Source organism: Eleutherodactylus coqui, chromosome 11 (genome assembly GCF_035609145.1).
Source record: "Eleutherodactylus coqui strain aEleCoq1 chromosome 11, aEleCoq1.hap1, whole genome shotgun sequence".
NCBI classification, from domain to species: domain Eukaryota; kingdom Metazoa; phylum Chordata; class Amphibia; order Anura; family Eleutherodactylidae; genus Eleutherodactylus; species Eleutherodactylus coqui.
Genome location: NC_089847.1, coordinates 21,421,214 through 21,482,161, shown reverse-complemented (window position 1 = coordinate 21,482,161; position 60,948 = coordinate 21,421,214). Strand labels below are relative to the sequence as shown.

General features: G+C 43.6%; 1 protein-coding gene and 1 non-coding gene across 3 annotated transcripts; both read right to left on the bottom strand.

Moving 5' to 3' along the window:
- Positions 1-6,768: 6,768 nt before the first annotated feature.
- LOC136582931 (small nucleolar RNA MBII-202) lies at positions 6,769-6,847 on the bottom strand. Its single transcript, XR_010787258.1, has one exon. It is a non-coding gene; the product is annotated as a small nucleolar RNA MBII-202 (small nucleolar RNA).
- A 7,032-nt stretch (positions 6,848-13,879) lies between these two features.
- Positions 13,880-32,176, bottom strand: LOC136582828 (vacuolar protein sorting-associated protein 4A-like). 2 transcript variants are annotated; one of them, XM_066584091.1, is made up of 9 exons: positions 31,726-32,176; positions 30,892-31,572; positions 23,863-23,982; positions 23,147-23,303; positions 22,465-22,607; positions 19,946-20,027; positions 17,185-17,404; positions 16,949-17,089; positions 13,880-15,442 (listed from the first exon to the last, which is right to left on the bottom strand). In XM_066584091.1, exons 3-9 carry the CDS (start codon positions 23,969-23,971, stop codon positions 15,341-15,343), a joined length of 954 nt encoding a protein of 317 aa, XP_066440188.1. In that variant the 5' UTR covers positions 23,972-23,982; positions 30,892-31,572; positions 31,726-32,176; the 3' UTR covers positions 13,880-15,340. The 2 variants fall into 2 exon arrangements, with proteins under 2 accessions (XP_066440188.1, XP_066440186.1); XM_066584089.1 differs by having other exon boundaries at positions 30,892-32,176.
- Between the last annotated feature and the right edge of the window lie 28,772 nt (positions 32,177-60,948).

Sequence of the window (60,948 nt, the reverse complement as noted above, 5' to 3'; positions counted from 1 at the left end):
AAGTTTACGTACGGAATCTAATTTTCTCCCTTTCCAATGTCATAGAAACTTGAAATTTCGAACGAGCATTGATTATGTCATAATTAGGAAAAGATAATGGGTCCCAACTCGATTATTCAATTCTAAGCGCAAAAGAATTAGCGTCCAAATTTTACGTACGGAATCTAATTTTCTCACTTCCCAATGTCATAGAAACTTGAAATTTGGCACGAGCATGGATTATGTCATAAATAGTAAAAGCTAATGGGTCCCAACTCGATTATTCAATTCTAAGCGCAAAAGATTTAGCGTCCAAATTTTACGTACGGAATCTAATTTTCTCACTTCCCGATGTCATAGAAACTTGAAATTTGGCATGAGTATTGACTATGTCATAAATAGGAAAAGTTAATGGGGCCCAACTCAATTATTTAATTCTAAGCACCAAAGAATAAGTGTCCAAATTTTACGTACAGAATCTAATTTTCTCGCTTCCCAATGTCATAGAAACTTGAAATTTGGCACAAGCATTGATTATGTCATAAATAGGAAAAGTTAATAGGTCCCAACTCAATTATTCAATTCTAAGCGCAAAATAATTAGCGTCCAAATTTTACGTACGGAATCTAATTCTCTCACTTCCTGATGTCATCTATTTATATAAAAAGGAATGTATGTCTGTCTGTCCTTTTTGCGCTACTACACCATTCATCTAATCGCCATGAAACTTTGGGAAGTTGTTGAGTACACTCCTGGGAAGATTACTGGCATAGTACAACTATCCTGCGAGCATTGTCAACAGTTATGCCCCCCAGACAAAGATCGTTTGATTTCCAACTCAAGCACAAAAGCAAAAGGCATTACGAGCAATGGGATGCGTGTTCAACTACAAAATGATGCATCCGCCGAACGTTTCGCAAGACAATTGCTGGATATTGAGAATGCTGAGGTAAAATGAAAGCTGTGGTGTGATTGGTTGCAATTTCTTATACTGCTGAGGTAAAATGAAAGCTGTGCTCTGATTGGTTGCTATTTCTTATACTGCTGGGGTAACATGAAAGCTGTGCTGTGATTGGTTGCTATATATTATACTGCTGAGGTAACATGAAAGCTGCTGTGCTGTGATTGGTTGTTATATATTATACCGCTGAGGTAACTTGAAAGCTGCGCTGTGATTGGTTGTTATCTAGATATATAAAAACGAATGTATGTATGTCTGTCTTCGCGGCAATGCGCGACGGGTACGCTAGTCTACCATAAAATAATTACAATATATATATATGCACATACATGTACATAATGGGCATGTTGGGGCATGTTGCTCAAGACACATGATGACATCACAATTGCACCTGACATCACAATGGTAGTCCACTAGATGACATTACAATAGAAGTTGATGACATCACAATGGAAGTTGATGACATCACAATGGAAGTTGATGACATCACAATGGCACGAGGCTTCTTATACAGGTGCACAGGTTAGGATCCTTGCATTCACTTGCTGCAGCTAGCAGAGAATAAGTGAGAGCGACTATCCTTGTGGATTTCTATATTTTCTATATTTTTGCCTTTGTGATAAAATGAAGGCAAAAAAGAAGACAAACCATTTACTGGAAGAAGCTGATAAGATCGAGCATATTCCAGAAGAGAAGAACAATGGCCATGAAGGCCAGAATGAGCCAATTAAAGCTAAGAAGCCAAGAAAGAACTGGTTCTTAGCGCGCCTGCGAAAAACCTGGGCAAGGATTACTGGGTGTATGAGGAGCTGCTGCACTTCCATCGATGTAGAGAGAAGTGCCGAAGAACTCCCACGACCCAGTGGAATAGCAATGGAGGAACTCCCATGTCCCAGCGGGATCAATATGGAGGAGGAACTTCCAGGATCCAGCGACATAAACATGGAACAAGTCCCAAATCCCAGTGGGATCAAAATGGAGGAGGAACTCCCAGGACCCAGAGACATAAACAAGGAAGAACTCTTAGATCCCAGTGAGATCTATATGGAGGAGGTACTCCCAGGGCCCAGTGGGATCAACATGGAGGACAGCAAAGGTAGGATATCATGTACCTTCTCATATAATACAAGGTTATGGGTTTAGTTACAGCCCCCCAGTATTACTGCCACAGATTAAGTAATATATTTGGTGAGTTGTATATATTCAAAAAACAATTAGCTGCCAATGGTAGTTTTGTACATTTAGGGCCCCACGATGGTAACATTCCTTTTGGTAACATTTAGTTTTTATGAATGATAAATTAAAATTTTTATGTTAACATTTACATAATTAGCTGCCAGGAGTAGTTTTGTCCAGCTAGGGCCCTGAGATGGTAACACTCCTTGTTGTGGCATTAAGTTTTTATATGTTTTTTTAAAGGAGAAATTAAAATTTTTTTGTTAACATATACAGTTGTGGTTTTGGGCTTGCCTGGAGATCTGTCATACTTTTAACATCTTAGTAACATGAACTTATACCAATGCGGGTGATGTAAGGTGGGCACAATACAGCTTATTTATGTAGTATTGTATGGCAACCATTCAGACACATGGCTGCCCAGGAATATTTGGGTCCATCAGGGCATGAGCTGCTCTTACATGGGAATCACACTTGATGCCCTAATAAGAGATATAAATAGGAATTGTTTTCCAAAAGCATCCCTTTAAAGTACAAGTACTTAGGTGAGGTGGTCTCCTCTCAAGTTCGCAAAACATGTATTTCATCATTCATTAGTTATATCTCCTTTATCATTCATAATATATACAGTAGGTTTCAGGTTTTAACATGTGACTTCATATGTTTTTTTATAGCTAAAGTGTTAACTGAAATAAAGGAAGAACATGTGGAGGAAGATCAAAACATCAAGACTTCTGACAACAAGGAGGCAGAAGTGGTGGAGACAGACAGTTTACTGGAAAAGGAAATAGAAGCAGAAAACCAACATCTTCTTGACCTGATCTACAGACAGGAAGATCTGTACATCCAGTACTATACTAGTCAGCAGGAAATACTGGCAGAGTATGATCATATTCATGACCAGATCCAGATCATAGAAGATCTGCACATCCAGGACTATGCAGCAAAGGATGAAGAACAACAGGATGGGGAAGAACTGGAGTATAAAGTAGAAGATGATGCAGAAGTAAAGATCAAGGAAGATGGAAAGGATGGACTGGAGAAGGCAGACAGCGCCAAAGAAAGCCAAAGAGCTTCTGGTGAAAAGCCAGGGCCCAGTCACATCAGCCGTAGAGGTAGGAGATCAAGAAGCAACTGGGGGAATGTTCATGGGGACTTTGTATAAGCTTTTCAGATCATATGGTGTACAACCATAGAAACACATAGGTCTGCGCAAGAGCTGCAGACATAAGACAGTATTTAGGTCTTTATTTAGAGTTTTAAACATTAGTGAATATAATGTTGTATGTTCCATGACCTGAAAATGTATGAATATGTGTTGCTGTGCAATAGTAATGAAGACACTAATAATCATTACACATATTAACACATGCTCCTTTGTTTCCTACAAACAGACAATGAATCATCTAAAGGCAAAAAAATCGAGAACAATAAGGGGGAAGATAACAGCATTAACATTAATGAAGAGAGGGAAGAGTGTAGATCTCAGCAGATGTCAAGCAGTGAGAGCAGTTCTCTAGAAGTGGAGACACCAATAGAACTCTGCAAATCCATCAAAACCTCTGAGAGCGGCAGTAGTGATAACAGATCTGATTCCTCCTCGCTAGACGATGAGGCACTAGAGGAGATCTCTAAATCAATCAAAGCCTCTCAGAGCGGCAGTAGCCATGATGAGGAACTGTCCGCAAGCGACATCTGCTTAGAGAAACCCGAGCAACCTGCCGAGAAAACACCTTCCACAGTACCCCTAACATTACAGTCTTTTACATTCCATCAGAAACTGGGAAAAGGAGGTTTTGGAGAAGTATTCTTGGCAATTGATATTATCCGCAAAGAATCTGTTGCCGTTAAAGTGTCAAACAAATGTTTGTTCACGGAGCGTGGGCACAGTTTTGTAGAGCGAAATATCTTAGAACTATCCCACGAGAGCCCATTCCTGATTCACGGTCTGGCCACCTTCCACACAGAAAAATGTGTCTACTATGTATTGGAATTGGCCATCAGAGGGGACCTGTTTGATTTTCTACACAAGAACTTTCCTCTTGATACCCCCACAATACAATTTATTATGGCAGAAGTGATCTGTGGCACTCAGTTCCTACACAAGAAAAACATTATACACCGGGACCTGAAGCCAGCAAATATCCTTCTGATTGCAGACGGCCATATCAAAATAACGGACTTTGGCTTTGCTGTAATGGGTGTGTATGAGAGGGTCAAAGAAAAGCGTGTAGGTACACACAGATATATGGCCCCAGAACTGATGACGAAACAGGAATATGGAAGAGGGGTAGATTATTTTGCCATGGGTGTGATTTTGTATAACCTGTTCACAAATAGGAATGCTTTTCTAGGAAAAGATCTCAAAGATGTTAAGCATGCTATCATCTACAAGACTCCAATCTACCCAAAGTTCCTGACTCCTGACACAGTAGAAATCTTAGAAGGGCTGCTGTGTAAAGATCAGGACCATCGGCTAGGTGTTATAGGAGACATCAAGAAGCATCAATTTTTTTCTGACATGAATTGGGAAGATGTGGAAACCAGAAGAGTGGAACCACCGGCAATCATGACAGCAGATTTTGTTGACGTGAACATGGATCAAACTCTTGACTACATGGAAATGCCAAACAGTAAAATACCCGAAGACCAGATAATATTCAAAGAATTCAGCTTTGTATGTCCAGATTGGTCACGACAATATCATCCCGTCAACAATGAAGCCATTCATTAATGAAGAAAGCTAAGTAGTCAACAAGCAAAGCTGGTGGATGACCTACTCAACTTCCATCCTATCTTCATGACCTTTTTATAACATTAAACCGGACTTTCCTATATACCGGACCAGACAACCTCATCAAACATCCACCACTTAACATCCATGTAGATTCGAGCTCCAACAACCCAGGGAATCATTCCGATCGCCATATTTGGGGTCAGGGAGGAATTTTTTTCCCCTAATAGGAGGGCAAACCAACAATCCTCAGGGGTTTTTCGCCTCCCTCTGGGTTAACATAGCAAGTATTACAGGTTGAAATCAAAATACTTATTTCAACCTTACTTGCTTGCTATGTAACCATTTGGAAATCTCATCTACAAAGTGGTGACGATGGCAGAAGGAAGCTGCTAAGGAAGAAAGCAGCTCCTTCACCCACTGGAATTGACAAACAGAAGGCCCAAAGGCTGAATGTGGTGTGCTGTAGGAATCCAGGAAAGAGTCACCTATGTGTGATCTGCACCTGGATTTCGAAAAACACCACAAGAGTAAGCCAAGGCCTGAAGAGCAGAATCAATATCATCTGCTCCTTTCTGCTCACTGTATGATAAAAACATCTTTCATGCATTAATAAATATATAATAACATCTATACAAAATATCTATATATCTTCATTATTCCCATATAGAGTACATTATGTTTAGTTGGAATTGGTACCAGGGAGAGTCGAAATAACAGTTAGATAGGCAGCGGGTAGAAAAAAAAACAATGGCAGAATTAATGTGTTTTCTCTCTCTGCTCTCAAAGGAAAAGAAAATAATAAAAGTTTTACAATACATTATATGCACCCAAAAATGGTACAATAAAACTACAGTTTGCCACACAAAAAACATGCACTTATATGGCCATGATGACAGAAAAATAAAAGAGCTATGGCTTTTGAAAAGTGAAGTTGGAAATCCCCGAAAAAAGTGTTGTGTCCTCGTGGCCAAAATAGGCCGGGTCCTTAAGGGGCTGTCCAGAATTAGAAAAACATGGTTGCATGGCTGGATTCACTGTAATCGAGCTTTAACTGCCATACCAGACACTATCCATGGTCAGCTGTGGCGCTGTTTCTGGAACAGAGCAGCCGTGTTCTTCTAATCCTGGACAACTTTTTTAAACAATTACTAATGTTTGAGAAGAAGTCTGTATGGGCTTAAACACACAGCGCAGCCAAATTTTGTGAATGGTTTTGACAAGCATTCACATGTAGCTGATTTGATGAAGATTTCACCCCTTCAACATGGATTCATTTGAAAGGCTGAAATCTGCTGCAGATCTGCACGAAAATTCGCACCAAACCAGCTACATGTGAATGCATCCTAACTCAAGACAATCCACCTGATCAAGGCCTCAAACCCCACTACATGGCAAACATTACAGAACCCACGTCCCTGTGCTACTCAGACACTTTCTTCTTTCTTTTGTCCCCCCCCCCCCCCCCCCCCGCCCGAGGATTCTGCAAAGCAATGACTCCCTTCGAACAACTCTGCAGTGGGTCTGGTCCGTCTTGTCACACCTGCTCACACATATATAACATACTAACTACGCATGTAGAGACTCTACCCCCTCCATATATCCTCACATGGGAAAGAGATCTGCCGCTATCGTTTACACCAGAACATTAGCTAAAATCTACTCCTTTACACATAAATCCTCCATCTCTAGTAAGATTCAGGAAACTGGATTCAAAATTCTCTGACAGTGGTACAGGGTGCCCTCTCATCTATATAAAATGATACCATCTGCTTTTCTGCTTTGTTGGAGATGCAGTACAGACCAGGTAACCATACCTCATATAGTCTGGGAGTGCCCGATGTTGTCGGGTTTTGGTCAGAGGTATGGCACATTACCTCAAAACTTACGGATTTTGCCCTTCCAGAAGAGTGTAGAGAACACATATTGGGGGCCATCAGCTTCAAAGGGTTCAAACAAATCATCACAGCTATGCAGAGATTCCAGAGAAGTTGTCAGCTTGGATGAGATTGGAATGAACTGGGGCAATCAACTGGGACAGCAGCCTGGGATCAATACTCCTCCACCTCATCATATCAGCGCATCAGTCTCAGAAAAAGTCATCTTGTTGTTTATAGCAACCAAATATCCAGGATATATGAGCATGGTCCGTCTAAAAAAAGTGACCACGCATTGTAGCTGGGTCTAAATCAGCAGCAAGTGGGGTGAGCACAAGTAGGCTGAGGTCAGCATCCACCAGCTGCAGCTCTGTTGACTGTAGGAGGGGAGAAGTCTATGCGGCGTGGATAGATCCCTGCAGCAGATCTACAAAGCAGAGAACATGTTAGAACTGGAGGTATATATTAAGGTGCCGTTTAGTTCTACCCGTTAAGCCTCCATGACATCAATGAACATCATAGGCTGGCTTGTCTTAAGTCCCCATGATAGACATTAATGCTATGGGTATTGTACCCACATAATCACAATGAGGGCTCTGCGCTGACTGGCAGCTGGGCGCCTACTGTAATGGCAGGATCAGAGAAAACTCAGAGGCTCACAGTGAATAATTCTTTGCTATACTGCCTATACCAAAGCATTATAAAAGGGATCAAACAATCACACTGCGATGTCCCTACTGGAACTAAATAAATAACAATAAATATTAATAAAGTTTATTAAAAATGTACAGAGTTTAAAAAAATGAAACTATCTTTAGTTTTACTGCAGTCCTCATGCCCCGTATAATTATCTCCATACTGTCACTGTACAGAACGCACTATACCAAGAGCAACAATACCAGTAATAACACAAATTATACCACCATATCACGCTCACATATTACCCCACATGGTGACTAAACAATAGCACTGTACTACTACTGAATAAAACGATTACAAAGATTGTATGAGAGCCAAATAATAACCGCAGAATGTGACCACATAGTGTTATTGAAAAAAAGTATACAAAGACCGATGTCACCCCCATACAGTGACCATAGAGGGGTGGATAGCAATTCACAGCACAGTACAGAGGAGCTCTGCAGGCCGTATAAGTAATTACAGTACAGTTACCTTCAATAATCACTAGTGATGTCCTCTCTCACTGGGGTCGTTCACTTTCCCTTTTCTTTTCCATCCAACTCATACCACCATCATGATTTCTCCTGGACACAATTCGTCTCTGCAGAATTTGACAGACAGACAACTTCTGATGATTGATCTTTGCATTAATTTAATCTTTGCAGAAAAATTCCAGACTTTAGGCCTTCTGACATAACTTGCACGCTTCACTAAGATCCAAGAAGCTCATCTAGCTGACCTTGAGCACACGGAAGGACCAGGTTTCGCATCAGGAGCCCGCAGCGGAATCAGAACCTGGAAGCAGCGGCGTCCAGGTGTACCTGTAGTTTCTCTTCTTTTCTGTACTGCGGATGGTCTGCACGGCTCTCCATTGGACATGCACAGTACTGATTTTTTTTTTAAACTTCTGCTTTTCCCGCATTATCGCCTAGCAATGACGCGGAATCATCAACTTTTCCGAAATCTCAATTGCGGAAGGGGTGCGGGTCGGACGGCTTTTATCGACTTTAATGGAAGCCGTCTGCACGGAATCCAGGCAAAAATGGAGCATGTTACAATTTTCTTTTCGCGACCGGCATGCGGATGCTTCCGCTCCGCCCTCTGTTATTGCAGTGCTGAAAGCTTGTGCCGACACAGCTGATCGGTTGGGGTCCCGAGCGGCGGATCCCAGCCGATCAACTATTGATGACCTATTATGAAGATAGGTCATCAATAGTATTTTTGATTGGAAAACTCCTTTAATCAATGTCAGAACACGGGGAGAGACAAACGTTATAAATCTAAGGCCAGATTCAGACGTGCGTATGCGTATTTATTCGCACATGAGAGTAGCGTTGTTAGTGGAGCGAACAATGCTTTTTTGTGCGTGCGTCGGCGTATTTTACTGTATGTTTTCTGCGCACACGGCATGTGTATTTGCACATGGCAAAAATATGCACTGATTGAAATGGCTAATTAGACTAATGAGTTCCATAAGTGTTTTTTTTCCTGCACCTTTACGCAGTGTTGCATGTATCTCCTACATATGTTGTGCACATTTGCGGTTCCCCATTAACTTCTCTAGGGACCTTTTTATGCGCAAATGTGCAGAAAAAGAGAGCAAACTACATTTTAGGGTTTTTTGTGCATCCGAAATGCACAGGAAAAATATACGCACCTAAACGAACTCATTAAAATCAATATGTTCTATTCACTGTATATTACACGCACAAATCTGCACGCTTCTGTATGCTAGGGTGCATCTGGCCAAAGGAATAGAATAGGCCGCATGAGGCACCGCAAGCCGTGATAAATTTCGCACCAAAATCCATCGGCTACCTGCAGATTTAAATGCAAAATTAAAAATGGCAAAAACCTGCACTGCACCTTCGCGCCAAAACCGCAGTCAGACCTTGCGGACTTTGGTGTGGAATTCCACAGCTGCGAATTTGGCTTTGATGTAATTCTCTCTCGCGTGCAAGGTCTCTAAGGGTGTGCTCACACAGGGTGGAAATGCTGCAGGATGTCTGCAGCGGATCGCATCGCTGCCGCCCGCGATGAAACCGCGTGATTTTTTTATCGCAAAAGTCAATGGAACTTTCTAATGTTAAAAATGCGATAAAAAGGAGGCTCCATAGGGAAACAAGGGAGATGGGAAAAAAAACAAACCGCACATCGCTAAAGAATAGAGAATGCAGCGATTGTTTGTTCTCTCAACATCACAGGAGTGAAAACATGGCAGACGGGAAGGAAACCGTTGTAAATCATTGGTTTCATAATCTCCTTTTTTACTGTCTATCTCAGCAGGCGAAAATTGCACTATTATCGCTTGATTGTTTATCGCCGAAGTCAAGAGGAGTTTCTAATGTTAACGAAGCATCGCACAAAAATCGCAATTTTATGCGTTGTGATGCGATACAAAGGAGGTTCCTTAGGGAAAAATGGACGGCAAAAATATAAATAAAAAAAAAAAAACGCACATTAAAGAAAGACAGAGCATGCGGCCATTTTTTTCTCACAACATCACAGAAGTGAAAGCATTGCTAATGTTAAGGAATCCACTGAAAATTATTGGTAATTTTTTACGCACTTTCGCATCGCACGATTTTATCACCCATGTGACGGCAGCCTTAGGCAGATGTCACATTAATGTATGGGCTCCTTTACACATTTGCGCACGCAATACACAGAGGAGAATAGAACCCATTGATCTAAATAGGTTTGTTCACATTCCCGTATTTTGCGCGTGCATTTCGGTCCCGGAAAAAATCCCCCTACAGTGACCCACACAGTAGTAATGGTGTTCCCCCACAACAGCCCCTACAGTAAGGCTATTACTACTGGGGCCAATATAGGGGACTCTATTACTAATAGTATCCCCTATATCAGCTCCAGTAGTTATAGTGCCCCCCGATACCAATATACTTACCTCTTCCTCTTCCATGCTTCGCACACATGTGTGTGTGTCCGGATGCCACGTCACGGTGTGTGTCTGGGATCAGCGCCACTGAATTAAGACCAGCCGAGGAGCTGTGGCACCCTGGCTGGCAGTCACTGCCGTGGTGAGCAGCCACCGACACGTGTGCCGCAGGTTCGCCACCACTGCTCTAGATGCTGGAAACTCATAGGCTGCCGAAGTTGGCATTTCAGATACATACAGGTTCTATTGATGATAAATCTGCTGACCGGGCAGCCACAAAAGTGTGGCACTGTTGTGGGGGGCTTCCTGTGACCCCCTTGTGCGTGCGGCTGAGCATTATCCTGCTGCCTCCTGGAAGCTGCCATGAGAGGAACACATGAGGCTGCAGGACGTCCTGAACATATCACTGAGCTGTCATTGTCTCTTGTACCCCTGCTGGGGGGGACCGACTGTTGTATATGATGCCCCCTAGACCATCACACCAGTAAGGGGGAGTGTGCAGCTCCACAGCAAAGGCAGGATTGAGGTGCCCACTCCGCTGCTTCGTAGAGGCATCTAGTGGTCACTTGTGTATCGTATAGTGGGCGCAGCTTCCCCCCTCCCCATTCCTGTAGAAAGATGGTCTGAAGAACGTTATTTTGAGACTCTTCCTTTTGCTGTAGTCGGGGATGTGATGCGCAGGTAACTGATCAGAATATTGTTGATGGATCCCATCAGTAATCTCGTGGCAGCGAGATCTGTCATTGGATAGGCTGGATTTCTTTCCTATCTGCTGTTTTCTGACAGATAAGTGGCGTCGCTGGTACCTGGCTGCCAATTATCTCCCTATCGCATTAGAAATGAGCATGTTTTAGGAATATAGGTTATCCTCGGTGTAATAAGATGTTCTGCAGCAGCTTAATATACTTTCTGTATTCATTCCTAACAGTTTTCAAGATCTCTGCTTGCTGATGGTGAATAGGAAAGTTCTTATTTTCAGCCAGCGGCTGAGCTGATAGAGATGCAACTTGTTAATGGTTTTGATATTAAAGAGGTTATCCCAAAATCTAATGTTATAACCTAGGATAGGGGATACATTTATCATCATTTGAGGTCTCACTGTTAGGACTCCTGTTTTTAGGTACTGGGTACATAAGATGCTTCCCGTCACGGTGCCAGCAACCTTCTACACCTCACATCTCAAACACAAGGCCTTCTGGGTGAATCTGCCACCTCATTTTAAGTGGCCCGCCGCCAGTGGGCTGAACATTAACCCTTTCCAATCCACTGTCTGACAGCTCCGATGTCAGAAGACGTCCGGCCGGGTATTCTTACTGTATATTACTGGCCGCTCTGTTGTCGGGGGCCACTCCAGCATGTCCCATACCGCAGTACGCCATTGTATAATGGCAGAAAGAGAAAGCCCCCTAGAAAACCCTGAATCCAAAATTGGATTGCAAAGGGTTAAAGGGGTTACTCAGGCAATTACAAGAGCAGCTCCTGTTGATTACAGCGAGAGCTGTGTTTGCAATTAAGATTGCCAGCTGCTACACAAGGGTTGGAGAAGCTGGTCCGCTCTGACCTCGTGTCTCCCAGCCGGCACGGTCTGGATAACTTCTTTAAATGAATTCTACTCACCCCACCTGCAGCTCTGTTCCGATGCAGTGCAGAATCTGTGACTGCTGACGTCTGTGCCGAGGGTCGAGGTCAGCGGTCATAGACTTGGCAGTGGCTGTTGCCGGACCGGAGCTGCAGGCGGGGTATTTTGTAAAGCCTGGAGGGATGTTGCCCGGCCAGAGGCCAATCCAGGGGGGCTGCTATTGACCTTTGGCTGGACAGCATCCCTCAGACCACTATGGGGGTCACTTTTACTACTGGGACTGATACGGGGGTCATTATTAGGGCGTGTTCACACTGCCATAAGGACATCTTGGTTGTAAAAATACTTTGGATATTTGCATGACCAAAAAGAATGCTTACGCCCGCAGTTTTCAGCCGCTCCGGTGTGTTTTTATGCACACAAAAGCACTGCATATTTACGCATACAACCCCCCTCCCCTGCAGACGAGCTCATTGAAATGGTGCGCAAATATGCAGGTTTGTTGCGAATTCACTACATATTTTCACCTACCCATTCCCTTTAATAACCTATTGTGGTGCGTAATATGAACCAATATGTTATGCTGCGTGGATTTTTTTTTTTCGCGATTGGACATGCGCTCATGAAATCAATAGGTTGCGTTCACGGCATGGTACGCTGAGCAAATACGGCCATGTGGACAAGCGCTTACTATACAATTACAATCGGCTCTTTGAAGACAGTCATAAGGCTGATGCGGCCCTCGGTAAAAATGAGTGTGACACCCCTAATCTACCCTGTTACTGGCACACATCGGGTACATGTTGGAGCTTTGTTTTACCCCTTTAACCCCTTAACGCCACAGGGTGTAACTGTACGTTCTGACTATGGGGTACTTAACGCAACAGGACGTACATTTACACCCTGGGAATTTCGCGAGATCAGAAGAGATCCCACCTCATCCGACAGCGGGAGACGGCTGTCAGCGATCTATGTAGATTGCGGCATGTAATTGGTTCACAGAGGGGTCGCTGTGAAAGGTTGTCCTTTTTTGTGCTTTTTCCCCCCATTAGTATGTAAAAAAAAAAATTAAAACCCACATATTTGGTTTTGTCATATCCATAACAAACTAAACACACTTTTTATCCTGCGTGTCAAAAAGCGTAAAAAAAAACCTGGGGCAAAATACTCATTTTTTTCATTTTGCCTCCCGAAAAACGCAATAAAAGTGATCAAAAAAGCCATATGTACCCTAAAATGGTACCCATAAAAACTACAGCTCGTGCTGCAAAAAACAAACCCTCACAGAGCTCCATCTATTGAAAAATAAAAAAAGTTATTGGACTTTATATGTAGCGATCTAGAAAAATAAATAATTTCCCCCCCAAAAAGGGATTTCATTACAGAAAAGTGGAAAGACCTAGGCTGCCGCAATGTGCACAGAGCTACTGCATCTACTTCCCACGCACACTGACAGCTGCCAGATCAGTCGGGGTCCCAAGCAGCAGAAAACTGCTGATCATCAGTACTGTAGAGGCGGACAACCCCTTTAAATATCTGAGATGAAAATATCCCTTTAATTTTTATGGCTTATTAACAGTATACATCATAAATATCTCCACTACCCAGATAGACCCTCCAGAGAGGAAGGGGCCATGTGAGTTTGGCAAGCTCTGGGAGTACCTGTCATGGAGGGAACACTAGGGGTGGTCTTCTAACAAATAGCTGCACTATCGGGTCCAGAACTGTATTTAGTTTTTTACTCCTTGGACCCCAGAGTTGCTTTTTTTTTCTACATGTTTAAGTAGCTGCTACTTTATTACTGAGCTTGTGTTTATGGTCTCAAGCCGTATTTCCGTCTTTACTCTCTGCAGGTCTGAACGAGAAGGGAGATCCCACCAGCTGGAAGGCACATGGCTGGGCCGCCCAGCATGAAATGGACCACTTGGATGGAGTCCTTTATATTGATAAAATGTTTCCTCGGACCCTTGGCAAGAAGAAAATGACTGAAGTAAATGGTTCTCTGGCACTAATATGGTCGTGCAGCTCCTCACTGACAGATATAAGCTGCCCTCTAGTGGTCAGAGGGATCAGAATAGTTTCTGCACAATAAGGAAGTAATACAGAAAGATTGCATTCAGGATGGGGTACATTTTTCTATCCTCCTTTATTTGTTCTCCACATTCTCTTTAACAGCTCCATAAGCCCTGTGATGGGTGGAGGGAGACTGTAGTAAAGAGATCGCACCTTGTCCTGATTGCAGCCGCTGAAGTGCCGTTTTAATAAAGTGTAAGATCACTTAAAGAGCTGAAGTTGGCTCTGTGTATCGTGTCACACTGACTTTTGTAACCGTACAACATCTGTATTTGGTTCATGTAATAAGAACAGGCAGTCATCCTGCTGAACACTGCAGCCGGTCGCTGGCAGCACTGGCCCTGTGCCATACATGTTGGCATCCCCTCTGCGGCTGGTGATCCGCTGCAGTGCTCACATGGATTTGCATCACATCATTGTTTCAGGAAAATAACTGGTGGGGACCACCAGAGCGTCAGACGTAACATATAAGTAATGGTTGGACTCCTATTTTACATTTTCCAATGTTAATTAAAAACCTCTTCCAGCCTTACAGCATTCTGAAGACTCAGATTCCCCCCCACACTGTCAAAGAATTAAAGCCCCCTTTACACGGCACAACTATCGTGCAAATCCCTTGCTAGATTAAGTGTGTGTAGTGAAACGCCAATCAGTGACCTCTGCTGACCGACCATGTGCTGTACTATCCTTGCGTTACTGATGAGGTCAGTGATTGGCTGCCGTCATGGGGTTCTATGCCATCTTATGCCGACAAAGAAAAACCACCAGGACCAGTAAGTTGTCGGTGCTGCAGCAGCCAGCGAGGTTTTTAAAAAAAATTCTAAGTTTAAACTCCTGGACAACCCCCCCCCCCCCCCACCTAATTTAGTGTGCACCACTACAAACACAGTAAGGCCTTACTTACATGAGCGTTATTTTGACGCTAAGTAGGCACACCAAAAAATCATAACAATTGGAATGAATGATCTCCTATGGATTCCTTGAGACGAACGAAATATAGGACATAAGCGCGTTATTTCAACGCCTGAAATTTCTTGCTGCGCTAAACTACAGACTGAAAGGAAAGGGACATTATAGTCAATTAGAAGTCAGTTATTGATGGGAAAGTTGGAGCCCCCCGCAGTTTGTTAGAGGGGGAGGGTACATGGAAGGCCATGACATTGAAGGTTTGGTGATGGATGAATGTAAACCTCAGATACAGAAGCTCGTTGAAGGTAAGTGATGCCTCCCAGGCAGTTCGGGGCCCCACAGGAGGATAGGAGTCCTGGAAGTGGGAGAGGGTGACCAGAGCCTGCAGTTTTCAGTGATGTTGTTGGTAGGGGCACTTAAGAGATAAGCAAGCAAACCTGATGCCCCCCTCCCCTCGGAGCGCACAGGCACCTCATCCCTCCTGCCCAAAGTCTTCTGTAAATTTCTTCACTTTCAGCAGGTCCTCCGAGTTCACGGTAGGCCGGATGGTAGCCAGAGATCTCAGCATATCAGACTGTGGAAACGGAGCAAGTCAGATAAGACATTATACAATAAAGTATTAGCAGATATACACTGAACGATCTCTGCATTAGTAACTCCGTAACGGGGTGGTCCAGCTTTTCATGGCTTTCAGACATCCAGGAACCGCCTCCACGGTCAATTTGACACATGCCCACCGTAGTTAAGGTACATGTTGGGGATAAGTGGGAGCAGATCTCTCAGCCCTTTGCAGCATATCCCAAACATGCTCAATGGGGTTATAGTCCAATGAGCTTGGAGGCCAAAGCAATGTGGGGAATTCATTGTTGTATTCCTCTAACTACTCCCTAGTGATCTGAGCTCAAAGACACACAGAGCGTTGTCCTGTTGAAAGATGGCACTGTGGTTGGGGAAGACTTCCTAAAGATATGGGTACTCAATGGTCAGCTAACAGGTTCACTATATGACTAACAGTCCTTGTCCATACCAGCAAAACACTTCCCGGACCATGACACCACCACCATCAGCCTGCTGAATTCCAACAGTGCACCCATGGGATATGTCTTTATGCTGTTTACAGCAGATGCGGACCTGGCCATCTGTATGGTTCAGCCGAAAATGGGAGTCATCACTTCAGATGACCTTATGTCATGTGCTAAGGTCCATTGGCATCTTTCCTGTGCCCATCTAAGGCATTGTGGATCATGATGTGGGGTCATCAGGGGCACCCTTGTCAGTCTTTGGCTATTGAACCCAAGTTGATACAAGGTACGCTGCATGGTCATTCTAGAAATTTGTCTTAACTTATCCACTATTGAGACTCACCTCCACGATAAACCACATGTTGCCTGCCATTGTGTGATCTTCTGTTGGATGTCTGTCCATGGTTCAACCAGCCTTTGTACACTCGTGATACCGTAGTTTGGGAATAGCCAACAACTGTGACTGTTTCAGAAATATTGGCAAGCACCTCCGAGCACCAACAATCTGCCCACAGTCAAAGTCACTCAGGTCACCACATTTACCCACGACTGCCAAATTCTGCTCAAAACAGGATTCAGCACTAGAGATGAGCGAACGTACTCGTTAAGGGCGATTTCACAATCGAGCATCGCTATTTTCGAGTACCTGGCTACTCGGGTGAAAAGATTCGGGGGCGCCGGGGGTGAGCGGCGGGTTGCAGAGGGGAGTGGGGGGGAGAGAGAGAGCTCCCCCCTGTTCCCCACTGCTACCCCCTGCTCCACCACGCTGCCCCCACCCCCCGGCGCCCCCCAAATCTTTTCACCCGAGTAGCCAGGTACTCGAAAATAGCGATGCTCAATTGCAAAATCGCCCTTCACAAGTACGTTCGCTCATCTCTATTCAGCACGTTATCTGAGAGCAGACGGGATGTGGCCATCATCACTATCATGTTATTTATCACAAGTGATCACATGTCAGCTGTTCCTAATGCAGGGACATACATATAATGTCCCTCTGGACACAGAAAGCTGAACTACTGTGAGAACTGTATTGCTTTGCATGTGGTATATTTCCTTACCATGCATACTACAGGCTCCAGCAGTTTATCACTGGCCACGTCTATCCAAATCATCTCAATAGCCCCAGGGTCCCCCGCAGAACAGGGTGTTAGGAGGTCATCAACTGTGACTCCAGCATTGGTGCGAGACGGACCTCGTACCTAGGAACAAATACCACTCCATCAGTACTCTCCCCACCAGCGCTGCTGCACACTAACCAGCGCTGCTGCACACAGACCACTTGCACTGGACTTACCTTCTTGAAGTGTGTGGCTGATAACACCTTGCGTACGGGCTGCATTACAGCATCTCTGACAATAATACTAATATCAGCTCCTGAGTATCCGTCGGTTTTGTTGGCCAGCTTGCAGATGTTTGCGTCACTTAGACTGTGAGCCGTATTACCTAAGTGCAGCCGGAACATCTGAGCTCGAGCCGCCTCCTCGGGGAGAGGGATGTAGATCCGCTTCTCAAACCTGCAATTCAGGACACGTGCATCATCAGCAGGTCAGTGAGGTAAGTGGCTCTATAGCTTTCTTGCATAACTACCATATTTGCCAGAAAATAAGACCCTGTCTTATATTAATTTTGCCCCAAAAGAGGCACTAGGTCCTATTTTCGGGGGAATGTCTTATTTATACTTACCTAGCAAGCTTGGCTGAGGTCCCTGCCGCTGCCCCCCCAGAGCTGCAACGCGCCTCTTGCAGTCCTCAGCCGCTCACAGAAGATCACTTCCTGGTTATGGGATTCATAAATCCCACCTCCAGGAAGCAATGACTCTAATTGGTTCTCGAGAGCTGCTTAGCCAATCAATGCAGTGCTTATTGAATCAATGCAATGGCTGGGATTGGCTGAGCAGCTGTCGAAGACCCAATCATAAGGCTTCAAAAAAATAAAAAATGCTCCTGCGCTGCCTCAAACAAACAACTGGTCTTGACAATAATATTATTGTCTAAAAAGTTTATTAAGTACCTTAATAAACTTTTTAGACAATAATATTATTGTCAAGACCAGTCGTTTGTTTGAGGCAGCGCAGGAGCATTTTTCATTTTTTTGAAGCCTTATTACTACTCCGTGGGTCCAATCAAGCATTGGACACAGAAGCCCTGCAGCGGACTCCAGCGACCAGGAAAACCTGTTGGACACCATAAGAAAGATCCTATAAGGGATCTGATAAGCTAACCCGGACTTGGAGGTGTTGGTGAGACTCCTCTCCACAGGAGTATTCACCATACACTGGGTGAGTCATTTTATTTTATTTTATGATTATTTTATTCCACTTTCATCACGTATTTTATATGGACACCCTAATATACTCTCCCTACTAGCCACCTGAAGCGCCTCCCTGACCATTTCTGAAGACCCAATCATAGCCATCGTGTTGTGGAGGCAGGAATAATGAATTGGCTGAGCTGCGGCATTGACTGGCCAATTAATGCAGCACTGAAACCAATCACAATTCTGGTATTTTGTTTTTCTGACAATGTTTACTGTTTAGGGTAAATGATGTGTTACTTTGATAGATCAGCCTTTTATGGACGCAGCAATATCAAAAATGCCTTTGCCTTTTTTATTTAGATTTTTTTAATATAAGTAGGGAAAACTTAAAAACTTATTACTGCTTTTTTAAAAAAAATAAATTTTATTTCAATAATTATATTTTAAAATTTCTTTCAAGTCCTCCTAAAGGACATGAGGTTGTCCATTAGGGGGACTGACACATGAACTTTGCAATAGTTTGATCACTCCTGCAGTGTGATGTAATGCCATAGCATTACATTATACAGCGATCTGACAGGCAATCTATCAAGGCACACCACAAACATAGTTTGATAGGCAGTCTGCAACGGCAGCCCTGAGAACTCCCAAGGCAATCGCGGGGGCCATTTCGGAACCCTGATCATTGATCGGGACATTTGAATCCGCTGTCAGAATTGAAGGCAAGTGTTGGCTGTAAGAAACAGCCATCACCCGCATTGTATGGAGTGGGCTCGACCCCTGATCAACCTCATACAAACTTCGAACCTCCAGGACGTATGTCCTGCAGAGTTAAGGGGTTAAAAAGAGAACCCATCCACTCTCTTGATATGTCTAACAAATACTTGTATTCCCCATAAAACAATTTTAGAGCATCTTTCCTTTGGGCTCTATATTATGACATTCCTCTGCTATTCCTCCTGAAAATGTATGAACAACTGGAGAATTAATCATTGCCATTCCCTTTGTCAGTGGGGATTTTCCCTACAGTGTACAGTGTTGCGGTGGAGGACACACATGTGCTCCCTTACTCCATTCACTTTGGAGGGACCGTCAGAAGTAGCCAAGCACTTAAAGTCTGCCATCTCCAGTGGTCCCACTGAAGTGAATGGAAGAAGTGCGCACGTGTGTCCTCTGTTGCCCAACACTTTGCAATGAGTTGGGATTGCATTCCAGATAAAGACTGGGGGTGAGAAAAACTTTTTAATTGAAAGGGTTGTCCGACATTTTTTAACATAGCTTTGGGATACTGTTCCCAAAATGATATATTAGCAATGTACTCAGCGTATTGGCAATTTGGCAGCTGACCTGTTACATCACTGCGGTGACGTCCCATAAACTGGTCACATGGGCGTCTAAAATAAAATAAAATAATGTTGGGGCCTCCTATTGGCTGCAGCGGTGATGTGAGTAAATAATCATGTGAGCATTGCATCCGAACAGGTAAGTATTGGTGTGCAAATGTGGGTGTATATTGTGCATATATATATATATATATATATATATATATATATGTATAATATATATTCCCCCCACTGGCACCAATGTTTTTAGTAATCAGTAAAGCCCTTTAAGAGGCATGCATCTCTTAATAAATCTGACGTATTGCTAGTAAAGACCAAGGTCGCCATTCTTCACTAAATGTCATCCTAGATGAGAGTATAAAACTGCCAAAACTCCAGCTTATTATAACTGAAAAAAAACAAATGAATATGTTTGCACAGTGACGATCTGATGGCTACAATATTCTGATGTCTCACCTCCTCCGGATGGCAGAGTCCAGCACCCAGGGTATGTTGGTTGCTCCCAAAACCAGGATACCATCATTGTTATTCCCAACACCTGAAAAACAAAAGCACGCCGTCATGTAATGTAGAGCCCAGCGCTTATCTGATCCTAGATAGTCCCTTTAAGTTAATACAGACAATGTATGAATGTAGTGCCCCAGCACATCATCCTGGTCCCCCCGATTATTGTCATACATATATGCCTTATGTGGATGCACTGTGCAAAGCTGTATTATCATTTCCAGTGTGTGTGTTGCACAGCAGCAGCACTAGAAGCGTTAAAGGTTTAATAAAATCCAAAACCTGCATGTAAATGTATCAGTTATGTCATGTCATGTGGTATGAGAGAAGGTATAAATGTGAGTGCTTGAGAGCGGGAAAGGAGTTATTCAGAGGTAGTGGTATTCCATGTGGGCTGACACCTAACACAAAGACACATAAGGGCATCTTCAGCCCTTGTGTGTCAAAGATGGAGGAAAAGGAGAGACTTCCCGTGTTGTTTGTGAGCTGGATGTGAATGGAGTGAGCCCTGAGAGAGAGAGAGAGAGAGAGAGAGCATTTGTAAGTAACTACTTGTTCTCAAGGCCAGTGCAGAGGTCCTATCTAATCGTCTAAGTTTCCTACACGGACATCTGAAGTCTGGATCACCGCGTAGAGGTACACTCTTAATTGTCACACCCACATGTCTTCAAATCGGGGTAGAGGTACTGCAAGATACAAATCTTTGTTCACACATGTGCCTCTTTGAGCTTATGAGAGCTGTGTGGAAGTACTGTGAAATTTGAAACACTGAAGTGATTTGCCTGCACTGTAGAGTCTTTAATTGAACTGTCTTTTGTTATCTGTTTGCAAGTTTTTCAAGTAAAGTTTATGCCGGGCACTAACCATTCCCTGAGACCCGTGGTACTCAGAACTGTCTGTGGCTGAATTTATTCTCCGCCGAGGGTCATACCTGTGTGTGAAGGAACAGTGGCGTCACCCGTGACAACTTCAACCCCTGTTATCCTGTCTAGTGGGCATCCCTATGCTAGGGGTGTCCCAGGTGGCCTGCAGTGATACTCTGGCCTTGGCTACGTGTGTCCTTCCAGGAAGGAGGCTGGTAAGTACCACCGTGAGACGTCAGCACTATACCCTCCCAGATCCACACGTATATCAGGTGTCCGGTGTCTCCTTATGTAATGCTGCATGAAGAGTGAAGATGCTTATAGATGGAATGATCAAAAGACCGAAAGTGAATGATTGCTCAGTAAACACAAACCAAAGGATAATCATTTGTTTTTCATTGGTTATTCATTTTATGTCATAATCATTGCTGGCTTGTTCACTTATCATTCGGTTTAACCCCTTAATGATCAAGCGCGGTAAATATACAGCACTTAGTCCTGGGCTTTAACCCCCATTAATAGAAGTACGGTGCAGGATTAAGGCCTCTGCTCCTGCAATCAAGCAGGAGCAGGTCTGGTTCTCAGGTGTCAGACACAGCAGAGAATCCAAAGGAGAAGGGAGAACTGTTTTTAATCAATTCTGTCTTCTTATTTCCCAGCTATATAGTGTTCAACGAGCGCTATGTGCTAAAAAATGTAAGTGTTTTTTCCACTATGCGACCTGGTGATCATGTGACCGCCAGGTGCCCTGTTACAGCAGAGCTGCAGGGTCCTTGCAGACCTGGATAAGCTCTGTTAGTGACTATTGTTTTTCCCTTAACTGGGGCTCTTATGGATGCGACTCCTATGGATGCCCCAGCTACAGGGGAAAAGTGTGTAATAAAAAATACAATGTGAATGACCCCCAGAAGTCTTATATGATGTCATGGGGTTCATAAAAGGTAAAAAAATAGGTACAAAAATACGTTTAACAAAAAAATTACAGAAGAAAATAAAACTAAATACCAAAACCGTCCCCGTATGTGCCTTGTAATTCAAAACTGTACATATTATATATCAAAACAAAACGAGAAAGCCTCTCCTGTACTTTATTTTAGTGTAAGCATACTAATTTAGAAAAAAAAACACCACTTTTTTTAGCTTTTTACCCCCAATAAAAATAGAAAACAAAGTCAGTAAAAAAATGATATAAAAAAAATAGCCCTACATGATATAGAAAGGAAAAGGCAGCAAAAACTATTTTGGTAGCTGAAGGAAAAAAATATAGGGCAGTAAAATCCCTAAAAAGTGTCTGAACTTTTAGGCCAAAAACAGCCTGGTCTTTAAGGGGTTAACAGCACTCATTCAGTTCTTCACATTAACTTATACAGCGAATGTGAAAAATTGAACTATTCTGAACGATCTGCTGAGTAAACGAGCTAGCGGTGACGTCACTCACTCGTTTAAAATATAAATCGGCTCATCTAAATGGACCATAAGGATGTTTTTATATGGAATGCCTGTCAGGCACTTAAGATCTGACAGCCATCCGAACTCCTATCGCTCCTGTGCTTTCACCCTGCAAGCTTCTGTGGATGCTGGATGATATTTATAGGGTCGGCCGCTTACCTTGCATCTGCACCAGCAATTCTGTCTTGATTCTCTGAGCAGCTTGACTTTCATTCCGAGAGCCGCAAAGTGAGTCAACCTCATCAATGAATATAATAGAAGGCTTGTGCTGCCTCGCCAACTCAAAGAGATTTTTCACCAGCCTGTAAAACATTGACTTTAGGGATTGCTGCCTTCCAATAGGTGGCACTGTCGAGGTATTGTTCCATCTCCCTTATTTGCATATTACCCAGAAGAGCATCAATGGCCTTTTAAGACTCCTCACTCACCATCTAGGTGCTCTCCCTAAGGAGAAAAGATAGTGTTTCTGACCCACATCATAGGCCTCTCACTAGCAAAGCCAGAATCCTGCTACACACTCATGAGGGCTAAAACCCTGAAACAGCTATCTGTGCATGGATTCTGGCTTTGCTTGCAATCCCCGGTCATTGTTACAAGGCTTGTATAAAGAGTCTAACGTTGACTTTAGGGATTGATGCCTTCCAATATGTGGTACTGTGGAGGTATTGTTCCATCTCCCTTATTTGTATATTACCCAGAGGAGCATGAATGGCCCTTTAAGTCTCCTCCCTAAGGAGAAAAGATAGAGTTTCTGACTCACCAGCCTGTAAAACATCGAACATAAATGCCATGATGTCTGTCTCGAAGGCCTGCATGTATCTGTATTACCCAGACTACTCACTTCTCACTCTCTCCCAACCGCTTGAACATCAGGTCCAAGGATGACACAAAGAAGAACGTGGAGTTATTGGCTTCAGTAGCTACAGCTTTGGCCAAGTATGATTTTCCTGTTCCTGGATGTCCAAAGAGCAAGATGCCGCGCCAGGAGGTACGTTTTCCTGGAGCCAAAAAAAAAAAGTGAAAACACAAAAGTCATACGGTGCATATAGAGGAAGACAGGGGATTACACTGTAATCATGAGTAGGTAAAGCACTCAGTGCTCTTAGCACTTAAAGCAACCCTCCGATGCCAGTCTAAAATTCTGTCCAGGAACCTGAGGGGTGTTATATTACCCATCATTGGTCTTCTGTGCTGAATTTTTTTGACTACCTAATCCACTGTGCATCAGTAGTTTGTCAGAGTTCCAACGTACTACACCTGCCCTCTGACTTACCAGTGCTGCTCACTTTATTAGCGCTGGTCAATCACAGAACAGCGCAAAATATGTGAGCAACTACACCAAAGTAAAAGGGAGTGAAAGGAAGACCCAACATATGTAGTTACACACAAGCGAGGGCTGCACTACATCTAATATACATCTACAGCCATAGAAGCCATTGGGAATGGTCTGCTGTATTGCTTGATGTCACCAGCCCCTTGTCCACGAGGGCCAACATGGATAAAAGCACAAATAAAATGCTGTTTTGCAGAAGATATAAGGTTTCCTGAAATACTAACCTGTATAGAGATGGGGAAACTTAATAGGTAAAATGACGGCTTCTTTCAAAGCTTCCTTCGCTCCTTCCAGGCCGGCCACATCATTCCACCGCACATTTGGCTTTTCCATTACGATGGCACCTGCAAATATTGGGGAGAAAAAAGCCGTAATGAGATGAAGACAGAAGCCAGTCCCAGGCTGCAGGGAAATGGTGAGACTTAGAATGGACTCTGCAAGTGATGCTGTACATCCCCTACTGTGTGAATCAAAGCATGTGACTATATTCAGACTGTACTAGCCAGCTGGAACAGGTCAGTCCTAGTTTATAACACTCTCTGCTGCTATTAGCCAATAAACCTTGCCATAAAACCTCACCCTTCCACATTACTGCTCTATGGTGTCATGTGTTAACCCTAAAACATTCCTTCCTCTCCAGTTGAATCTCCCCTAATAATCGAACAATTGTAGTGGCCCAGAGTTAGTGGGGCCCCTCCATAATGTTCTTTGTCTGTTTTGTGTCAATATCTTGTCAGTGTTGTGAGGGCTGCCGCCTAAAAGATGAATACAAAGACTCCATTTTGTCTCTTTGCTTGTTTGTTATAATACTTAAGCTACATATATATATTTGTATGGTTTCTAATTTTCCCTGTATGGCTTCTAACCTTCACTTAGAAATATGATAAATTTCACCTTGACTAAAATGCAGCTGGAAAAGTTAATTGGGACCACCACAAAGATTCCTATACTCTTATCTTAAGATATGTCCTGCCAAAACTCACTAACGAGCGTCAGAGGATGTATCTCAAGGCTACGCATATGGGGAGAGAAGGACACTTTTGATAAGAAACTGATGTATTAAGAAACCAATATTAATTGTATTTTTAATTATCTTTGGCATAAAGCCACTCGCTTTGTAAAATCCTATAAAGACTTAGCATATTGTACAATAAACCAGAATGCATTTCACATAGCGACCCGTCTCTGTGTGTGTGCATTGCTCTTGACCGGTCAAGTCATATCACTTTAATTTGGAGCCCAACAGAATATAAGAAATGTTTTGAATTTCCCTAACAGTCTCTTGTTTTCTGGAATGCATGAGATTTATGTGGATTGAATGTTTTACAGGACTGAAAGGGTTAGGGCTCCTGTACACGGGCGTAGCGATATCCCGTGGCAGATCTCCGATTTAAATCCCACGAGCGGAAGAATTGCTATGATTCTCCGCTCGTGGACAGCGGGGCTGCTCTTACCACAGTAAGTCTATGGAAAGCGTTCACAGCGGTGAACTGCAGTGAAAATTCGCCCATGGAAAGGAGGCCTTAAAGGAGATGTCCCGCGCCGAAACGGGTTTTTTTTTTTTTTAAACCCCCCCCCCGTTCGGCGCGAGACAACCCCGATGTAGGGGTTAAAAAAACCACCCGCACAGCGCTTACCTGAATCCCGGCGGTCCGGCGTCTTCATACTCACCTGCTGAAGATGGCCGCCGGGATCCTCTGTCTTCATGGACCGCAGGGCTTCTGTGCGGTCCATTGCCGATTCCAGCCTCCTGATTGGCTGGAATCGGCACGTGACGGGGCGGAGCTACACGGAGCTACACGGAGCCCCATAGAGAAGAGGAGAAGACCCGGACTGCGCAAGCGCGGCTAATTTGGCCATCGGAGGGCGAAAATTAGTCGGCACCATGGAGACGAGGACGCTAGCAACGGAGCAGGTAAGTATAAAACTTTTTATAACTTCTGTATGGCTCATAATTAATGCACAATGTACATTACAAAGTGCATTATTATGGCCATGCAGAAGTGTATACCCCCACTTGCTGCCTCGGGACAACCCCTTTAATGTCTAGTATGTTCTGTCCTGTCTGAAAAATGTATCATATTTAATGTATCATTTGTGATCACTTGATGATGTTATATGTATGTGTTTGCAAGAATGCAAAGTCAGTCTGAAAATGGTCAGAAGTCATTCAGTGAGTGAGCCACAAAGGCACTAGAGTGAGATCGGCTTGTATGTGAGAACATCGAGGAAGCCGAGTGACTTCTGGGTCCATTCGACGCAGGAAACCTCTGCTGATCGCTGAGAGGACAAACTGCTTCATAACGAGAAGTAAAAGAGAGAGAGAGTGAGTGTTGGTACTGGTGTATCTTGTCAACACCAGAAGCTAGGGGCTGTCCCGGCTTTGTTGGAGTTTATGCCCCCTGTTATGCCCCTAGCTTCTGATTGGCTGCAGCTTTGTTGGCTGTCCCATCGCCACAGCTCCATGGATGAGTGCTTCTGCAAGACACTGCTGGCGCCTGACAGTGGGCACACAGCAGCGGTGGGGGCAGCAGAAGACAGCGAGAGAGAGACTCGCCCCCACACCCCTCAGTCACGAGTAAGGGCAAAGAGCAGCTGCACTGGTCGGGCAGGATAGCGCATGTCCCATCCATCAGGGGTGAGGGCAGAGAGAAGCAGGAGTGGCTGGGGCCCGCTGTGTGTCTCCCCTTGCAGTGTCACTGTGAGCCGCCATCAAGGTATCCATCGTGGCTGTCTGTCCTGTGTTCTGCCGGCCACCATCAAGGTATCAAGCCCCGCTGTCTCTCCTGTCTTCTTCTGGCAGCGGAGACACATGACAGCACAGCATTAACTGTGAGAGCAGAGCTGCCAGCAGAGAAGGGAGAACGCCAAAAACTGTAAAATCGGGGCCAGGTGCTGAGATAGCAGGGGACAGGACCATAGTCACAGTTAAGCTGCGAGTGCAGCGTCGGCGGACACAGTAGCAGCAGGGCCCGGAGCACAGCCAGCACTGAGGCCACAGCTAGTGGCCACACTGAGACCGGGGTTGGCAGCGCAGATGGCACACTCCCAGGGAACCTGGAAGACATAACACTACCAGCACTGGGGTCGCCAGGGCACACTGACAGCTGCGGGGTCGGCATCATAGCAGCGCAGCCAATCACAACCTGTGGGCATCACCTGGCTGTCCCCTCAAGCTGACAGCAGCCAACCCATGTCTCCAGCTTTTGTTCCGGTGGAGATAAGATACATCAGTGCCGTGAGTGTTTGCCAGTAGAGAGAGAGTTTTCCAGGAGAGGAATTTCACAGATAACTTGGACTGTGGATTATCCAGATGCCCTGAGAATCCTCACGGTTGCACCACTATGACTTGTTTCTGTATAAAGACTGTTTATTTGGATCTAAGTTCGAGTTTTCAGTAAACGAACAGAATTGACCGTTCTTGATTCTTACTCAGAAAGTTACCCTGTGTGTGGACTACTTTATTACATCTGAGAGATCCGCCGCAGAGGATGGAACAGCGGCCTCATGAGTGACAACTGGACTTAAGGTAAGCCTCGGTTACTATACCTGTGATCTCCCCCAGCGGTAACGTGGTCGGGTCCTTAGCTACCCCAGGGGAGGAGATGGTAGAGCCCCGTGATAAGGCCTTTCTCTACCCCACTGTCTCCTTGGCTGTGGGCCCGCTTCTCGGACGCTGCACAATCCTCTTACGGTACATCCCCGTCCCCTCATGTCTTCTGCCCATTTTCATTTTCTCCCTCTACAATGGTGGTATCCCCTTGTATCAGTGCTCCATATCCCGGAGAAGCTGTTTTACCCCACAACATGTATCCATTAGTTGTTCCTGTAGTTTCTTCTTTTCTGGATTTTCCCCTTCACTGTCACTGTCACTTATGTGGAAAGACAAAAGAATAGATGATCTACCTAGACCTCAGCTATATAATACACAATCTTCTAATTACATTATAAAACCTCCACTGAAAATGGCCATATACTTACTGATAGAGGAGGGCAGACATGCACCACCTCAGCGTGCAGGAAGCCAGTTATATCTAGATTTAATATATTAGTATATGAGGAGGAAGAGGTCATCTGTGTAATATATTAGTATATGAGGAGGAGGTCGTCTTTGTAATATGTTGGTATATGAGGAAAAGATCGTCTGTGTAATATTAGTATTTGAGGAGGAGGAAGTTGTCTGTGTAAGATATTATCTGAGGAGCAGGAGGTCTGTGTAATACAGGCATAATTAAAAATCAAAAACTCACTGACTTCCCTTGTAATTTTTGTTGCCAATAGCAACCAATCACAGCTTAGCTTTCACTTGTTATACTGCTGAGGTAAAATAAAAGCTGCGCTGTGATTGGTTGCTATGTGCAACACAGATTTCCTTTTGGACAGCTTTCATAAGAGTGGGTGCTGGCCTCATTTTTGTGTGGTACATAGTGGTTCAGTGCTGATGGCAAGCTGTGTGGTAGGTGGAGCAGAGAAGGAGGTTGTCTGTGTAAGATATTATTATCGGAGGAGCAGGAGGTCTGTGTAATATATTAGTATATGAGGAGGAGGTAATCTGTGTTAGATAAGACTGTGAAATTAAAACCATCTGCTCAAGTGCAATTCTGGCATTCCCCCCCTCCACCCCAGGGGTAGTGGGGCTGTCTTGTCCCCCCAAATTTGTCCCCATGGGATGAGTTATGTATGTACCAAGTTTGTTTAAAATTGCTTCAGGCATTCATGAGTTAGGGTGACACATACATACATCCTACTCCCCCACCCCCAGGGGTAGTGGGGCTGTGTTATCCCCACCAAATTTGTCCCCATAGGATGAGTTATCTGTATACCAAGTTTGGTTGAAATTGCTCTGGCAAGGGCTGATTTAAAATGGCAGCCGCTCTCTGGTAGTAGTGGTTCCGAGCTGCGTGATGTCATAATAGAATCGTGCTAGTGTGAGGCTGTGTGGTAAATAGTGGCCCATTGCTGGTGTGAGGCTGTGTGGTAGATGAAGTCTCAGTGGTAGTGGGAGCAAACACACACTTCCCCCCCACCCCAGGGGTAGTGGGGCTATGTTACCCCCACCAAATGCGTCCCCAGAGGATGAGTTTATATATATGTACCAAGTTTGTTTAAAGTAGCTCCAGGCATTCAAGAGTTATGGTGGCACATACATACTATTTTATATATATATATTATTCACATGCAGTGCGGCTTTTAAACACCAGGGAAGCCCGGGGTGCTAGTACCGATGTGTTTCACTTTTTGAGGGGCAGGGCAGCCCGCTGAACTGATATGGCATAACTAATAGGTTGCTAGTCTGTATGGTGCACTACATGTATCAGAAGGTCTGACACCCTGTATTTACTACTCTGTGTAGGGGTATACACTAAGCAGCCAACCCTCTCTATATTAGGAGGTTGTGTGAGTGGCCATCACATCGGTGTCCTCCATAGGTAAAATTGGCTTCCTGCATGCTGAGGTGGTGCACATGTCTGCCATCCTGTATCAGTAAGTATACGGCCGTTTTCAGCTATTGTTTGTCTGTTTTTATATTTCCCTTTCAGTGACACATTATAAAACCTCAGGTGTAATCACCCCACTGAACGTCTCATAATACATTCAATGTGCAGCAGAGGTGACCATATACTCAGTTGTAGTCTGTAGGGATAACTTCTAGCAGGCTGAGCTTCCTCTCGCATCATAATGTCCACTTATTTCTCCACTGCAGATACGGGCTTCCAGTGTGGGGTCCCACCAATCACTTATATGTCAGATATAAGTTTGCTTGTAAAAATGTATAGGGGAAAACGCAGAGCTTATCTTTTTCGAGTCAGGTGCACGAGAGGCTTAAGATAATGGGGTACATAATTTATTTTGAAACAGCCCTGTCCTTTTTATAATGAAAGCAACTACAAGAAATAAATTAATTAAAAAAGTGATCAAAAAGACTTATGTACTCCAAAATTATACCAATAGAACCTACCGGACGTCAAGCAAAAAGCAAGCCCCCACACAACTAGGTCAATGAAAAAAATTCAAAATACCCACAGCTAATTTAATACTATGTGCTCCCTCTCACCTTCCCCATAGGCTTCCCAGTGGCCTGGTCAGGTGCAGCACCGCTGATCAGATGATGCTGGTCAGGCCGCTGGGAACCAGAAGCTGGGAGTGCTGACAAGCCCTCACACAACTAGGTCAACGAAAAAAAATTCAAAATGCTATGGCGGTAGAAAATAACATATATTAGGAAAAAAATAAAATTATTTTTTAGAAGTAGTGCAGCAAAAAAAAAAATTCTATAAATTTGGTATCGTAGTAATTGTATTGACTGATGGAATTAAGTTATCATGTCATTTTTGCTGCAGTGTGAACACCATAAAAGCAAGACCTCCTCAAAGTTGGCAGAATTGTGCTTTTTTTCTATTCCATTCCACATATCCCACAGGCCAGTACAGAATTCCTTACCTTCCATGGGATACGGGAGCAGTACACCCACCAGAGTGCCTCTGTTAACACCACAAGACTGTGGACATAATACTTCATCTAGGCTCGTGAAGTTGGTAACTGGACCCAGGAGGACTGGCAATATGTTGCACTGTCTGATGAGTCATGGTAACAATTATTTTGGGCTGGTGGAAAGGTTCATGTGTAGTGCAGAACTCTTGAAGCCATGGACCCCAATTGTATACAAGGCACTGCACAGACTGGTGGTGGTTCCTTACTGCTGTGGGATGTGTTCTCGTGGCATGGGTTGTGTCCACTAGTGCTCCTAAACACATCACTGACCGGTGCCGCTATGTTTCACTGCTTGATGACCATTTCCAGCTGGACTTTGTGTACACCCACCATGATGGGATATTCTAGCAGGAAAATGCACTGTGGCTAAATTGCTTTGAATGTAATTTCTGCCAAAGTTGCTTGTCTGTACAGACGGACGATTCTAGCCAGTTGCTGCCTGTCGTTACCATTAAGCACCGATGGGCAGCCACTTAACTCTAGTTGGTAATGCCTTGTATGCCGTATCCCTGGTACACACGTGACACTGAGGATCGAGAAATGTTAACTGTACAGACAACTCAGAAGTGGAACGTTCAATCTGTCACCCACTAACACGCCTTCCTGTAGGTACGGTAAAGTTCCCAGATTTTGTAGGTCGCAGTAGGAATCCCTATTATGAGTTTACATGTAGCTCCGGTCTCCATCAAGCTTCAGTTCTGCACACGATGAGTCCAAGAGCCCCATCAGAAGTGCAGACATAATCCCACAGGTAATCTCACCTTCCTGGACATTTTGGAGTCTCTCAGCTTCTTCCTTCTTAGACCTTTAACTGTTTTGTCAGAATCCGCTTCTCTTCCATCAACAGTTCATACGGACTTTGCAGCTGATCCCTAAAAACATGAATTGTGGATTAACAAAGCGTTAAATATTTTTAGGGGAAAAAAAGGAGATCTAGAGTTTACCGCAGACCATGGGAAGTAGTCAACACTACAACAAAATGCAGGTTTTGTCTATAGCAAAGCGTAAATAGCATGTTCTCCCTGTGTTTGCATGGGTTTCCTCCGGGTTCTCCGGATACCTCCACAATCCAAAAAGGTGACCGCTGAGCCTGCAGAGGAGTTACACTTACTATTATAAAATTATAACAGAGCGACTTCTTAGCACGATGCTCGTTGCATTGAACGGTGGCTTTCAGTGGTAACAAAGCGGGGAATGACAGGGAAGAAGAGTATAACATTTACATCCATGGACTCGAGCCATGACAAAGTCGTGTGGATTTTTTTAGAGATTTACAAATGTGAAAACGGCTTAGTGTGTGAACTGAATGTTCTAGTCTGCAGTCCGGGGTTGGGTAGCGTTTCATTACTGTATATGTCACATTAGTCTTCATCGCTTCAGCAGCGATGGACTGTGCTGCTAGTGCTGTGATCAGGCCGATGCCACGCTCGCCATTCCACCTGCTGCAAAGGAGGAAGACTATTTTTAATAATGTGATCACTTCATTATTAGCGGACCTTTTATTTATGAACATTAAGAACTTCTTTATGTATTTTGATCACAGCACATCAATCCTTTAGTTTGTATAAACATTCAAATAAAGGTAATGATCTCACCTATGTAGCAGGTTATGTTAGCTCCCGTCTTACATTCCTTGCTTTGTCCTCTTTTCAGCATGAAGAAAGCAATCTCTCATCTATACCGTTCGATCCTGGGCGGTTTCTTGACACAAGTGCCTTTAAATGATAGGAGCTTGGATGCATACAGATAAAACTTTCTTCCGTCCTTATTCGATACGTGCCCTTTATAACAAGAAAAATACAGACGTCCTGAGGACGCGTTTCAGCCTTTTCAGGTCTTGATCACCTCATTTACAACATGTTACTTCCTTCCTTAAATAGTAATCTTATTACATGTTCACCTGTTAATTAACCCTTACATATCCCTGAGCGCAAGCACAAGAAACATGGGTTCCCCGCTCCCATGGGAGTTACCACCTATATGCAATGCTTTTCAGATTATAATGATCTTGATAACATTCAGTATTATATAGCGTTTCAAATATTAAACTTGTTCATTATATTAATAACAGTGGAATAACAATAAGGAAATATCAAAACATCATTTCAGATATGCATAATTCCTTCCATATATGAATACCAATCAACCAACATAATGAGGATTACATGTAGTATCTAATGTATATCTTAAATAACTTATATATCTTTACCCTTCATCAATAAACATTCATATAATAGTTTATGCACAATTTCTCATTAGTCGCCATAATATGTAATAACCATTGTTAAAATAAAGGTTTTACTAGATGTGGCAAGTCCCGTTGGAGGGTCTGCCCAATGGCTAAGATGTGCAATTAATTCAAGGATAAGGAGGGAAGAAGGGAATAGGAGATAAAAAAATTATATCAATTGCGATTCGGAAAACGTAGTATACATGATTTCCTGTAATTTATGCAATCTTCAATATATAGGATGTACTATGAGAAAATTAAGGACTAGAATAACAGAACATGTAAGACACATAAAAAATGCCAACATTAACCATTCGGGTATAACGAAGCATTTTATTGAAGAACACCCACAGAAATTGGAGGGCTTCAGTTATTGTGGCATTGAAAAAGTCATTAATAACAGAAAGCAAAATATAAACCAAACTGAATTATTAAAAAGGGAAGGTCATTGGATATTGACCCTAGAAACATGGTACCCAAAAAGGCTGAACAAAAAAAATGATTATATATATATATATATATATTAGGTTTTTTTTTCTTTTGCTATTGAATGCTTATATGGTAATAGAAACAGAGTATATATATAAAATCATAATGTTTTGTTCCGGAAACATATTATGGCGACTAACGAGAAATTGTGTATAAACTGTTATATGGATGATATCCATATTCTCAAAAATAATGGAGGATTTACTATTAAGCTATTAAGGTTCTGGATAATACAATAGGAACAATAGAGGAAAGAAATATATTAGGTTTTTTTTTAATCTTCTGGAAACACATTATGGCGACTAATGAGAAATTGCGCATAAACTGTTATATGAATGTTTATTGATGAAGATACCAGAGGAGCTCCACAAATCTACCAACTCCTCTCAGAGTGGCAGTAGTAACTGCAGATCTGATTCCACCTCTTCAGAAGAGGAGATACCAGAAGAGCTCCACAAATCTACCAACACCTCTCACAGCGACAGTAGTCACGATGAGAAATCAATCTCAAGCGACATCTGTTTGGACAAATTCGAGCAACCTGTTGAGAAAAGCGACATTGCTTTGGAGAAACTCGAGCAGCCTGGCGAGGAAACACCTGCCACAGTACCCCTAACATTAGAGTCTTTTAGATTCTATCAACAACTGGGAAAAGGAAGCTTTGGCAAAGTTTATTTGGCAAAAGATATCATCCGCCAGGAATGTGTTGCCATCAAAGTGTCAAACAAAGGTTTTTTCACGGTGCGTGGAAACAGTATCGTAGAGCGTCATATCTTAGAACTAACCCATGAGAGTCCATTCCTCATTCACGGCCTGGTCGCCTTCCATACAGAAAACTATGTCTACTATGTAATGGAATTGTCCACCAGAGGAGACTTGTGGCATTTAATGCACAAAATTATTCCTCTTGATATACCCACAATACGATTCATCATAGCAGAAGTGATCTGTGGCACACAGTTCCTGCACACAAAAGGCATCATACACCGGGACCTGAAGCCAGCAAACATCCTTCTGACAGCAGATGGCCATACCAAAATTACCGACTTTGGCCTTGCTGTAATGGGTGTGTATGAGAAGACCAAAGAAAGGCCTAAAGGTACACCTCCATATATGGCCCCAGAAATGATGAGGGGCGAGGAACATGGACGAGGGGTAGATTATTTTGCCCTTGGCGTGATGCTATATAGGATGTACACATATAAGCTCCCTTTTCCTGGACAAAATCTCAGAGAAATTAAGCACTCCATCCTCCACCATACTTCACTCTACCCAAAGTTCCTGAATCCTATCACAGTGAACATCTTACAAGGGCTGCTGTGTAAAGATCAGGACTATCGGCTTGGAGTAAAAGAAGACATCAAGAAGCATCCATATTTTTCTGACATCAATTGGGAAGATGTGGAAGCCAGAAGAATGGAACCACCAGCAATCATGACAGCAGTTTCTGTTGACCTGAATACGGATCAAATTCAGCGCTACATGGAAATGCCACACCCAATAGGACCTGGAGATCAGAAAATATTCAATGACTTTAGCTCTGTATGTCCGGATTGGTCACAACATTATCAATCCTGTCAGCAATGAGACCACGTTTTGGATGGCCAAAGAGTTTACCTGGAGGCCATTCAATAATGAAGAAAGCTAAGTGGTCAACAAAAAAAGCTGGTGGACGACCTACTCAAACCAGCAAAGCCAATTAAATCTAATCCATATTCTCCTACAACTTTCCATAACCTACCTGACATCATGTAGATAGAACCTCCAATGACTCGGACTCATTCCGATTGCCATATTTGGGGTCAGGGAGGAATTTTTTCCCCTAATATGAGGGCACACCAACAATTAATCCTTAGATTTTTTTTTGCCTCCCTCTGGGTCAACATAGCAAACTATTAGGGGCTGACATTGAATGACTTATTTCAAACTTACTTGCTATGTAACTATCTGGACATCTCATCTACAATGTCGGGATGACGACAGAAGGAGACTACTAAATAAACCAGCCCCTTCACCCATCGGACATGACAGAAGGAAACTGCAGAGATTGTAAGCAGCTCCTTTACTCACTGGACTTGACAAATAGAGGGCCCAAAGGCTGAACATAGCGTGTTGTAGGAACCCAGGGAAATGTCACCTCTGTGTGATCTGCACCTGCATTTCCAAAAACAACACAAAAGTAAGCCAAGGCCTGAAGAGTGGAATCACCATCATCTGCTCCTTTCTGTTCACTGTATGATAAAATCTTTCATGCATAATAAATGTATAATAACATCTATACAACATATCTATATCTTCATTATTCTCACATATAGTACATTATGTTTGGTTGGAATTGGTATCAGGGAGAGTCGGAATAAGAGGAAGAGAGAGCAGGTAAAAAATAAAATTACAGAATGAATGTGTTTTGTCTCTCTGCTCTCAAAGGAAAGGAAAATAATAAAAGTTTTACAATACATTATATGCACCCAAAAATGGTACAAATAAAGACTATAGTTCGCCATGCAAAAAACAAGCCCTCATATGGCCATGATGACGGAAAAATAAAATTTACGGGGCCCTACCATGTTCTTATTAACAGCATCCCTCAATGTCCTTATTTGATGCAGCCTTCTTTAAGGGGCTGTTCCACAATACACTTATTACCTATCCAAAGTCTCACAGCTGACACCACCACTATTTCCAAGAGAGGGGTTTCGGTGACCCACTTTTCTTGTCACTGTGGACTCGTTCACCGATTTGCAGTGACAACAGATTAAATGTAGAGTCGGTCACGCATGCGCAGCTCCATTCATTTCGATGAAGCTAATGAAAATGACTGAATCCAAAACACTTGGCTATCTTTAGCAGCCCATTGAAAATAAATGGAGCAGCACCGGGCATCGGCGACCACTGTTCCCATTTAGTCTTCTACTCCCTGTGCGGGGTGCAGTGAACCCGGATAAGGGGGAGAGGAGAACACGAGACAGATGCAGACAGATACAAGACAGGCAGATAGGCAAACCTCAAAATTCAATATATATTTACCATTCCTTACTAGATACAGGTTTGTCACACTTCAAAAGTTGGTATAACTTTTCATTCTCTCTATCATGTCTTTAACTCTCACTATGAATGTTTTCATTTCCTCCTAATCATGAAGGGGACATAAAAAAGAAATAAAATAAGCTAAAATTGAAGAGACCACACTTCTCCAAGTGTATACTCAGAGAGTACGGGTGTTTCCATGTAGCATAAGCTGCAAGTTGTTTTACAGTGAACTGCCATAGTTTAGCAGCTAGCTGTTAAGCCTCAAAACTACAGCAATTAGTGTTAAAACAGCATGCGGCTTTTGCTGCTCACTTCTGGGATGATCGGCTGCAACTGCACCATCTGAATATATCTTGAGGGTTGAGTTTAACATTGCGGTCTAGTACCGCACCACAAAACTATAAGAAGACTTGCATGTACAAAAAGCCTTTATTGGCACCACATGAAATATGGCATTTTCATCCCAAACTACAGAAGAGGCCCTGCAATGCGGGGCACAGCTGCCGAAGGATAACCAAACTCCTGCTCTATAGGTAGGGATCTGAGGGTTCGTCTGATCCCGGCAACTTAAAGGGAATCTGTCATTAAAAGTAGGTGACCCACTGAGTCCGGGGATGTTAGTGTTATGCTTACCTGCCCTGTTCCCCCAGCGTTAGTGCTGGAAGCTGCTGCTCAGTGCATTGAATGGAGCTGCTAAGTAGTCTGCCTGTTCTAATTTTAGAATTGTGCCTTTTTTGGACAAGTGGAAAAAGTATCTGAAATTGAATAAAAACACAAAATAAATGTGCGCAAAACATGTAAGATAGTTTACTGGTTTCATTTATGCCAGAAAACTGCTGTATTTTTGACTAGTTATTAAGCTCCATAGTGTTGATGATTTTCTGTATGTGTGAAACCTACCATTACCACGATGCTAAACATACATTACATGGCTGCTGTGATTTGTCCTTCTTCCATGGCTCTAGCTCTCACCAACAACACTGCCCCAGTATAGCCAACATAGAGCCATACATTTTGGGAAGGGGTGAACTTTAAAGCATACCTGAGTAGTCAACAAGTGTTCTAGAATACACAGGTTCTCCTTACCCTCCTCTCATCTGCTGCTGCTGTTTGCAGCCCATTTCCTGTCTGTAAGTTGTCTTTTTAAGGTGGTTTTCCTCATTCTTCCATTCTACTGTTTGCCATTCACTATCAGAAAGGGGGCATGCAGCAAGCTTAGCATTCTGCCAGTAGTTCCCTGTCCTGATTTCCTTGCCTTCACTTCCCATGCTGCATTGCAGTGCCTTTGGTCCAGTCAGCAGGGAGGCATATCTGAATGCCCCCCCCCTCCATCTGCTTTCCCAAAACGATCAGGCATTTAGAGGCATTCTGGCCAAATGTTTAGTAAACCCAGACAGACACACACCCACACACTGTAACAGCAGGAGAGGCAGAGACTGTGGAGATTGTTATCACAGTGTCTGCAGCTTTGTCAGCCTGCAGCTCTGAGTGCATGGCAGTCACCTGTGAAGATCGCTACTCCTAAAGATACAATGGAATTGTCCATTTGTCCTTGGCACCACAGAAACTCTGCACCTAATGACAGACAGCGGTTTGCAGAGAAGCTGGAAGCAAGACCCTTAGTGGCAGCCACTATTAACAATATTTAGTGGTAAAGCAACAACATTTTTAATGCAAGTATATTACAGAAATGATGAGACAGACACAAGCTAGTAGATGAGCAGAAGTTTTCTGAAAAGTTACTGCCCCTCTAAGTATAAGTAAATCTTTAAAGGGTTAAACAATCAGTCTGAAGGTCTGAGAAATTTTCATCAACCAACAAACAAGAGAAAGGCCCATAAAACATACATGACCGATGTGGTGGGACTGCGTCATCTTTCCACACTTTATGATTTTTGTGCCAAAACATTTCAGTGTTTTCTTGGTTTGCACATGTGCCACCTAGTTGGATACGGTGCCCCCTGAGTACTCTGCATTACTGTGACAATAGAAGGGCAGCGCTGGTTAGATGGCATCTGATAGCACGGGCTGTGATGCCTGTAAAGGGAAACTGTACTGGACCATCAATAAAGAAGTAGTAACAGAATTTCAAGTTATTCCCTATCCCCACTAATCTCGAGAACGGGACTCCCATGTCCCGCTCTCTTGTCACTGTGGGGGTCCCTTCTCCCTCTGCAGTGACGTCAGTGTGAATAGAGCACTGGTCATCCATGCGTAGTCACTGTTAATTTCATTTCAGTGAGGCTTACGGAAATACCTGAACGGCTGCCGCTGGGTGTCTTGGTAGTCCCAGGGAAAGTGAATTGGGCGCTGGAGCGCTTGTGCTCCAAGCTCTTCATTCAGCCTCCTCCTCACTGAGAGGGAATGGGTATAGGGGGGGGGGGGTGCACTAACCCTACAGTGAGGAGAACGAGGGACATGGGACTTCTGTTCTTGAGATAGGTGGGCATCTCAACAGGGAGACCCCCATGATCAGCAAGCTATCCCCAATCCTGTGGATAGGGAACAACTTGAAATTCTGCTACAACCCCTTTAATATGTATGAAGACCAAGAGGCTCTAAGGGATTTGTCTGCGTAATAGGTGTTCATAACAATAGTCACTAATGTACACACAAGGTGATGAACTTTACACACCCTTCCCTCTTGCAAAAAAAATATTAGTTATCAGTAGACATTTAATAAATTGCTGCTTCCTGACAGTGAATGGAACGAGTGTAGATAGAAACCTTTAAGGATCTAATACTCCTCACAGCTGAAGGTTTACTACAGTATCCAGTCTAGACAATCCTGTCAGCTACACAAGTCTCTGCTGTGCTGATAGTTTGCTATAACATATCAGTGCAAGGTAGACCATGTTCAGATCTGTGTCAGAGGGTTCATTTGGAGCTCACGGAGCAGGTCCAGGACAAAACCCCAACCAATGTAACAGCATGCTGCACTATTTTGTCCAGAAAAATGCCAGCTGGAAGCCCAACATACCCCTTTATAATCAATGAGACCAGTCTGGCATCAATCAAGTGCAGCATGTTCCAGATTCGCAACTTCACTCTGAATGTGACTCACAGCACACTTCAGGATTTTTAAGCCAGTACAAAGATAACTATTAAGTCCATGGGATGCACGCCACAATTTCGGGGTCCGAGCCTCCAGAGACCCCAATGTACCTGTGTTCCACTTTCTCACCAAAGGAATGGCAGCATCCAGGGCGTGGTATAATATAATAATTTATTCCTCCAAAGTCCTGCTACGTTTCGACCCTCTTGGGGTCTTTCTCAAGCATGCTTGACAAAGACCCCAAGAGGGTCGAAACGTAGCAGGACTTTGGAGGAATAAATTATTATATTATACCACGCCCTGGATGCTGCCATTCCTTTGGTGAGAAAGTGGAACGCATGTTCCAGATTCAGCAGTCCTGCTACTACCATGGTGTGCTCACTCGTGGCTGATCCACTGCAGATTTTGGTGCAAATCTGCAACAAAATATGAGGCAAATCAGCAACGTGTGAACGCGCCCTCAGTATTCAGCTTCTATGATGGCGCTGTCCCAAACCCCACGCTAATAAATCAAGGAATCTGGAAGCACAGATCTGAGAGAGGCCTAAAATTCATTAGCCTGGAAAGTGCAATGCAACAAACACTGGCCACGAGACGTTTTAAGGGAATGACCGTCTTTAAAGAGATAATAAAATAACTAATCACTGACAGCAAGCAGAGATCTTGGAAATAGTGAAGAACTGGAATGCAAAGAACAGTAAAAAGTCACAGAACTGTTAACGGTACAGTCATTAAAGGGGTTTTCAGTTCAATGTAAAGTAAACCAAAAAGGGGTTTCCTGGACTTTGGGGATTGTTCTTATACTGTTTCCTTAGGATAGGTCATCAATAGATGATCGGCGGTGGTCTATGGCTTGGGGTACTTAACCGATCCGACGATTCCCAACACCGCTGCCCGTACAAACAGCAGAAGAAGCAAATTTCCATGTCCGTAGTGCAGCAGCCGAGGTTGCTATTGCAGATGCAGCTTCCACAGAATTCAATGCAATACCAAACAGGGCTGTTGCACTACAGAGAGAGCAATATGCATCTTGTGCTGTCCATACTGTCAGCAGTGCCAGCAATCAACTGATCGTCGAGCATCCAGAGCAGCAGACCCTCGCTGATCACCTACTGATGACCTATCCTGAAGATGGAAAAACAACCCCTTTACTTTATGTATAAACAAAAAGTTCTACAACTTTCTATTATAAAAGGTGCCTCAAAATTGGTTTGGTAGACACTGATCCAATTTTGCAGGAGAAAGTTTGTGGAGAAAAGGCGAAACCTGTTAATCACATTGATCTCCCTCCTTCCCAAAGAAGTGAATGAAGCGAGATCAATAAAGTTTTATTAAATCGCCAAAAAAAAAGGAATAAAAGTTTAACTCACCCCCCTCTTGCCATATCTATAATTAAAAAATCCAAATAATTTAAAAAAATGCATATTTGCTATCACCGCGTCCCTAAAAGTCCAAACTTTCAAAGTAGCACATTATTTACCCCGCACGGTAAACGTCCGAAAAAGAAAAAAAAAAAATAACACCAGAAATGCACTTTCAGTTACCCAGTCTCCCAGAAAAAATACAATAAAAAGCGATCAAAATGTAGTATGTATTCCGAATTGGTACTAACAAAAACTACAGGAAATCCCAGAAAAAATAAGCCCTTGCTCAACTACGTCGACAGAAAAATAAAAAAGTTATTGCATGCAGGAAATGGCGGCAGAAAATAACTTAAAAAAATTAAATGTCTTTGAAAATAAAATACGGTAGTATAGTAAAAGAAAAACTTCACAAGTTTGGTATCGTAGTAATCGCACTGAGCCATAGAATAAAGTCATCATGTCATTTTTGTTGCAGTTTGTGCGACGTAGAAACAAGACGCGCTGAAAGATGGCGGAATGTTGTTTTATTTTTGATTTTACTCCACTTAGAATTTTTTAAAAGCTTTTCAGTACATTATATAGTACATTAAATAGCACCATTGAAAAATACAACTCAACCCCCAAAAAAGAAGCCCTCATACAGCGACATTGATGGATAAATAAAGGAGTTACGATTTTTTTTAAAGGGGGGAGGAAAAAATGAAAATGGAAAAAAAAGGGGGGCTGCGTCATTAAGGGGTTAAAGGGGAAGTCCCATCTTGTAAAGATATAAGACTATGCTAATACATTACAATACGTCGTGAGTTCGATCTTTGGGACCCTCCCAGATTCTGAAAATGTAGGGTATGTGGAACTTATATAGCACTGCACCTCTGGCAACCCATATGCGGGAACTGCAGCCGCCCCATTACAGGATGTGACCTATGTGCAAAGAAAAACTAAAAAAAAAAAGTGCTTCCCCAACACAGCATGCCGTTCCTCATTAGGATCACTGGGTGTCGATTAGGGATATTAGTGGTGCTATACACCACGTTCCAAATGATTATGCAGATGCCATTTGTGTTTGTTTTCCACAGCAGACAGTATGCGCAAGGATTGTATATCCTCCATAGTTTTATTACAATGTGGGTGTTATTACAAGTGGAAGGACCGATGATGGCGATGGCTTTTTTTATATTGTGAAATGAACACAAAATATGTTGTTGCAATTCTGCAGAATTCCGTTTCTGAAACCATAATGACATTCTTCTCATTTCCAACATAAATCTGGTATTTGCTGTATTCACGGATTGTTTGGTAAGAAATAAACACCTTCAAACGAAAAGTTTATATTTCCAGATTAACTTCCACATCGATATATGAGCCCATCCTTGAGGACTTGATTGAACAACTGTCTTATTCACTGAGCTGGTAGGTCCATGTGTAGTTTCTGCTTGTAGTTCTTGTATTGCCTCCCAGCGCTGCTGGTTTGATGTATACAGACACTCACTGGTTTTTAATAGGGTCGAGGTCAAGAGAGGATGGTGGGCAAACCATAAAAGGCCAGGAGTCACTGGGTCTCTGCCAGGGGCATAACTAAAGGCTCAGGGGCCCTGATGCAAAACGTGAACTGGGGCCCCCTCTCTATCTGTATCTGTACCCGTACCCATACCTAAACCATGCTCCACAGAGACATAACTTGAAGCTTCTGGGCCCCAATGCAAAACCTGTAACAGGGCCCCAAACTATAATGCTTTATTCATAGTACTGGGCTCCCTATATGGAGAAGAGAAGCCTTATGGGTTCCCTAAGGCTCCTGGGCCCGGGTGCAACCGCATCCCCTGCACCCTTTATAGTTACACCCCTGGTCTCTGCAGCCTGGCATTATGCATTGTCTTGTATGAACATGAATTTATTTCAGAAGGCACGATTTATCTTTTAACACCACGGCAGAGATTGCTTAGTTAGGAACTCCACGTAGCGCTCATTTTCACATCCTCAGGGACCCTAAAAGGGACCCACCATCTCCATTCCCAAAACTCCAGCCCAAAACATCACTCCACACCTCCCTGCTGACATCAGTCTTGTGGGAACAGGGTGGCTGCTCAACAGCCATCCAGAACTCCATCCATCAAGGCGATCCAGTGTCACTTGGCCTTCATCTGTGAAAATTAGTCCTCATGTATTTCTGAGCCCACTGCAAATACTTCTCTTTGTGAGCTTTGGCTTTAGGGTATGTTTACACGCGGTGGAAATGCTGCGGAATGTCTGCAACACAAATTCTGCATCCAAAACAGAGTCAAAATCTGTACCAATGGCATGAATTTTGACTGTAAATCAGCTGTGTACCTGTACCGAGCGCAGCTTGTCACTCCCACATCACTTGACCAGCAGCGCTGAGCTTAGTACAGGCCGCCAGGTACTGGGTGAAGGAAGAGCAGACAGCCGAAGACTTCGGAGGTGAGCGCTGTACCTTCTGAAGTCAGCTTTGGGTACAGGATAGTAATTCTGTGAATGGAGGAGGAGCGCCGGAGATCTCTTCTGCCCCCCACCCACCTCCATTCGCTGTAATCAGGTGAACGGGACCTTAATCAGATTCTTCTTAAAGGAGTATTTCCAGGTTATAAAACAAATGCATTTCGGTAGAATATTCCAGCGCTCTATGATCCGTGGTATCCCAACCTTTTAGGACTCCACCAATCCTGAGAATGAAGGGGCGGCAGTGCTGGCGTACAGATGCGTCCCCTTCATTAGTTTTCTTTGCACAGTGGCATCCAGGCCACCAATTGAGCTCCGTTGAAGTGAAGGAGGATGGCTGCAACTCCCGCCACAGTTTGTGGCAAGAGTGCCAATGCACGGAGAGAACTTCCACGGGGGGCGTTGCACTACATCAGCACTGTGTCCCCTTCATTTGTAAGATGAATGGGGGTCCCAGAGGTCCTAAGCGATATGCCATCACTACATTAAATGGGAAAACCCATTTGACATACATGCTTGTAGAGAATCTCTTTAATACAAGTTACTATACCACCTCCTAGCTTTACCATTAATACATTACAGAGTCAGACTGAGGTTACAATCGATTTGTAATGAGGACTCAGATCGAATAGCTTAGTTGAAGGTTGCGGTTCAGAGCTGCTCTGTGTTTGTATGGAGCCATATTACAGTAGTTTGCATAAATCCTAAACACTGCAGGGATGTTGATTTTTTACAAGCACCTAAATTACCTGATCTGGCCACTTGTTCTGTCTGCTCTTTGCTTTCCTCGGAAACAGGATGATGAATTGGAGACTCTGTTGCCGCATCAACTTTGCATTCTAAAAGATCACACACAATCAATCATTTTGACAGACTTAAAGGGGTTCTGACACACACAAAAAAATTGTACTCACCTTGCCTGGCCAGGACCAATCGCCAGGCATGTCCCTACCAGCCGGCATCTTTTTCTGTGGCTTGTAGAAGCAGAGCAGGAGCGGTCAAAGTGATCGCTTCCTGCTCTGCTCCGTCCGTCAGCCACTTTTGAGGTGAACGGACGGGCCGCCCACAGCAAGCACGTCACAAGCAGTGCTTGCCGGGAGCGGCCCGTCCGTCCTGGCTGAACCCCGAGATTCTGCGCGTGCGCAGTGGAGACGCGGCCCGTCCTGACTCCTGTCAGAGGGCACCTCTCCACTGCGCATGTGCGCGATCCCGGAGCGGCGCGGCTCGTGGAGGAAGAAGCAGAAGGACAGCGCCTGCCGGGAGATGACCCCCCTGATGTCAACAACAACAGGAGACAAGGTAAGTATCATGTTTTTATGCTTTAACAGCCATTAAATTGTGGGTTCCCTGTGTCCATTAGGCAGACCAGGGAACAATGGCTGGTAAAGCATAAAAACATTATTCATGTCAGAACCTCTTTAAAATTAGCATCTTATATGTAAAAGACTAGAAGTTATTTTCTAGTAGATAGCTATTTGTTAATGACCGCTGGTTGGGCCACAGGCACTACAAGGTCTGGAGATAACATAAGGCTTCAGTCACACGACCGTTTTTTGGTCCGATCTGCAGACGTGCTTGCGATCTGCAGATCTATAGACCAAATGCATCCCAATGGGATCGGTCACATGTCCACTTTTTATGCGGATGTGCGATCAATTATAGGACACAATGATTCGCAGAACGCGCCTATGTGCATTCTGCGCATCGCTGTGTTCTATATATGCGCTCAATGGGGCCGCCGGCAGCAGCGCCGACCCTATTGAGAACATATACTAAAGATCGTTCTCCTCTGCCACAGCTCTAACAGCTGTGGCAGAGAAGAACGATGTCGCCCATTGAATTCAATGGAGTTGGTAATACAGCCGGCTCCATTGAAAGCAATGGGCTGCCGGCGAGCGCTGGATGAATTTTGGGGAAGGGCTTAAAAATATAAGCCCTTCCCTGAAAAGCATCCTGAAATGTGTAAAAAATAAAAATAAAAAAATTGTACTCACCTTTTTCCTGCAGCCAGAGTTCAGCCGCGGCCGGCCGGCAGTTCTCCTGAACTGCTCTGTGTAGTATTCAGCAGGCAGGGATTTAAAATCCCCGCCTGCTGAATGGGCTGCCTCTGATTGGTCACAGCCCTCACCAATCAGAGGCAGCTCTCACTCACCCATTCATGAATTCATGAATGGGTGAGTGAGTGCTGCCTCTGATTGGCTGAGCGCAGGGACCAATCAGGAGCAGCTCTCAGCTGTCATTCAATAGATGAAATCTGCTGCAGACCTGCACTAAAATATGCACAAAAATCGGCAGCAAATAAGTAATGCGTGAATGCACCTAAAAAGGGTTGTTCCAAGAAAAGAACATATATGATGTATCTATATATATAAAATTGAATGTATGTCTGTCTGCGTGTCTGTTTGTCCTTTATGCGCTACTACACCATTCATCCGATCGCCATGAAACTTTGGGAAGTTGTTAAGTACACTCCTGGGAAGATTATAGGCATAGTACAAATATCCTACGATAAATGGCGCGCGCGCGAGCGTCGTCGAAAGTTACCCCCCCACGTAGATCGAATAAGTAAGCCACCTGCTATTGTGATGTCATCACTGATGTCATCAACATCGGACGCCCTTGAACATGCCCCAACATGTTCTATAAAGCTGCATTGTGATGTCATTAAGGCTGTATTATGACACGTACAGCTTGGAACCACTAGAGCACGCCAGCCAATTACCATTGGAGTTGGAAGTGGGTAAACAAGTACTAGGATATCTTCCTAAGAAGCCACAGCAGCCGGATAAATTGTATGTTCCACCCAACGGCTATTTTATTCAGCCCGCAAGGGGGAAGCAGCGGCCTACAAAATCTCATTCAGGTAGGTAGGTTCAGTTCTTGGAGGTTGGGGAATGCTTATGGGCAAGGCCTTATGTCTCATCCCAACTTAATTCTCTCACTTCCCAATGTCATAGAAACTTGAAATTTGGCACGAGCATTGATTATGTCATAAATAGGAAAAGTTAATGGGTCCCAACTCGATTATTCAATTCAAAGCGCCAAAGAATTAGCGTTCAAATTTTATGTACGGAATCTAATTCTCTCATTTCCTGATGTCATAGATAGATAGATAGATAGATAGATAGATAGATAGACTGTATGCAATAACCCTGATTGATAGATAGATAGATAGATAGATAGATAGATAGATAGATAGATAGATAGATAGACTGTATGCAATGACACGTACAGCTTGAAACCATAAATACTAGAGCACGCCAGCCATTTACAGTCAGTCTCCATTGGAGTTGGAAGTGGGCAAACATGTACTAGGCTATCTTCCCAAGAAGCCACAGCAGCCGGATAAATTGGATGTTCCACACAACGGCTATTTTATTCAGCCTGCAAGGGGGAAGCAGCGGCCTACAAAACCTCAGTGGTCGCTGCTGCCGTCATCTAGATATATAAAAATGAATGTATGTATCTATGTCTGTCTTCGCAGCAACGCGCGACGGGTACGCTAGTATATAATAAATATTTATATGTGCGTAAAATCCAATTTTTGTGCTGTTTTGCCCACTGGAGTCTCGCATTTCCGATTGTCTCAGACAATAATAGAGGTGTCGGGATCAGAAATAGCGCTCCTACAGTGCTATATGGTGATATAATCATGAAATAAGGTGAAATGAAAGGACTTACCCGGTACTTAGTGAGTTTCCCTCAGGTGGGATAGCTCACTAGTACCTCCAATTCCGGGGTAGCCTGTAGATGTAGTGGATCAATAAATCCTTCTTCCCAATCCTGAACGGAGAGCTGCTTGGATGTCAGGGGTCCCTAATAATAGGGAACCCAGTATAGGTGAAACTTCAGAGCAAAAATATCCAGTCTAGCGCTTCACGGGATGAAGGAATAGAATTGGGGTGTATATGGTTACACCAATACGTAGAGTTTTATTGCAACGTGAAGCGCTAGACTGGATATTTTTGCTCCGATTGTCTCAGACACAACACATTTGCTGGAGCACCAGTGTTGTATTCAGCTGCTTCTGACTGCGCAGCGCCTTTTGGTCAAAACAATTTCCGATGTCCCCCTTTCGCTGGATGTTATAATCTGATCACACTATTCTCTGTATCCTGTCCTGTAATATGAGAAAACCCCATGTTGGCAGTGAAATCCTGTCCAGTCTAGACTGATGACCGGCCTCATTGAAGTCGCTCAGGTCGACACATTTTCCTATTTAATCTGGATTCACACTGAAACTTATCAATGGAAAACTTGTCATGTGATTTCATGCTGCACTCCAAAGTTACAGCTCCAATAAAAGGTTGGATAAAGCAGAGCGCCCCAAAATTAGACTCCTGTCCGCTGATTGGCTGGCTTTACTGAGCAGTCCTTTCACTGACTGGGCTCGATGAAGATACAGGGTGACAGTCGACAAGAACTGCACATGTGCAGGAAATTCTGAGATCGGAACATCCGGAACCTATTTCTGTGTGACATAGGTGGTGACACGTTGTTCCCAGCTTCTCAGGTCGTACCTTCCCAGGTTGGAAGCTGTGCACTCTAAGAGGAAGGGCACAGTGATCAGCAGGATCACCTGGGAGCAGATCTGGAGAATGGTACATTTTTATCGAGCTACTGTGGTGAAAATGTTTACATTTATTATGGAATTAGTCCCCCAAGCATATAGAAGTTGGGTACTATTACCGTATTTAGTTATTTCTCTCAGAGTAATCTTGGAGTCCTTCTCCTCAGGTAGGTCATGTGATCTCATTGTGACCACCTGGAAATTACTTGGCTTTGTGTTCTCCCCAGGAGTCACTATTTCAGTTACCACAAACCCTCAATGATGCAACTGCACACAAAGTTTAGAGGTTGGAAGAAGCTGCAGATGACTCAGAGCCTGAGGCTTCCTACCACTGCCCACCCTAATAATAATTGTACAGCAGTAATACAGTCATTTGGAATCAGTTTAGCCCTATTATCAGATTATTGTATGCATATTTTCACTGTGTGTTTGTGACATTTATAGATAACGTTGAAAATTAGGCAACTCTGCTTTGTAGAAGTGTTATTTGGTCAATATCGGGCACGTGTGGGCACCGTACCATCCAACATATGGCCGAATTAGGTGTGACTGTACTAGTCAGTGGGCGAAGATGTGGCCTTCCAATTTTTAGCTTGGGAAGCTGCTTGTTACCCACTCCTTGAGTTATTTTCAGAGGTCTTACCATCTTGGCTAATCATGGCGGTGATGTTGGAATACTCCTGTACGAGGCGGCCTGAAGTTATGGAAAGAGGTGAGCAAACCGTCTTATGCGGTTTATGTAACTCCCAGAGATATTAAATGAAAGTCAGGAAGCAGCATACTATAGAGAGCTGCACTATTTCTATAAATCTGGAGTTATGGAAACAGTGCAGCTCGCTATTCTATAGGTTCTCCGTGGCACCAAATTGATTTCTATGGAAATTACATAAACAGTGTACACAGCCAGCATGACTATTTCTGTAACTTTAGACCACTCCCGGCTGCTGCATTCAGTTGGGCCATGGATGGGGAGAGTTGGCAAGAATTAGAGATAAGTGCAGGTCCCAGAGATCAACATCCATCAAACTTTTATGTCATATCCTGTAGATATGCCATGAAAGTCTGAGATGGGAATAAACCTTTACAGGCAGATCACAGTATTTCTGTATAGTGACCAGTTCATGTCATACTTTGTATCTAGCAGAGCCAGTCATGTGGTTACAGACATTACTTACCTCTTCTGACATCATACCTTCTCTGGGATGAAACTCCGACTCCACTGGATAATAGCTGACTTTAGGAGATGATCGCTCACTTTCCACATCCGGTCTTTCGACAGTTTGCGTCTTTTTCTTGAAGGAGAAAAAAAGTTTCCTATTTAATTGCAGCTTAAAATCCAGTAAAATGTTGCTTCTAATGGACAACTTTTATATGACCGTTAAAAGGGTTATCCACGGTCACTCTTTCTTTTTGCCAAATCTGTCTCAGCCTGCTCTAGTAGCATTACAGAAGACCTACTCACCTTTCCCAATCTATTACACCTACAGTTCCGCCACCACTCAGTCCCCGCTGATCTTTACTTACGGAAGAAGAGTAACAACAATATGACCCCATGTCATGTGATCCCTGCAGTAAATCACCAGCTGTAAGAACCTGCAGCAGTCACATGACTCTGGTGTTTGTGACATAATAGTTGGCTTCCCACATGTGGAAGTGAAGACCAGCAGGGACCGCACCTCAGAGGAACAGCAACAGTGAAAGAACAGGGGGATGGAGGAGGAGGTCGTCTGTGTAATATTAGTATGTGAGAAGAAGGAAGTTGTCTGTGTAAGATATTATTATCTAAGGAGCAGGAGGTCTGTGTAATACTGGCGGAATTAAAAATCCAAAACTCACTGACTTCCCCTGTAATTTTTGTTGCCAATAGCAAAATAGCAACCAATCACAGCTCAGCTTTCACTAGTTATACCGCTAAGGCAAAATGAAAGCTGCACTGTGATTGGTTGCTATGGGCAACACAGATTTGTCCCCATGGGATGATTTATATATGTACCAAGTTGAGTTGAAATAGCTCCAGATGTTCATGAGTTATGGTGGCACAAACACATACATACATCCTATTTTATATATATAGACTAGCTGATTACCCAGCGTTGCACGCCTATTTTTTTTTAACTCACTGACTTCCCTTGTAATTCTTGTTGCCAATTTGGTAACACAGCCCCACTACCCCTAGGGGGAAAGGTGGGGCTGTAGGACGTATGTGTGCCGCCATAACTCCATGAACGCCGGGAGCAATTTTAACCAAATTTGGTACATAGATAACGCATCCCATGGGAACAAATGTGGCAGGGGTATCACAGCCCCACTACACCTGGGGTGGAGGAGGGGGGAATGTATGTGTTTGCTCTCACCAGCCTACCACACAGCCTCACCCCAGCATGATTCTATTGTGACATCACGCAGCTCGGAACCACAACTACCAGAGAGCGGCTGCCATTATAAATCAGTCCTCAACGGAGCAATTTCAACTAAACTTGGTACATATGTAACTCATCCCATAGGGACAAATTTTATGGGATAACACAACCCCACTACCCCTGGGAAGGGGGGGGGGGGGATGTATGTATGTGCCCCCATAACTCATGAATGCATGGAGCAATTTCAACCAAACTTGGTACTATGTACCACACACAAATGAGTCCAGCGAACACTCTTATGAAAGCTGTCCAGAAGAAAATCTGTGTTGCCCATAGTAAGCAATAACAGCACAGCTTTCATTTTACCTTTTATCAATATATTACACAGACCTCCTGCTCCTTGGATAATAATTTATTACACAGACTTCCTGCTCCTCGGATATTATATATAATGAAAACAAAGGTTTGGCACCGTGTTAGCCAGTAGTGCAAAATGTGATTGTTCCCAGCAAGAGAAACCAAGTAATCTTGTAGATGTGATATCTTTTAATGGCTAACAAAAATACATGATGTTATAGCAGCTTGCGAACCTCTCGGGCTCTTCGTCAGGCTAAAAATGGACTAGATCTGAAGAGGCATGAATATTTATACATGGTTATAACATACATACTTATGACAAGGCACAGACATGGATGTAATTGGTTTGCACTTAAAAGGAATTCTGCAACAGAAAACAAACTTTTTTGTCTAGGCACTAATAACGGAGGGAAAGTTTTAAGGTTCCTGAATTACTGTTGGGGGGGGGGGGGGAGGGGGGTCGTAAGGCCAGGAATGCTACAAGAATGCTAGACAAAAAAGTTTGTTTTCTGTTGCAGCCGGTACATAATGCAGAGAGAAAAGCAGCATCAGAGGTGTACTCAAATTCCAAAAGTAGTCAAACACTTTGTTTGCAGTAGAAAAGATAATTCTTTTATTCCCACGTGTGACCGGAGGGATGTGGGTCCAGTCCCATATGTCAGCTTGCATCTTTTCACCCCACCAGAATTGGAATATTGGTGAGTCTATTTTTTGACTTTGTGAATATAGTGCAGAGAGAAGATGCCGGGAGCAGGTGAGCCATAGGTCTCTGCAAGGGCACGGGTCCGCATCCCGCTGCGAGAATTCTCCAATCTGGCCATCTGCAGACGGCCATAATAATGTATTAAACAGACCTCCTGCTCATAAGATATTAATAAATTACACAGATCTCCTGCTCCTCAGATAATAATAAATTACACAGATCTCCTGCTCCTCAGATAATAATAAATTACACAGATCTCCTGCTCCTCAGATAATAAATTACACAGATCTCCTGCTCCTCAGATAAAATCTTACATAGACAACTTCCGCCTCCTCAAATACTAGTATTACACAGACGACCTCCTCCTCATATATATATATACATACATACATACACACACACACACACACACACACACGTAAATTCTTTTCTTGTCTAAAAAAAGAATAATACACGGGCAACGCCAGGTAGTGAGTTATGCTGGCATATACACACATCCTACACACACATTCCCCACACTCCCCCACTGTCTTATCCCCATTAAATTTGTCCCCATGGCATGCATTATCTATGTACCAAACTTGGTTAAAATTGTTCCAGGCGTTCAAGAGTTATGGTGGCACATACACACATCCTACACCCCCTATCCCCCCAGGGCTAGTGAGGCTGTGTTACCAAAGGACACATGAGATCTCGAACAACGGCATAGTGAGCCTTCTTCATGTTGTTCACATGTGCTCAGTGTGAACCTGCTCTTATCTGTGAAGAGAACGTCGGAGGCCAGAGGTGGACCTGCCCATTCTGGTGTTTTATGGAGGTGGTCCTTCTAGCTGCCCAGTAGATGAGGTGACCAAAAAAAAAAGCACAATTCTGTGTGCGTGTGTGTGTGTGTATATATATATATATATATATATATATATATATATATTTATTTTATTTTTTTTTCTGACTATGTTCACTGTGTGGGATAAATAAGGTTTCTTTGATAGATCAGACGTTTATAGATGTGGCAATAACAAGTGTTTGGTTTTTTTTGTATTATAAATACAATGAAAGGGTTTTTAAAAAGTTTACTTCTGTTTTTTTAGTCCCCTAAGCAAACTTGCAATAACTTGATTGCTTATACCCTACATTGCAATACTTCAGTATTGCTGTATACAGTATTTCTGCAGGCACATTTTAACAGGCAGAAATACATGATAGCCCTGGGAGTCATGACACCCGACCATCTCATTGTGTGGGGGTAACTCCCTAACGCTGATAGCTGGATTTAAATGTTGCTGTCACAATTGCATTTAAAGGGTTAATAGCCACAATCGGCGTGAATGCTAATCACGGCTGATGTGGATGAGTGTCAGCTGCTAAAAATAGCTTACACCGACCGTGTATACAGTGGGCTCATTTCCTGTTCTGCTCCATACAAAGCCTGTGCATCCAGGAGGTACATATACATCTTAGGGCATTAAGGGTTTAAAGGGTTTTTCCAGGACTCAATTATTGTTGACCTATCCTTAGGATAGATCATCAGTCGCTGATTGGTTGGATCCCCCTACAAGCAGCTAATTAAAGAAGCAGCAGTTCTGGAGTGAGTGCTGGGGCTGCCACTCAGGCATGTGATGTCATGTTCATGGGACCCATGGCCTGAGAGCACCAAGTTATAATGCCAGGCACAGCCTTTGGACAATGTATGGCTCTGTGCCTGGTATAGACTGAAATGACGGAGTGCTCACGTTATCTAATCGTCGGCGATTCCGAGCTGTGGACACGCCTCTGATCAATAATTTTATATACATACACATTGTAACTTCAGGAGGGTGGGTAATGATGGGGATATGAGCAAGTTGCTAATACAATCTTGTAATGTTCTGTTCCGACCAGGGTGTATTCAGGCACTTCAGTTACAACTGCACCCGAGTACCCACATGTGATTTTACTGCGTTTTGTTGTCAATTTCATTGTGGTTGCAGTTTATATCACAGATGCATCAAATACCACAGCAGTTTATGGGAAAATCATGGATGGTGTTTCAGGTGTGGTTCTTAACTGCACCTGTCCCTTGTTACCAATAAATAACGGTACACGAGAGATGTACATGCATAGTGCCACGTACCAGGCTGAGGCCCTTTTACACAGCTTGATGGGCAGGAATGTTCACCCACCTAATCATTGGGTTGTGTAATAAGGACAATCAGCCAACGAATGAGGAAACACTCATGTTTCAACTGATCGTGGCTTACTAGTAAGAACAAAACTGCTGGCTGTTCGGCTGTACAACTCCACGTGTGAACAGGTAGAGGTACGGCAGTATAATGACAGCTGAATAAACAAATGTAACAATCGTTCGCCCGCATAGCAGCGATTCTCGACCCATGAGAAATGTAAATGTGCACTGACTGAAATTTTGTCTACTGGTGATTGTTACATTGGGCTGAGAAGTTACCAATGTAAGAGAACCCTTATTGAATTGAGTCCACTGATGGATGGGCTGGTGCCATGTTTAGGAAGCACCATATTGGAGAGTACAGAAGTCTACTGGAACAAGGCGGCGGAGCTTCTCATAGGACGGTGAGCTAAGAGTGATATACTTGAAAACTGCAAATAAGGAAGATGGAACAATACCTCCGCAGCGCCACCTATTGGAAGGCAACATTCCTGCAAGTCAATGTCAGACTCTTTATACAAGCCTTATAACAATGACTGAGAATTGAAGCGGCTCAGTTTATTGTTCCTAGTCCATCGGAAAGAATGAATCTAGAGTGGCCAACACCATTAAACGCACCATCTAGACAGCCCTGCTTACTTTTTTGAACCAAGCCCTCATCTGCCCAGACAGCAGCACAGCTCCGATCCTGCAAAAGGCAGCCAAAGGGTGGGCATATGACGCAAACCTGATCATCAGCGCCTCCCATTGATGCACGCTGAGCCTGTACCAGTTTCCTTCTGAGACACAAGTCTTCCATGGCAGAGAGTGTCAACATGCGATGCTGATGGACAGGGTGGTTTCATATGCCCCTCCATCAGCAGACATCTGGGGGATGGGAGTGGTGGGACTGTCTAGGCAAAAGATAATGTGTCTGCAGAAGGTAATTTATCAGCACAGAGCTCCTCAAGACTTTACATTAGTATCTTACCCATATTGCCATCAACCAATATTGCCATCTATTTTTCTGCTTACATACGCACAGTGAGCCCTATACATTTGCATAGGCTGCGTATGAAACACTGTACATGTGCAATACATTATGTATGGGCAACGTTTTCATACCCAACCCCACTATGAAATAGAGCAGGGAATGAAAATAAAAAGTCACACCGTGGATAACCATGTGCGTGTCATACCCGGGCATATGCAGTGCCATACATAGCCAGACGCGGTCTCTGCCAGTAAAGCATATGTTTACAAAATGGGTATAACGCTTCAGGAAGACCTGCAGCATTTTATGCATACGCCTATGGGCAATGAGCCATTAGGAACAAAGCAGTACAATAGAATACACAGATTGCAATAGAATGAGGGCAGAGGTGCTAGTCAAAGTCAAGACTGAAGATTCTATTAAGTTTGTATTGCTGCTGGCTTATGTCTTATGCAGCTACTGTTCCAGCCTGAGATGTTCAAGAAGATAGACTGGCATCATGTTTGTGTAAAGAATGAATGGATGTTGTTGGCGATTCCTCGTCCCACCATGGCTTCCAAGTCCCTGAAAGAGGCATTAGAAAGTTCCTGGATGCTAGGATAATACTGGTGGAGCTGCAGAGCCTTCACCCATCCCACGGCAGGAATCCTCTGTACAGTCTGCGGAATGCTGGCTTCAGAAAGATGGCAGTGCTTCTTGCCAATGAAAGGGTTACTGCCCCCTTCTCGGCTTTGCTCTTGTATGTTTGGGCGTCATGTTATTAGTTATATCCTACTACATTATTGTCTGATTTGGTTTTTAAAGGCGTTATCTGAGAAGAGAAATACTTACCTGTTCCACTTTGTGTTCAGTGGTGCTGGCATCTCCATTTCTGCGCAGGGTCACAAGGTGTGGAGTTTTCTTCCTCTCTCTTGTTTTTGGGGACATCATAGAAGGACCCGGCTGGTCGGCTCATTTCACTAAAGAAGCCGGCGCTGTTCCATCGCTGCATCAGCCATAACAAGGGGACCGCTGAACAGTCAGCCCCACTGTGATGTCACCGACAAGGACTGGAGGTGTAAAGACCCCACACCACATGACCCAATTTTGGCTCCGTGGTAGAAGTGGAAGTGCCGACGTCACTGGATTGGTTAACTATTTCCCTCTCCAGATATTCCCTTTAAAAGCACTTTACCCAGTGGAATCACAAGTGCAAGAAAAGCTGGATGTAAAGGGAGTGTTTATCAGGACTTGCATACTAATGACTTTTCCGCAGAAATTGTCATCAGATTTGTGGGATTCCAACTCCTAGTACCCCCGCTGATCAGTTGTTTGAAAGGGTGGCAGACTCTTCATTGTGTACCGGACACAGAGCCGTACATTGCGTAACGGTGAGGTCTTGTATTTCAGTTCAATCCCATTCACTTGAATGGAACTGCGCCGCAGGAAGGACGCGTGTCTGGTAAAAGTGATGTCGCAGGTTTGAAAGAAAGGCTGCAGCACTGGCCTGCAATGTCAGCTGCATAAACCTATATACAACAATCTCCCCTAGAGGTGGCTGCTGGTAGAAAGATGCTGGTAGAAAGAGATATACTGCCCCTTGAATGGGAAAGTAACAAATTGGGTAGAATGAAGCAGGAGAGCAGCTAAAGGAAATCAAAAGGTGAAAACTCCCAGCAGAGCTGTACTTGGGCAAGACTAAGAACCTTTGTGCTTCCTGAGTGCAACTCAGGATAATCAGCAAAATGTGTCTTGCCTTGAGATCTGTCATTCTTTTAACATCTTAGTAACATTGCAAATGCATGGACTTATACAAATGCGGGTGATGTAGGGTGGGCAGAATACAGCTTATTTATGTAGTATTGTATGGCAACTATTCAGATACATGGCTGCCCAAGAATACTTGGGTCCATCAGGGCATGAGCTGCTCTTACAAGGAAACCATGCTTGATACCCTAATAGGAGATATAAACAGGAGTTGTGTTCAAAAAGCATCCCCTTGAAATAAATACACGTACTTGCGTGAGGTGGTCCTCTCTCAAGTTCTCAAAACATGTATTCTATCATTCAAATATATCCCCATAGGACATGAATTAAAAAACGCATTCCCATGCCCTCGAGAGTAGATCAACTGCAATATTCTGCTTGCGGGGTGAAAATCGCAAAATGTCCTATTTCAGTAGAGGCTCGCATGGCAACGTCACCACTCACGCGCCGTCTCTGCACTGCGCATGCACGGCTGAGAACCAGCCAGCACGTCCACAGTGCAGAGTAACAGCAGGGGCATGAGTCACATTGCGCTGCGAGAAATCTTGCAGTCGGAATCCGACCCGGCCGTCTACATTCGACCTTACATCTGAGAAAATGGCTCCGTGTGTGAACTGACTTCTAGTCCGCAGTCTGGTGTTGCAGAGCATTTCTTTGTACTGTATATGTCACATTAGTCTTCATCACTTCGGAATGACTGTGCCGCTAGTCCTGTGATCAGGCTGATGCTGCGCTCGCCATTCCACCTGCTGCAAAAGAGGAAGACTATTTTCAAAATTGTGAGTGCTTCATTATTAGCGGACTTTCTGTTTATGAGCATTAAGAACCTCTTTATGTATTTTTGTCTCAGCACATTATTCTTTTATTGTATATAATAGCTTATAGAATTACTGATGTGACTTTTGCCCATTGAGGATATATCTGTTGGCTTCCTGCCGTCATACCTCAGCTTTTCCCTATATATAGTATGTCCTCTCTTCTATCTGTTTCATCCACCTTAAAGCATTATCACCCCAACCCCAAATTACAACCAGTGTCTGAATAACACCTCCCAACTGTTACTGAATAAAAACTACACTATATAAACAACAATACTGCCATACAGTGACCACATAGTGGTGGATCCCAGTTATGCAGACAATAGAAATGATTATAGGACATTTATCTCCCATTAAAGAGCTGCGGAATAAGCTGGCACTATACAAATAAATATTATTATCACAGATAACGTCTTCTCTAACTGGAGTCCTTCACTTTCCACTTTTTCTGACTCATCTCTGTAGAGTTTAGTAAACACTCATGCTGAAAGAGCGGGACATAAACTTTGAATTACAATTGCTGTCCTGCTCCTGATAGCTCACGGGCACAGTGGCAGTGCCCACATGATCACAGAGCCATAACTGCATGGCACAGGCAAGAATAGTTGATTATGTTGAGCTGCTGAGTACTAATTCATCTACCATAAAATAAATACAATATATATATATATATATACATACATACATGTACATAATGGGCATGTTGGGGCATGTTGCTCAAGACACATGATGACATCACAATTGCACCTGACATCACAATGGTAGTCCACTAGATGACATCACAATGGAAGTTGATGACATCACAATGGAAGTTGATGACATCACAATGGCACGAAGCTTCTTATACAGGTGCACAGGTTAGGATCCTTGCATTCACTTGCTGCAGCTAGCAGAGAATAAGTGAGAGCGACTATCCTTGTGGATTTCTAGATTTTCTATATTTTTGCCTTTGTGATATAATGAAGGCAAGAAAGAAGACAAACCATTTACAGGAAGAAGCTGATAAGATCCAGCACATTCCTGAGGAGAACGATGGCCGCAAAGGCCAGAATGAGCCAATTAAAGCTAAGAAACCAAGAAAGAACTGGTTTTTAGCACGCCTACGAAAAACCTGGGCAAGGATTACTGGGTGTATGAGGAGCTGCTGCACTTGCATCCAAGTAGAGAGAAGTGCCGAAGAACTCCCAGGACCCAGTGGAATAACGATGGAGGAAGTCCCAAGTCCCAATATGGAGGAGAAACTTCCAGGATCCAGCGACATAAACATGGAAGAACTCCCAAATCCTGTCGGGATCAATATGGAGGAGGAACTTCCAGGATCCAAAGACATAAACATGGAGGAACTCTTAGATTCCAGCGGGATCAATATGGAAGAGGAACTCCCTGGGCCCAGTGGGATCAACATAGAGGACAGCAAAGGTAGGATATCATGTACCTTCTCATATAATACAAGGTTATGCTTTTAGTTACAGACCCCCATTACAACTGTCAATCACAAATTAATTGATATCTTTGGCGAGTTCTGTATATTCAAAAAACAAATAGCCGCCAGGGGTAGCTAGGGCCCCACGGTGGTAACAATCCTTGTGGTGGCATTTAGTTTTTATATGGTTTTTTTTAAAGGATAAATTTGAATATTTTGTTAAGAAATACAGCTGTGGTTTGGGGCTTGCCCGGATATATATCATTGCTTTACCATCTTAGTAACATTGCAAATACATGGATTTATACCAAAGTGGGTGATGTAGAGTGGGCACAATACAGCTTATTTATGTAGTACTAGCGTACCCGTCACGCGTTGCTGCGAAGACAGACATACATACATTCGTTTTTATATATCTAGCCGTTGTGTGGAACATCCAATTTATCCGGCTGCTGTGGCTTCTTGGGAAGATAGCCTAGTACATGTTTGCCCACTTCCAACTCCAATGGAGACTGACTGTAAATGGCTGGCGTGCTCTAGTATTTATGGTTTCAAGCTGTACGTGTCATTGCATACAGTCTATCTATCTATCTATCTAGGTTATTGCATACAGTCTATCTATCTATCTATGACATCAGGAAATGAGAGAATTAGATTCCGTACGTAAAATTTGAACGCTAATTCTTTGGCGCTTTGAATTGAATAATCGAGTTGGGACCCATGAACTTTTCCTATTTATGACATAATCAATGCTCGTGCCAAATTTCAAGTTTCTATGACATTGGGAAGTGAGAGAATTAAATTCCGTACATAAAATTTGGACGCTAATTCTTTTGCGCTTAGAATTGAATAATCGAGTTGGGATGAGACATAAGGCCTTGCCCATAAGCATTCCCCAACCTCCAAGAACTGAACCTACCTACCTGAATGAGATTTTGTAGGCCGCTGCTTCCCCCTGCCAAATTTCAAGTTTCTATGACATTGGGAAGTGAGAGAATTAAATTCCATACATAAAATTTGGACGCTAATTCTTTTGCGCTTAGAATTGAATAATCGAGTTGGGATGAGACATAAGGCCTTGCCCATAAGCATTCCCCAACCTCCAAGAACTGAACCTACCTACCTGAATGAGATTTTGTAGGCCGCTGCTTCCCCCTTGCGGGCTGAATAAAATAGCCGTTGGGTGGAACATACAATTTATCCGGCTGCTGTGGCTTCTTAGGAAGATATCCTAGTACTTGTTTACCCACTTCCAACTCCAATGGTAATTGGCTGGCGTGCTCTAGTGGTTCCAAGCTGTACGTGTCATAATAGAGCCTTAATGACATCACAATGCAGCTTTATAGAACATGTTGGGGCATGTTCAAGGGCGTCCGATGTTGATGACATCAGTGATGACATCACAATAGCAGGTGGCTTACTTATTCGATCTACGTGGCGGGGTCGTAACTGTCGACGACGCTCGCGCACGCGCCATTTATCGTAGAATATTTGTACTATGCCTATAATCTTCCCAGGAGTGTACTCAACAACTTCCCAAAGTTTCATGGTGATCGGATGAATGGTGTAGTAGCGCATAAAGGACAAACAGACACGCACGCACGCACACAGACATACATTCATTTTTATATATATAGACTAGCGTACCCGTCGCGCGTTGCTGCGAAGACAGACATACATACATACATTCGTTTTTATATATCTAGATGACGGCAGCAGCGACCACTGAGGTTTTGTAGGCCGCTGCTTCCCCCTTGCAGGCTGAATAAAATAGCCGTTGTGTGGAACATCCAATTTATCCGGCTGCTATGACTTCTTGGGAAGATAGCCTAGTACATGTTTGCCCACTTCCAACTCCAATGGAGACTGACTGTAAATGGCTGGCGTGCTCTAGTATTTATGGTTTCAAGCTGTACGTGTCATTGCATACAGTCTATCTATCTATCTATCTATCAGGGTTATTGCATACAGTCTATCTATCTATCTATCTATCTATGACATCAGGAAATGAGAGAATTAGATTCCGTACGTAAAATTTGAACGCTAATTCTTTGGCGCTTTGAATTGAATAATGGAGTTGGGACCCATTAACTTTTCCTATTTATGACATAATCAATGCTCGTGCCAAATTTCAAGTTTCTATGACATTGGGAAATGAGAGAATTAAATTCCGTACATAAAATTTGGACGCTAATTCTTTTGCGCTTAGAATTGAATAATCGAGTTGGGATGAGACATAAGGCCTTGCCCATAAGTATTCCCCAACCTCCAAGAACTGAACCTACCTACCTGAATGAGATTTTGTAGGCCGCTGCTTCCCCCTTGCGGGCTGAATAAAATAGCCATTGGGTGGAACATACAATTTATCCGGCTGCTGTGGCTTCTTAGGAAGATATCCTAGTACTTGTTTACCCACTTCCAACTCCAATGGTAATTGGCTGGTGTGCTCTAGTGGTTCCAAGCTGTACGTGTCATAATAGAGCCTAAATGACATCACAATGCAGCTTTATAGAACATGTTGGGGCATGTTCAAGGGCGTCCGATGTTGATGACATCAGTGATGACATCACAATAGCAGGTGGCTTACTTATTCGATCTACGTGGCGGGGTGGTAACTTTCGACGACGCTCGCGCCATTTATCGTAGGATAGTTGTACTATGCCTATAATCTTCCCAGGAGTGTACTCAACAACTTCCCAAAGTTTCATGGTGATCGGATGAATGGTGTAGTAGCGCATAAAGGACAAACAGACAGACACGCAGACAGACACGCAGACAGACAGACACGCACGCAGACAGACATACATTCAATTTTATATATATAGATTATATGGCAACCATTCAGATACATGGCTGCCCAGGAATATTTGGGTCTATCAGGGCATGAGATGCTTTTACATGGGAACCACGCTTGATGCCGTAATCTATATATATAAACTTGAATGTATGTCTGTCTGCGTGCGTGCGTGCGTGTCTGCGTGCGTGTTTGTCCTTTATGCGCTACTACACCATTCATCCGATCGCCATGAAACTTTGGGAAGTTGTTGAGTACACTCCTGGGAAGATTATAGGCATAGTACAA

Bases quoted from the DNA above. Each gene is read 5' to 3' on its own strand.
- LOC136582828 (XM_066584089.1), bottom strand. From the start codon at position 23,971: ATGGAAAAGCCAAATGTGCGGTGGAATGATGTGGCCGGCCTGGAAGGA. The intron at 17,090-17,184 runs GTAAGTCCAGTG...ATTTGTTCCTAG, and splicing joins CAGCCACACACTTCAAGAAG to GTACGAGGTCCGTCTCGCAC. The intron at 15,443-16,948 runs GTAAGGAAATAT...CCGTTTCCACAG, and splicing joins TGGAGCCTGTAGTATGCATG to TCTGATATGCTGAGATCTCT.